This window comes from Talpa occidentalis, unplaced genomic scaffold (assembly GCF_014898055.3).
Source record: "Talpa occidentalis isolate TD23 unplaced genomic scaffold, MPIMG_talOcc4v2.1 talOcc4.5, whole genome shotgun sequence".
Classification (NCBI taxonomy): Eukaryota; Metazoa; Chordata; class Mammalia; order Eulipotyphla; family Talpidae; genus Talpa; species Talpa occidentalis.
The window spans coordinates 40,284,296-40,356,384 of NW_023604861.1; the positions used below are offsets into that span (position 1 = coordinate 40,284,296).

Genomic DNA, 72,089 nt, shown 5'->3' on the forward strand with positions numbered 1-72,089 from the left:
TAGTCACCCTACTGTGTGCTTCTTACTTGTTTGGTGATCCTTCTGACTCCACTGACTCTTCTGTTGCTCTTACCAATTATTTCTAACTGCAGTTAGCTAACCTTTGCTACAGGGAAGTTTTCATTGCTTCTTTTCTTCTGTCACTTTCTGTGCAGTTGGGATTTATGTTTAAAGATCAAAACCTGACATGACTGCTCTTTGCCAATTTCAAATTACTGCTACTAAGTCAAGTGCACAGATGTAGTGGTCACTCTTTTCCTCAGTGCCCTTGCACTTAATCCCAGTACTAACTGAAATTAACAGAACCTTAATTAGCTGATAAATGGCGCTGTGTAGTGATCATGGTCATAACAATGACAATAATGGTAATAATAACAGTAACAAGAACAGTAACGTGCATGTATTAGGCACTGCTCTAAGGATTTTGCATGTATGGACTTGAACTCATAACAGCTTCATATGGTAGATATGGTTTAGCTTATTTTTCAACTGACTTAACTAAGGCATAGACACATAGGTCACCCAGCCAGTAAGTGGCAGAGACCTAATTTCAAGACACGTAGCCTAGAGTTACTGTTTTTAACCACTTAGTTTTAGGTTAGATTTCTGAAGTTTTCACTATATAGTAGAGCATGAACATAGGTGCATTACATAATCACTTACTTCTCTCCTCTATTTTGCATGGGGACCTGTGGACAAATGTATGGTTTCATGAGAGGCAGTTTGGTATAACAGAAAAAAACCTGAGACAGTAGAAATGTTATGATAATTGTCCAAACATTCAATCCACATTAGTTTGAATAAAGTCCCACATGAGTATCTTCAATTTTCAGTGTTTTTCTTTCACCATTCTTTGAAGGCCAATAGTGTCTTGTTTGGTGCCATACATGGTGCAATGCATGTGTGTGGTTGTGATGGTGATGACCAGTGTTTCCATACTGGTTATATCTGAAGTGTATTTGCTCAGAAACATCACACATATTTTTGCAACTGCATTGCTATCTCATTTTAAGATTCTCCTAGGAGGACTCACTTTATTCAACAATATGGATTAAATGCATACTATGCACCAGACATTCTGCTAGATAATGAAAGGTTTGGTAAGAATAATAAATTCCATATCTTCAAGGCTCTTACAGTCTACTGTGGAAGATACTCATATAAACAGATTTAGTCCCTGTAATAAGGAAAGCGATAGGCTAAACGTGATTGAGGGACAAAGGAAGATAGGCTCTTAGAAAAATTCAGGCATTTGGGAGAAATCAGGGGAGATATCACATGGGTTGAAATTGAAAGTTGCATAAGGGTCAACCAAATAAATGGAGTTGCAAAGAAAACATCACAGGTGCACCTCAGACCTGAAAAGAAATGGGGTGCACTCAGATTCAACCTGTTCTTTCAGGGTTTCTCATTTCAGTGAATGATGTCCTTCTTCGAGGAAAAAGAAACCTATGGAGTATCTTTTTAACTCCATCCTCGTCCACACCCTCCCCAACCAGTCAGTTACCATGCCCAGTGCATTTTACTTCCTAAAAGGCTCTGGGACCCATCACTTTTCACCACCATTTCTTCCACCACTGCGGCCATTTCTTACCTAGATTCTGGTATGAATGACCTATGGTTTGGTAACCAGCTCTCAGTCTCCAGGCTTGCTCTGCTCATCCCTTTCCACTCCCCTCTCCCAGATTTTTCTCCAAATTGTAGTCAAATCACATTCTAAATTGCAAACTACAACGTGCCATTTCCCCCAAAGGAAAAAAAAATTCAATGACTATTCATTGCCCTTAGAATAAAATTTGAATTTTTATCATGAGAGACACAAACTTGGTTATTCTGTCTCTTATTTTTCTAATGTCAGCTTTGCCTGTTTCTTCCTCACACTCTGCTCAAGCTATGCTGAACTTCTTTTAGTTCCTTGAATAATCCTGTTTTGCTTCTGGGCCTTTATATGTGTGTTTTCCCAATAGTTTTGGATAACTATTACTCATCCCACAAGTCTCATTTTAAATATGGCTTCCTCCAAAAAGTTATTTCTGAACTCCCAAGTCTTGGTTAAGAACTTCTCTTATGTGCTCCCAGAACACATTTTACTAATTACACTATATGGTAAGTGGCTGTTTCCTTGTATAACAGCATGTTAAAGAGAGAACAAAATACTAGGTGGTAAAAACTCCCATATATCAAAGAAAGATACTTTCAGAGAAGAAATCTGGAACCAAGTTAAGGACAGAAATGACTGAATAATCCAGGCATAGTTTGTTTAGGGAATCTATGAGGGGTTTCAGAGTACCCATTGGAGAGCTTGATATTAGTTCTGAATTTTGAGATGACAAGCAAACTGGGATTTGCCCCATGTCTAAAAAAGACTAAAAGTAAATGGTTGTGGCTGAAACTGTCTGGTGGCAGACCTAAGATAAAGCTGCCCTGGGAGCAAAATATGTTTTCATTGAAAACAGGGCCAAAACGTGTACAAGGGACAGAACGTGGGCAGAGAAGAAACAGTCTGATGATATTTAAAGGTATTCCTTCCAACAGGCTCCCAGCCAGAAGAAAGAGTGTAGAAGGTACTATTAGTTACAGAAACTGAGAGGGGAATTATAGGCTGATAGCTAGAGAAGAGGGAACTCCAGTCAGATGTTTTTGGTGGAAAAATCTTCAAGCAAACAAGAAGGTGTCCCATGAAAGAATTACTTTGGAACATCCATTCATCAATCCAAAGACCATCAACACAGATTGTACTGTACCAGTCGATTAAGACCTTTTTCATGCTTATCCACTCCTTACCCCACCGACATCACTCCCTTTCACCCATACAAATTTCCTAGACTGATAGTTCTAAACTGTGGAAGGGAAGATTTAACGTTAAGTAAAATGGAAGTTTTAATTTTTGAATGTTATTCTTTCTTTTAATTACTAGACCAAGTTTGTTAGGAATAAAAGTATCAGGAATAAAAGTGACCAGAGGATTTTTTAAATTATTTTTTTATAATAAACAATGAATAATGAACAAAGAAATTATGACTTACCCTGAGAGCTCCAGTAAAAGAAAAAATGGATTATTCAGTTATTTTAAGAATTTTGCTTTATGCATGAATTTTAGCAGTTCGATTTTGGTGTGTTGAGATGTGGATTTATTTGTATAGGCCCTTATTTGTATATTTGTAGAATTCCTTTTGCAGCTCTCTGACTTTTTAAATCCACAAATTATGTTTTTAATCATTTTTGAAAGTTTTCACTATAATCCAGTCATATGTTGCTTTCCCTCAGTCTTTCTTTTCCTCTGAAATGTCAGTTACAAATATGTTACACCCTTTGATAATATCCCTATATTTCTCATGATCTATTATTTCCTAGTTATTTTCCCCTATGTACCTCAATTTGGAAATTTTCTGTTGCAAATTTGAAACAAATGACTTTGAATTCATTGATCTTGTTTTTGTACCCAAATGAATTTTTAATTTCAGATATTGTATTTTTTAGAATACTCTTGATTATTTTTAAAGATATTTTTAGAGTATTTTTAGAATACTCTTGATTATTTTTATTTCCTTATCTTCTCCACTTCATTTATCATAGTTAGAATATATATGTATACATGTATTTTACCACAGGATTTTTTTTATTTATATTTTTATTTTTTTAAAAAGACTTTATTTTGTTATGCGTACAAGAACTGGGGTACAGGCCAGAGGTGTGGAGGGTGAGAGGATCCACCAGAGGCAAAGTGGGGAACAGAACAGTCTGCCTAGACTGACTGAAATACACTGCTGAGGGGAACAGCAGTTGAGTCAGGAGAGGTCTGCTGTACCATGTGGGTAGCTCCCTGGCTGGTCGGGGATCAAACTTGTGCTGCAGTGGCTACAGACAGCTTCATAGGTTGTATCTCAACCCCTTGCACCACCAGGGAATCCCAGGATGTTTTTTTAAAATTAACTAATTAATAAATATATATTTTACATAATTGTTCTTTTTTTTTTTTTTTACAGTGTTTGCTTTCTTTCCTCAGGTGTAGTCCCCATAGAATTTCCACCACCAATTCACGCATGCACCATCACCATAGTCCCTTATACTCTTCCCACCCTCATTTTGATCCCTCTCCCTCCCCGTCCCCTGCAGAATGTCTCTGATTTATAGTTGTCTGTTTATTTTTGTTTTGTTGTGTTGTGTTTTTTAAACTGTTATTATTTTTTCCTCTGATCCCTTATTTGGTATTCCTCCTATAAGTGGAACCATCCGATATTTTTCTTTTTCCTTCTGACTTTTTTCACTGAGTATAATCCCTTCTAGCTCCATTCATGTTGCTGCAAATGGCATTAGTTTATCTTTTTTGATTGCTGAATAGTATTCCATTGTGTACATGTACCACATCTTCTTGATCCAGTCATCTATTTTTGGGCATTTGGGTTGTTTCCAAGTCTTACCTATTATAAATAGTGCTACAATAACATAGGTGTGCAGGTATCCTTTTGAATTAATGTTTTTGTGTCCTTTGGGTAGATCCCTAGGAATGGAATTGCAGGGTCATATGGCTCAGGATGTTTTAATGACCTATTCACTACATATAGGATTCTCTGATGAAAGAGGCTGACTGCTAGCCAGGTGACTAAAATGACTCCAAAACCCAAGTGCAGCTCAGGGGTCCCTAATGTTGACAGTCTTGGCTGGCTTCATATCTTCAATTGATGCCATAGCACCTCCATGGCCTTGAGTTCCAGGGGTGTTGGCTGAAAACTAAGGTCTTTCTAGCCAGGCCAATGAGGCAGTGTCATATCTGTGATGTGAACTTGTTCCACTTTATCCCTGTTGTCCAGGGCTCAAATGAAATGAGCTCAAAATGGACTAATTTCAACAAATCATGCTACCAATTGATAGGCAAAATATGGCAAGGGGTATGGGAGGAAGGGTTTGTGAGCCACAGCAAAGCCATATTGCACTAGTTCAAACAGAAGGTACCAGTTTGGTCCAAGGCAGGCAAGTTTTCCTTCTGGCATCTGGGTCCTCAAATGCATCAACAGCTCCTTTGGCTACGACTACAATGTAGTTTCACTGTCTTTCAGGCTCAAGGAAAGCAAAGTTACACTGCCAAACCAGTGAATATTTGCAAAACATGAGGACTTCAGCCTCTCTTCCAAAGATATCTGGTGTCTTGATATAGGGGCTTCTGGAAAAGCATCTCTCACTTCTTTCTCTCTAACACCTTATTTCTCAGATACCTTAAAAAAGCTTTTAATCATCATTTAGATGTGAAACATGAATGAATTTCTCAACTTCAGCTTCCTTGGTAACTGCCTGGGGAATCCACATAAACATCTTTAAAAATCAAAGTTTTTGGTTTCCCGTTTTCCCCCAACAAGATTGATGACCGCCCACACTCTGTGCTCCATAACTGTTTGGGCAGAATCTGTGTTTCTCCCATTCCATTCCAGAAAAATAGTCTGGCCCAGCGTCACCTGTGAGATGAAGGTGCATGATATCATACGGATCACACTAATAGGGTGGAAATCACTTGTGAACTTGTAAGTCCAGCCCAGGAACCTGTAATGTATCAGCCCAGGAATCCTGCTGCCCCAAACACAGTAGCCACTACCCCACTGCCTAAGGAACACCTACTTTTCCCATGAAGCATGAGTTCATGAAGGGTTGGAAATGGGTGGGCCATGAAACCCTGAGGTGGCTATTGCAGCACTAGAAGAACATGACATTGGGAAGGCCAGGACATCCCCAGGTTAAGTGACGGCCCTATAGTAGTTATATTTACAATATTTTGGTCATCTGTCCATTGGATTTTCCCCCACTTAATTATGAAGCACACATTTTTGACTTCCTATCATATCATGTAATTTTTTAAATTATAACCAGACATTGTATATGGAAGAACTGGTGTAAATATTATTTTGCAGCTACGTGTAGGAGGACTTCAGTTCAGTAAGGAATTAAGCTGAGTTGTAGTTTTATTTAGTTTCAGTACAACTCTTGTTTCAAATATCTTGAAGGCTGATTGTATCTCCTTCTCCAGCTAACTTTTCCTCTCCCTCTCCTTCTCTTTACCTTCTCAGTCCAGTTCCCAGCTCCTTAAGCCACCTAGTACTCAGAAAAAATCCTGTGGAGTAGAAAATCAGGAGTTGGAGAAAACTGGACTTTTGGGGTGCCTGCAGATTTCAGTGTACCATGTCTTTTCCAGGAGTATCTCTACTTATTTCAGCTTGACACTACATCTGCCTGTGTTTATGTTCGGTCGATATCAAATGCCTCTTGATATTCCTCACCCAGGAAAGGTTTTTCAGAGAAAATTTAGTGCCTTTAGATTTCTTTGCATCATCAGCTTGTAGATGTACTTTTTAAAATACACATTTTTCTTTTTTAGTTTATTTATCTGGCATTGCTTAGTGGTTAATGTTATGGTGGTGGCAATGTCTGCTGAGATCTTTTACATAATAAATAAAGCAGAATTTACTGAATCGTTTTAAAGCCCCCTGGCAGGAGGAAAAATAATAAATAAACAATTTATTACTTTCCATTCATTTGAAGTAAGTGCAATATTTGTCTAAGAGTGTGAATTTTGTGGGGACAAAATATGTATCTCATTCAGCATTTTATAATATGTCTAACATCGTGCTAAGCTCATAGCTGTGGTCAGTCAATGTTTGTTGAATAAATAAGTTAGCGGCATGAGCAGAGACATAGAGGTTTGAAATAAATAGGATAGAGTATAGGGAAATTACAAGTTATTCTTTATGTTCTAAAACTAGAAATATAAGTAGAACCAGGAAGTGATTGAGGAGAGGTTACAGATGCAGATAGGGGAAAATTAAGGAGTTTGTACTTTAATGATAGACCACTGACTGATTTCATTGGTAAATTATATAGCCAGTTGTATATCATAAATAGATTGTTCTGGAAGGGTTTATGTGGGAGAAGGTGGTGGCAAGGAGAACAATATGGAAGCCCTTGAGCTGTTTTTTTTTTTTAAGATTTATTTATTTTTAAATTTATTTGTGGATACAAGAACTGAGGTGTATGCCAGAGGTGCAGAGGGGTGAGAGACAGAGTGGGGAACAGAACAGGTGGACCTGAAATACACTGTTGTGGGGAGCAGAAGGCAAGACAGGAGAGGTCTGCTGAGCCATGTGTGTCAGCTCCTTGTCTGGGGATCGGACTCATGCCACAGTGGCTGGCAATAGCTTGAAAGCACTGAGACTTAACCCCTGAGCCACAGGGAGACCCTGAAGCCCTGTAGTTTTATAGACAAAGAGATGCGATGCTGAGAGTTACCTCCATTCAATTGATTAGTGATTCTCAAAGCAGGATCCTTAGACCTTGGGGTTCCTGTTCAAGGAATCCTCAAGATGGAAACTATTTTTATAGTATTGCTACAATCATTACTTTATTTTTTTTTTGCCATTTAGACATTTTTACTGATGTATAAATTGCCTGTTCATAGTACAAATCAAGTGCATTTGACTTTAAAAACCGTATTAGGATTTACTGTGTCCTTCACTGTTATTTAATTCATAATCAAAAAAAGAAAAAGCCAGTTTCTGTTAAGAATATCCTTAATAAATAAAGCACTATTAATAAAGCAGTATTAATTATTATTTTATTAAATTTTATTCATTGAATCTACATATTTTAGTTATTGTGTAGGACAACATGGAAACCATATATTGAAGCACAACTATATAACTAAACATGGCTGAGAAAAAAAGCATTCATGTAATTGAGTTGCAAGATAAATGAGTAACAGACTCTGCTTTTCAGACTTGGGTATTTGGCAGATATTGCCTGGAAAATGAACAAAGTCAGCATATCAATTTAATGAAAACAATTCATAGTATTGGTTGCCAGTGATACAACTCAAGTTTTCAAGGCCAAATTAAAATTTTGGACAACTTCTATCTGCCACTGTGAACCTAACAGCTTCCCAATACTAAAGAGGTTTCTGATAAAATAAATGGTGATGAAATGTGTCAACTTTTGGAAGATCTATGGAACTCAGTGAAGGAATATTTTCCAAATGATCAGTGCCTGCCTGATGTTACAAAGTCATCTCTTCAGAAAAGATCCCTTGGAGGAAAAATATAGACCAGTAGATAACTATTGTAGTAGAGGAGGAAATCTTCACTCATGGTTTTAGAGTCCACCATGTAAATAATGGTTAGGGAATGACCACTTGTTGGGTTTTGATATAGTAGAAAAGGAAAATTCCACAGTTATCTGGAAAGGCAACTAAGCTATTCATTTCTTTTCTGACTGTTTGTGTGAGGCTGTATTTTCTTCATATATTATAAGAAAAAACAGTGTATCACATCATATTAAGTACAGAAACAGGTGAATAGCTATTTTCTTTCTTTTTTTTTTTAAGATTTATTTATTTGTTTGTTTATTTATTTATTTATACAAGCACTGGGTACAGTCAGAAGCACGGGAGGGTGAGAGAATTCACCAGAGCCAGAGCGGGGAGCAGAGCAAACAGAAGGACCTAAGTACACTGCTGAGGGGAGCAGCGGGCGGCAGGAGAGGTCTGCATGCCATGTGGGACCCTCCTCTGGTGGCCGGGGAGCAGCCAGGATCGAACCGGTGCTGCAGAGGCTGCGGGCAGCTTTGCAACCCAGCGCTCAACCGCTGCGCTGCGCCACCGGGGAGGCTCTGAATAGCTATTTTCTATTAAACATCTTTATGTTTGCAAACATAATGCAACTCTTTTAACTAAATATTTATTTTTTAAATTATAGTTACTTTCATAAAATACATTTTCATAAAATACATCACGGTTAGCACAAGTGGGTGTTTCTCTGTCTGAATTTCTAATACTTAATCACTGATAGCTATAATCCACATTAAAAAAGCATTGGAGGAGTGTGCTGCTGATTTTTAAGAGTTCCCTAGACTAAAAAGCATGAGAATTGCTACTTTGTAGATAATTACATAATAACATAAAATCTGAAAGACACTTAAGTCCAAGTTTTAAGTCCTATAAACTTGCTATTAAAATACTACAAAATTAACACTAAAGTACCCATACTTATTTCTCCATATTGTCCAGTTACATTATGTCCTTGAGTTTGCTGTATGATTTCCTACTAAATTAGGCTATCAATATATTTAGGAGACATTATTTGGGGCATTTTCCTCTTCAAACACTTAGTCTTCTCTCCAGATCGACCCTCTTTTATGAGAATGCAGGAAACATGTCTGTATTCTTCTCTTTCACTTGTTCATTTATTTTATAAATATTCATCAGTAGGACTACAAAGATAATGACTTTCCTCAAAGAGCAGATAGTCTAGTCACTGAGACAGAGAAGTAAATTAAATACTATAAAAAGAAGTTTCAAAATAAGGGGGTTGCAATTATATGGGGAATATAAAAATAAAAATTAAAAAAATAAATAAATAAAATGGATTAAATTAAAAAAAAGTTTCAGAGCTATAACAGATGCACATATTGTAATAAAGAATCATGGAATAATGCTGCACTGAACATGGGGTTGCATCAATATCTTTCAACTAGTGTTTTTATATTCTTTGTATAAATACCCAGAAGTTGGATAATAGGCTCACAGGAATTTCTATTTTAAGTTTTTTGAGGAATTTTCATGTTCTTTTCAATTATAACAGTACCAGTTTACATCCCCAACAACAGTGTATATATACACCAATGTTACTTCAATAAAATTTGAAATGTTTTCTTTTAACTGAGGTAACATTCAATTTTTTGAAAATCACAGGGAAATAATGTCCCATGTAGAGAGGAGTATCAAGACAAGCTTCATAAGGACAAGAGGTCTTAACTAAATGTTTGATGATAAGCTATTTAATTGGGTGAAAAACTCAGGGAAGATCAATTTTGGCAGAAGGGATCAAATGACCAAAGTTATAAAGTTAAGAAATGGGAGGAGACAATTAGTTCCATGTTGTGCAGGAATAAAGTTTGAAGCTAGAGGGGAAAAGTGAAGCAATAAAGGAAATGGGAAACAAAAGATAATATAAGTCCTGGTAAAGAACTTAAGAGTAATTTGATTGGACAGTGGTGATCAGGGACTCCATGACTTTAGTCTTAGCAATGACTGCGGACGGCTGGTCTGTGGAATTGCTTTGTATAGCCAACACAATGCTGTAGGATGGATTGAATGGATTTGCTTTTCTCCAGTTTTCCACAGTTTTCAACATTCGCCAAGATCTTGTCTCTCCTCTCCTGCCCCTTCAATCCCTGCAGGTACCCTGGCTACTAACTGCTTTCTTGACATTATGGTTATTTATCCAGTACTGTCCATTCATGCCCTATAGTTTTCTCTTATCTAATTCTTTTTTTTTTTTTTTAAGACTTATTTATTTATTTATACAAGCACTGGGTACAGTCAGAAGCGCTGGAGGGTGAGAGAATTCACCAGAGCCAGAGCAGGGAGCAGAACAGGCAGAAGGACCAAAGTTCACTGCTGAGGGTAGCAGCAGGCGGGGCAGGAGAGGTCTGGGCACCATGTGGGACCCTCACCCCGAGGCTGGGTATTGAACCAATGCTGCGGAGCTGCGGGCGACATGCTGCAGAGCTGCGGGCAGCTTTGCAACCCAGCGCTCAACTGCTGCGCCACCGGGGAGGCCCTCGGCCCTCTTATCTAATTCTACCAAGGTTTGTTCCTTACACCCTTATGAGTAATATGACTGGCTGCTGGTGAAGCCCTTCCTTTCCCCCAAAGGTACTAATTTTTTGGATTACCAAATTCTTTTCTAGAGAGGTATAATTTGCATTTATACTGGGAAGATCTGAATTAAACAAAAAATAATTAATTTTGTTTACTACAGTATTTTTAAAACTAATCTGACCTTTTATATAATGAGTCTTTTATTAAATGAGTGTTTAGTTGTATCTAGAATAGCCATTTTCAAAGTGTGGTCTGGGAATGCTGAAGAGTGTGGGATCCTGTCAGGGGTTCTGTAAATTCAAAAGTATTTCATATTAATAAAAAGACATTTTTTTATTCTCATTCTTTCAAAGTTGTAGAGTGGAGTTCCTTAGAGATTACATGATGTGCAATATTGTAGTAGATTAGATACAGAAGTGGATATGAAGAGCTATTAAGTCACATAATAAAGAGATTTGAAAAAATGTAAAACTGTGTTATTCTCTCTACTCAAAATCCGCTTATTTTTAAAATAAAATTCTACTGTTAATATGCTAATAAGTGAAAAATTTCTCACTTTGGATTTCCAGCATGCCAAATATTAATATAACTCATATCAACAAAAGCTCATAGAAGCTTTCATTAAATTTTAAGAATGTTAAGGAGTCCTGAGACCAAAGAATTTGAGAACTGCTGATATAGTAGAATGATTGGTAGTAGATAACTATTATTTTTGCCTGCTTAGCTGTCTGCTTAGCAGCATGTCAATTCCTTATCTTTTTTATATCTGCTTTATAAGTTTTTATAAAAGATTTTTATTTTTATTTTTTATGCATACAAGAACTGCGGTACAGTCCAGAGGTGTGGGGATGTGGGGGTGGTGAGAGGATTCACCAGAGACAGAGTGGGGAGCAGAACAGGCAGATCTACTGAAATCCACTGCTGAGGGGAGCAGTGGGCGAGACAGGAGAGGTCTGCTGGGCCATATGTGGGTCAGCTCCCTGGCTGGGGCTTGAACTCAGGCCAGGCTGCAGCAGTGATAGCATGATAGCACTGAGACTTAACCCCTATGCCACAAGGGAGGCCCTGCTCTTTAAGTTTTAAAATGATCTTTGTGCTCCTTGTAGCCCCTGAGATTGGGTTAACTCAACCCTTTGGCTCAAGCAAAAGGCATTTGATTCAGGTTTGTAACCAGCCATGCCTGAATCTAGACCTAATCTATACCTTTCAACTACATGAACCAGTAAAAATTCACTTGGGTTCAAAAGAATCACTTACTAATATACTGAAGTATCAGGAATAGAGTTTGAGAAATGATCTAATCATTGTATTGTTTGCATCTAAATATTAACAGAAAAATGAATCTTCAATTTTATTATGTATGTATGTATTTATTTATTTATTTATTTATATATTTTTAGATTTATTTTTATGCAAGAACTGGGGTACAGGCCATATGTGCGGGAAGGTGAGAAGATTCACCAGAAACAGAATGGGGATCAGAACAGGCAGACTGACGAAATACACTGCTGAGGGGAGCAGCGGGCGAGACAGGAGAGGTCTACCATGCCATGCCATGTGGGACCCTCCCAGCCAGCAGGGATCAAACGGGTACTGCAGAGGCTGCAGACAGCTTCACAGCATGGGGCTCAACCACCTGTGCCACCAGGGGAGGCCCCTCAATTTTATTTTTGGTCTTGGCATCTATTAATATATGTTAGCTTACTAGGGTTTGGACCTGTTAATTTGTGATTTTGGTAACTAACTGCTGAATTGATACATAAATATAATAATACATGTTAATGAGTTTGCAGTAAATAAGAAGATATGTCCCACTGGGAATATATATTAAACCCTTAATTATAATAACACAGTCATCCTCTGCCGAAGATAGCTCCCTAGTCACATCTCCCTGGGTGGCTATTATTCAGTGTCTAGCCTTCATCATAATTTACTCGAGGCCTTCTCTGACTCTCAGAATAGGGTAGGCCTCACTATGTATTATTACAGTATTCTCATTATACTTGCACTTTGCCTTCAAAGCACTCATCACAATTTTAGTTAACAATTTGTGTGATGACTTGTTCGATATGTTTCCTTCCTGCTACAGTGTAAGTCCAGGTTTTATCTTGATTACCACTCAGTCCCTAGGATCCAGCTTAGTGGGTTCCCACAAATAGATTGATACGGTAAATGAGTGAGTGAGTGAATGAATGCATGAGTGTTTTGATAGGAGCAGTTAAAGGAGCTGTGGCGGCATAAACAAAGGGAGCCAAACAATGGTCCAAACAGAGGTATAGACCTAATCTTTACGAGAACAGAGAAGGACACTGGGACAAGTGAGGAGGAGATGGGAGAGTAGTAGAGTCAGAGCTCCTATTTGAAGCTGACATAGAAAAGGGCTCCAATCAGATTGTGAAGGACTGTTTGAGGTTTTTATCTTAAGGGCAGGGAAATGGTATTTTTTTGTTTAAAAACAATCCTGATCAGGGCCTCACTGGTGGTACAAGGGATTAAGACACAACCTATGAGGCTATCTGCAGCCACTGCAGCATGAGTTCAATTCCAGGCCAGGGAGCAACCCACATGGCGCAGCAGATCTTTCCTGACTCGCCGGTTGCTCCCCTCAGCAGTGCATTTCAGTTGATCTGCGTGTTCTGTTCCCCACTCTGTCTCTGGTAAATCCTCTCACCCCCCGTACCTCTGGCCTGTACCCCAGTTCTTGTATGAATAAATAAATCTTAAAAAAAAAAACACACACACACACGCAATCCTGATCAGTGTGTATGGAACAGTTTGGGGACAAGCAAGACTGGAAGCACTGGGACCAGTAGACAACATGATTAATTCCGATGAGAAGCTGTGAGGCTTGGACTGGCACAGGGGCAGAGGCTCTGTGGATTCCTTCACTAATTTTTTATTCAATGCATATTTATTGTCAACGTACTAAGTGTAGGTAGGCATTCTAGCAATATCCCAGGAAATGGGGATATAGAGGTGAGCCAGAATAAGTCCTTGAACATATGGGGTTTATATATTATTTGAGGAGTGGATGTTGATAAATGAAAGAATGAATGAATGGTTGAATGTATGAATGAATGAGTGAATAAATAAGCCAGGAAGACTCATTACTACTTACGTAGCTACAGGTGGACTGACAGAGGAGTTTCCAGTTCCGCCTGTGGAAGTCCAAAATCAATGGGATGAATATCTATAGGGTGTTAAAGGAAAATAAGTGCCACACATAGAAATGTCATCTGACACTGTGGCAAATAATACACAGTTTTATCTCTGCACCTACTGAGTTCAGCATACCTGAACATCATTCAGAGATTTGAGAAAATTTGTAATGTGAGGTTCAAGATGTCATAGAATAAAAAAATATAGAAAATATTGAAAAAGGATTGGAAGGGGGCTGCAATAAAATCATGGTGAGTTTGGTCCTTATAATACATTTTAAAAGTCTTTGTTTCTAATAAGGATTTGAAAAAAGGATGAAATATCGAGCTGTTCCCAAAAGAAGCAAAAGGAATAGAGTAAGAAAACAATTACTTCCTGAAATTAACAAACAAAAAGTAGGAAGAGTCCAGCACTTCATGGAGTAAATTAATGTTAATTGTTCCTATATTGGAGCTTGAAGTATTTTTTATTTCCCTATCAACCTTGATATATATTCACATATAAATGCTAAACACATTTTTTGAGTTTGAACAAATCATTTCATTTGTACAGATGCTTTTAAAGCCCAACTGGCTGCTCTTCAAAATGTGCTGAGTTCTGAGTGTTCCATGAAGATTACAAACTTTAGTAATTTAGAGATGTGTCATTTGCAATCAGTCTTGCTTACAGCAATTCCCATTAGAGAACTGTGTAGAAAGAGGACACACACACACACACACACACACACACACACACACCCCTAATAAAAAGTGGAAACATTCTAAGTGTTCAGAAGTGATTACATTGGCAGGCAGTTCCTTTCTACTGAAAAAGTATCAGAATCTGTGAGCAATGTTAATATTTCACTTTCTAATTAAGGGGCATAATTCTGAATAGAACATTTTTTAAAAGATTTATTTATTTATGCATAGAAGAGCTGGGGTACAGGTCAGAGGTGCAGGGAGTGAGAGGATTCACCAGAGACAGAGTGGGGAGCAGAACTGGCAGATCTACTGAAATATACTGCTGAGGGGAGCAGCGGGCTAGTCAGCTGCTCCCTGGCCAGCCAGGGATCGAATTTGTGCCGCAGAGGCTGTGGACAGCTTCATAGGCTGCATCTTAACCCCTCACGCCACCAGGGAGGCCCCTTTTAAGAAGGCCAGGAAAGTTTTGCTTAGCAAGGAAACTAACACTTAACTACAGTGTTGTCAGCTTTGTATAAAGCTCTTCTCTTCTTTGATTGTTGGTTGCCTAAGTCTAAGCTATACCCTTCTTATTTTTAGGCTACCGAAGGAAAATTACTGCCAAGCATAGGACTACTCTGAGGAATTCTGTAGGGAAGTAACATATGGTCCTCTATATGAAGCTATTGGGTCATACCTCTTTCTGAACACTTCCCCTTTAAAGTTGGTACCCATAAGTGCTCTGCTGCCACAGTCAAAACCTGCTTCACTCAAAGCCACATTGAGGATTTAGAAACAGGAATTTGGGACGGAGATTCTGAAAATATTTGTCTGCCAACATACTTAATTAGGAACTTTCCATAGTGGCTGCTGCCTCAGGAGCTCTGAGGATGTTCCATTCTAATTCTGTTGGTGGTGGAGGAGGAGGGAGGTGTCCGTGGAAGGACCAGCACGGAGAGGAAGCTAGAAGGCCCTTTGGAGATTACCAAGCCCAACATTTTAGGACCTAAACAGGAAACTGAAACTCAGGGATGTGAACTGCCTGAGGCGTATGTGTCATGTCACCTTTATTCTTTACTGGGGCAAACACCTGCCTCTTCCCCAGCCCATCTCTTGAACCTCAAGAGAGGCAGCTGAGGATGGGCCAGTGGCAGCTGGAACCACTGCAGCCAACCCACAGCCTCCTCCCCTGGGGGCCCCAATGGGGAAGAGACCATTCAATAAGAGTAAGAAAGAGAGGGAGGGCGAAAGGAAGGAAGGGGAGCCAGCCAGAGGTGGGAGTGGAAGAGGCAGCCTCGGCCCGGGCTGATTGGTTCCCGGGGCCAGCCCTCTCCAAGAGGTTTATAAGAGTTGGGGCAGCCGGGCGCCCTGCCCGCTGGTCCGCGCGCCGCAGGAGCACCACCCGACTCCGAGCACCCCACGTCGAGGTTCCCCTGGCCCTGCGCCGGCTCCACGCTGCCTCTGCAGTTGACTTTGGACGGCCCAGAGGAGAGAGAGCGAAAGAGGGAGGCGAGCGCTGGAGCAAGCGGGCCGAGCGCCATGCGCCGCGCCAGCCGAGATTATACCAAGTACCTGCGCGGCTCCGAGGAGATGGGCAGTGGAGGCTCCGGCGCCCCGCACGAGGGCCCCCTGCACGCCCCGCCGACGCCCACCCAGCCCGCGCCGCCTCAACCAGCCGCCGGCTCCCGCTCCATGTTTGTGGCCCTCCTGGGGCTGGGGCTGGGCCAGGTCGTGTGCAGCGTCGCCCTGTTCCTCTACTTCAGAGCGCAGGTGAGTGCCCGCCTCCCCAGGGGCGCGCAGGCGAGGCGCGCCCGCCTCCTTCCTCTTGCACCCGTGGGAAACTGAGTCTGGCTGCCGGTTCCACTCCCCAGACCTTACATATTCTGGAGAGTAAAGTGACCAGAAGATAGAGTCCGGCTCGGGGCCAGCCCGGCGGGGGTCGGGCGCTCTCGCCTCTGGCCTCCGCGCGCGCACCGGTGGGCTGGGAACTGAGGCTGAGCTCGCGGGACCTTGTGCTTTTGAATTTCCCCCCGCGAGACAGCATTGGCCGCTCGCCTCTTCTGGGAATGATTGTGCACTGTTCCCCCAGCCCCTTTCCATTTCTCAGAGCTAAGAAGTAGCTTATGTTCCTTTAGGGAAAAGAGCAAAAATAAGAGCCTTCACTTGGGCACCTGATGTTTTCCTTCCCAACTACAACCAGGAGGTTTTTGGCTCCTGGGACTGGCAGTTCTGCGACGGTGCTTGAACCGCTTGCAGAGCAGAAGGTCCAGGCGCGTGCGGTGCTGCCCTCCTGGCCAAATGCGCCAAATGAAGTGGCGGGTGTCCGGACACCCAGGGTCTTGGCTGAGGCCGTGTTGTTCCCGTGGTGTTCAGTTCGCCCTGGGTGCAGAAGAGGGAAATCCCCGCGTGCCTTTCTCCTGAAGTGTGTGGAGGAAGGAAGCAAGGTGTGTGCGTGTGTGCACGCGAGCGTGTGAGATGGTGGTGAGGTTCTTCCCTTGGAACAGCCTTGCTCCATACAACTAGCAAGTATCCGACCTTTTCAAAGATGAGGAAGATGGCTTGGAACTGCAAAGATAGTAGAACCGAAGGGGTAAATTTGTAATATTATGCTTTCTGGTGGTTTGTGCTCTTGTGTTTTCTTGGAAATTGCAGTGCAGTCGGTTGGATTCATTCAAATGTTCTTGTCTGGTGCTGTGAACTCTTTCTCAGAGGAAGTGGGGGGCTGACTGTGCAATTTTTTATGGGAAAAAAGAGTTGGGTTTGGACTTGGTTAGTTTTCAGACTCAAAGGTGATTACTAAACCAAATTGGATGCATCAAAACATGATACTGCTTGGTCCTACCAGTTTTTGGCATGTGCCAGAGTCTTGAATGACTGTTACTTTTTAATCATAGGCTTTTTGTTAAATATTCATTACCCAACTAGTTCTGGCTTACAGAACTGGTTTGATAATCTAAAACAAAGGTCGAAATACCATGTCCAATGCTTTGGAAAATATGTATTTGTATATTAATGAAAATAATGTCTACCTATTGAGATTCTTTTTTTTTCCCCAAAAGACAACTTTCCAGTGGTTTGCTTGCATCATAGGTTACACAAATCTATAGAAAGTGATGAAATGTTTTCCTTTCATTGGAGTATGCTGTGGTCAAAAGTGATGGTTCATCCGTTTTCCCTACCAGCTTGTTTTCTCTCTCACTTAGTGCTTGTGTACGGAATCTTGGCCCTGCCCAGAACCCTATTAATTGCTATGGAATATCGGTTAAGGGTCATTTACTCAATGTGCAATGTGCACCTACTATGTTCATGGCGCAATGCCAGGTAATGGAGGCACCCACAACAAAGGCTACAAATTCTTCCTCCTGGGAGAGAGCAGAATTCAGAAAAGGTCAGAAGATGTAGTAGTTCTTTACCTTTTATCTTTTCTAACACCTTGGGGGGATGGCATTTACATAGCACTAATAATGAAGTGCATGTTCTGTGCTGAAAGAGCAGAGGGAATGAATGGCTCTGGGGACCAGGAGCTGCTTTGATTGGTGGAAGCTTGGGAAACCAACAGGGACTTGTAGGGAAGAGTGACTTGCTGGACTCTTATCATAGTTTTTCCTTAGGCGGTCTGGATATTAATGGTCTAATATGCTGAGGAGTCTAGCCTTCTGATGATCACATAACAGAGCATCACCTTAGCAGTCTTGATGTCACAGGAATAGCGAAATTCTCAAAACTCTCCCAAAGTAAACATGTAAGTTAGTAAGCCTACCTAGAAATTGTTCATTTGGAGAATATAATGTTAATAGATTTTGGGGTATAATTTTCCTAAATGCTATGATGATTGGTTTTTCTAAGACTATGCAAAATATATTAGCTATTACTTTACACCCAATTTTGTACTGCATTTTTAAAAGGTCATATCTTTTAGTAAAGAAGTGATATTAGGAACAGTCTGTTAACAGCAATAAGTCACTAGATCTCATAGCATTTTACTAAATATCATATCTACATTTGTTGGTTTGATTTCTGAAGGCATCCTAATCATTTAGAGATAGTCTGAAGTAGTGAACACATGGAATGCTGTTTAAAAATAACAGGAGGGGGGTGGTTTGGAAAGTGGTTATAAGATTGGCCATCTGTTGGCAACTGATGGAACTTGGGGATGGGTATGCTCTGTAATTTGGGAGGGGGTTCCTGCTACAGTTCTTTCCACTTTTATATATGTTGGGAGCCTTCTTCCAAAGTTCTAGCAGAGAATAGACTCAACTGATCTGTCACTGGTTTCATATTTTCATTTATATCAGCTTCCTTGGATTAGAATTTGTTACCAAATATGAGATAGCTTTTGATTTCTGCTAAAGTTGTCCGTCAACTACTAGGAGTGCAGAAATACATTTGAATTAGAATGAAATCATCTGGTATCAGGTGACACAGTTGCAACTTGCAGTGAAAATGAGAAAAGGAGCCAGTTTCATTGGGTTTTTTTTTTTGGGGGGGGGAGAAGGCAGCTATGCAGATCCTTAAGAAAAAGTAGTTTAATTTAGTTTTAAGTACATTAGAAGAACATCCAGAATAGTATAAAAATTTCAGTGACTTTCAAAAACTTTCCCCTTCTCAACTCACATTTGAATAGTTAAAAATGAAGCAGGCTCCTGAATGTTTGCAGATTGCCTGTGCCTGGATTATAAAAACAACTGTACTAGATCCAGTGTAGATTGGCTTTCCCCACGCCAACCTTGCCAAAGAAAAAATAGCGTGTGGCTTTTGCTATATATTTACCACATAGTGTTCATACTTTGGTTTACAAAGGGTGGAAAAAAAAACCCTTCCAAAAAGTTGTTTGTAAAATTTGTGTGTGCTTTTTCAAAAATCATCCATAGAACCATATTCAAAGTTTAGAGTTTAGCTACCAAGATAAGCTTTTCAGAAAACTCAAGCTTTGTTGTCCTTTTAACTCCTCTCCCCAGTTCCCCCAATATGCCTACTTCAACCTCCCCGACTGCTATACCCAGGAGAGCAGTCACTGCTGAAAATCTGATGTAGCGGGGTGCAGGCCGCTTGTTTGGAAAAAAAAAGAGAGAGAGAGAGAGAAGGAAAAAAACAGATAACAGAGTACAAATGTCAAACATCCTGCCTCATTTAACCATACAAATGATTAATTTCAAGGAAGTAAAACAAAAAAGACAGTTCATTTCTTATGAACTACATTATCTGATAAATGCGTTTTAAAAGTTCATTTTAAATCAGATTGTCAAGATTTATTTGATGTTTTAGACATTTCCAGGTACAATGAATTCATTTGTAACTCAGTTTACTGTGATTTTTGGGTGCAGTTCTGTGTCCTCTTGAGTGTAAGTTCCATGGAGGTGAGGACAAACTTACTTTGCTCACTCATTCCTCGTATCTAGCCCAGGACATGGCATGTTCAATTTACTGAAAAATGTTTTTGAATTATTTGCAGCACTAAAACTATATCCATTTTTAAATCTGTAATATGCAAGCTATAGTCAGTAGCTAAAACAGACTGAAAACTATCATTTTTCAGTCATGCAAATTCTCTATCCATATTGCTGCATTTAAGGGGACAGGTTGCTGGGCAGGAGCTCCATTCATCAAATCACTCAGTGTGGACTGTGGTGTGTCCAGCACCAGTCCCACTGCCTGCCTTGCAGCTCCTCCAGTAGAGAGATCACGGGAGCAAAGACCCACATTCATCTCTGTGTGTGTTTGGCCCAGAACTCCTGTGTCTGCCTCTTCTCCCTCATTTCTTCTGGTCTCCATTTTCAGAACAGAAAGGCTGCAGAGCACTGTAAGAATAAAGACTTTTGGTTGTAGGTTTAGAAGAAATTTCTAAAATATGATCAGTCTTTCAGTGAGCAAAGTGAATGAGTACATCAAAATTGATGATGCCATGTTTTCATGAGTTCTTTTGGGAAAACAGTTGGTTATTTTCATGTGTTTTATCTCTAATGTTATTTCCCAAAACAGCAGTTCTCAACTGCACATTGGAAACACTTGGGGAAAGAGTCACTGGCACTTATGCCTATGGGTATTGGTTACATCACCTGGGGGAGTGGCTGGGAGTAGGGAGTGGAGGTACAGGGAGGCTGGGGGCAGAGCTGGAGGGTGAATTCAGGGTATGAATATTTTTCAGAGAGGGGATAAAATCTTTGTGTTGTTTTTCTTTGCATCAAATCATTAACCTTAATTAACAGTTGCAGTAGTTTTATAATAGTAGGTATTACTTGTGAAGAACATTTTTAATTGGTATCTAAGGAAATCTGAGTTATTTTAATAGCTTGGAACCTATATTTGTTTGAGAAGCATTACGTCTCAAATGTACTGTGTGTCAGAATCTGCTGGGATCTGGTGAGAATGCAGGTTCTCAGTAGTGCACTAGGCGGGGCTGAGATTGTGTTTCTCACAAGCTCTGCAGGATCTCCTGATGCTGCAGGTGCTTGCATGACACCTTCAGTAGCAGAATTAGCTGCTGCTAGGTGGCACGTAGGTGGCATTTAGCTTATCAGCAGGACAGAGCTTACCCAATTTTAGGGTCCCCAGGCATTTCCCCATCAATACCACATTGTTCCTGTAGTTCAGCAGATTTCTGGGAGTGAGCCAGCTGTGGCCTTTGCCCAATTCTTCTTTCAGGAGGTCTGAACCCAATCACCCTCTGTATAAGTTGCCCAGGCTACTCTGGTTTTGTGGGATACTTATTGGCATGAGTGACGTTTTACTGGGAAAAAAAAGTGTGTGATTGAAAGTTTGTTTTTTATTAAAAACTCACATATCCTGATTCATATTACTTAAAGAATATATGAAAAACAAATAGGCATTGCCAGTAGTTTTTTTTTTTTTAAGAATTTTTTATTTATTTATACAAGCACTGGGTACAGTCAGAAGTGAGGGAGGGTGAGAGAATTCAACAAGGCCAGAGCAGGGAGCAGAAAAGGCAGACTGATGAAGTACACTGCTGAGGGGAGCAGCAGGAGATGTCTGTGCGCCATGTGGGACCCTTGCCGGGGCCTGGGGTTCGAACCGGCACTGCAGAGGCTGCGGGCAGCTTCGCAGCCCAGCGCTCAACCACTGCGCCACCGGGGAGGCCCGGCACTGCCAGTAGTTTTGCTTCATGTCTGATACCTGTCCATGATTACAAATAACCCACATATGTGCAAAACTGGAGTAGAAAAATTCGTACTAATGGGGATACATTTGTCGAAAAGCTGTCATTTTGTGTTAAGATTTTCAGAGATGGATAGCGTACTCCCCACCTACCTCTGATGAGTGGTTAATAAGCCTGCATATCTTTTTTCATTACTTTTTAAAAGATAATTAAACCAGGGAAAAAGAGACTTGGTATTAATTGACTGAAATTTAATTATATAATTTTCCCTTTTGTTTACACCTACTGATAAGCAAACACACGTCAAAAGCCTTGAATTTTTCTTTTTCTTTTTATTGAAGTATCTTTGGCTTATACCCTTTTTAATATTTTGACAGTATAGGATTCCCCCCTCAGGTGTCCTCACTGTGGCCCTCCTGCACTGAAGCTGCCATAGTCCTACACTGAAGCTGCCATAGTCCTCCACTATAGTTCATTGTGCTCCCTGCTCTCCATCTCCTTCTCTGGATGCCTCAGCTCTATGGTCAGGTTTCAAGAGCTGGTTTTAAAGTTTGTCTTTGTCTGACCCTTTGTTTGAACCTTGGATATTTGAAAGAAGAGGACAACAAATTATGCTATTATTATGAAAACAATTGATAGCTATCTCTACCCCCCACTTGGCAGTTGAAACCACTACAAAGGCATGTCAAAACCCCAGGAAGAATAGGCAGACAATTTGAAGAAAAGAGTAGTACTTTAAGAAATGCAGATGCTGGCACCCGTTTCTACCTACCAGGTGATTAGCTAATAACTCAGTGGTGATGTTTTGAGAGTCTCTTAATGCTACAAAAATTTTAGCATCTCCCCAGCAAGTAACCATATGTGTGGCTCACTTCATGCTAATGTGACTTACATTCCCAGGCAGAGATCCCACGTGACAAAGGTACCAGTCCATGGAGAGAAATGCAGAGGAGAGGTCCAACCAAATCTTTTTTTTTTTTTAATTTTTTTTTTTTTATAGAGGCATGTTTTATTTATTTATTTGTTTGTTTGCTTTGTTTTATACATGCACTGGGTACAGTCAGAAGCGCGGGAGGGTGAGAGAATTCACCAGAGCCAGAGCGGGGAGCAGAGCAGGCAGAAGGACCCAAGTACACTGCTGAGGGGAGCAGCGGGCGGCAGGAGAGGTCTGCGCGCCATGTGGGACCCTCCTCTGGTGGCCGGGGAGCAGCCGGGGATCGAACTGGCGCCGCTGAGGCCGCGGGCAGCTTCGCAACCCAGCGCTCAACCGATGCGCCACCGGGGAGGCCCGGTCCAAGGAAATCTTAGAGAAATTATGCTTATGGCTCAGCTTTTTGCTGATGGCTCAGAAATGACGCTTAGCTTTCCTATGGGACTAGGAAGTGGAATTCTCTCTCCCTTTTTCAGCTGATTAAAATGCAGATTGTTGAAGGGAAATGGCCAGATAAACAGCATGGCTACAGATGGTGTCAGTTTCTTCAGATTTGTGAAGGCTTCGTGCTTTGAGTAGACAGTTGACTTTCATAATCCCAGGTAGCATGCTACATATGACATCAAAACAGAAGCATTTTCTACCTGCCTTGACCTCACATTGATTTCCTTGGCCCCCTCCCCTTCATGAGAAGTCTCGGTACTCCAGATGATTTTGATAATTTCCCATGAATCACATGTGCACATTTGTATTGTGGATGACCAGCTACTCATGAAAATGTGTTAGAAGTAATGTTTTCACCAACTTGAGGATAATTGTTTTAACTATTAATCATTGGCAACATAAAGACTCTTGCAAGAATCATTTTTTGTGCTTAAGTCACATTTTATTTTATTTTTTTAAGATTTATTTATGCATATAAAAACCGGGGTACAGGTAAAAGAGGTGTGAGGGGTGAGAGGATTCACCAGAGGCAGAATGGGGAACAGAACAGGTAGATTGACTGAAATGCACTGCTGAGGAGAGCAGCGGGCGAGACGGGAGAGGTCTGCTGCGCCATGTGGGTCACCTCCCTGGCTGGGGATAGAACTTGTGATGCAGTGGCTGCAGTTAGCTTCATAGTACTGCATCTTAACCCCTTGCACCACAGGGAGGCCCCATTTTATATTAAGTAGCAGAATGACCAATGATAACCACTCTAACATATTTCCATTTTTTTCCTCAGATGGATCCTAATAGAATATCAGAAGATGATACTCACTGCATTAATAGAATTTTCAAACTTCATGAAAATGTAGATTTGCAAGATATGACTCTGGAGAACCAAGACACAAAATTAATACCTGATTCGTGTAAGAGAATTAAACAGGCCTTTCAAGCGGCTGTGCAAAAGGTGAGTTCATGTCACTTCATAAGTCAAGGGCCTTGCTGACTCTCCTAATACTGGAAATTAAAACTGGTTAAATACTTTTGGTGCTCTTCTTTTTAGTTTAATAATTTATAAAGAGCTAAATAGAATTTTTAAAAGGGACTAGCAGAAATCTTTGGAAGCTGGTAAAGGTTGATTATGGTAACAAGGGACACTCATGCAAATATTCCTTTCTCTCTCTCTCTTTCATTTTTTAAGAGAAGGATTTTACTTCACACTTGGAAGAAGCTCAGAGATGGTTTGCGGTAGTCCAGTTTGCTGCTTTGCATTCCCTGACCTAGAAACCATGCTCTCAGTTCACAGAACTCTCTGATAGCTGTTCCCTTTATATTTGGTTTTGTAATGCTGGAATCCCCTAGGGCTCTGTTGAGAATAATTGTAACTGGTCTATGGTTGTCATCTGTGGTGAGGAGGTAAAAAGGCAGAGCAGAAAATGGTGTGGTGGGTGAGATGGGAATTCTGTGTCTCTTTTCTCATTTTCTGAGAGAGCTCAGTGAGAAGATGAGATGGGCGCAGAGAAAACCAACAACTTCTCTTTCACCAACAGTCTCAAGAAATACTTATTATAGCTATCACACATTTTCCTGGATACATTCACTTGAGAAGCCTGCAGCCTTGGGTTTATTTTATTTACTGATTCCCCATAAAACTTGGTGGTGGAATCCTAGCAGTGACTACAGTGTGTGCATACCTGCAAGCATTGCACAATAACTTGCACATCTGCATGGGTTTTTGCATCCACTCAGGCATCCCAACTCCTATGCTGCTTCTCTTGGACAATGGCTCAGGATCTTAGAGTAAATCTAAAGTCCTTCAATTCCTAAAATCCAAATCAAAATTTTATTTAGTTTTAAAAATTCACATATAGTGATAGCTTTTTTTTTTTTTAAAGATATGTATTGGAGTAGAGGTAGGGAGACAGAACTTTTGTAAAACTCTTAAAGTTGATGTTTGATGTATTTTATCAAATCTAAAGTGTCATCAGTTTTCAAATCACTTTGTTATTTTATGCATCACAATGAAAGAAGAAGTGTAGACTATAAACTTAAATGTGATCGTCATAGGTTCTAAGTGTGTCTTAATTTCAGAGTTACTAGGATGTGAAAAACAAGATCATTATGGAATTAATGAGGTACACATTGCTCTAGGATATGCAAAAAGCATATTGCTTTTTGCAAGTATTACGGCTTCATTCTGACTAGCGTATAGATGCTTAGCTTTGTGCAATAGATGTATATTTTAAAATATGGTTTCTTAAATTTTTGGTAATTATTTCATCTTATGTTACAGTTGTTCTCTATAGCAATAGCAGTTTTTCTCATCTATTTCTTCTTGTTGCTTTATATTTCATTGTCACTAGTCTGCTAATTATCCAATCTCCCAAATGTTGAAGACTCTATCTATAAACAACTATTTACATGTACCAGAGGTAATCAGTTTAGGACTGAACCCCTAATTAACATAATTCTGGTTAGGTAAATAATTATCTCCTAATTTTCTGCTTACACCAACTCATCTACTTAAGATAAAGAGACAAACTTTTAATTTCATTGATGTCCTGGGGCTTTTCTAGAAAAGTAAATAGGCAAGATCAACCAAGATGATTTTGAAAATAAATAATATTAAGAAGAAAAGATGCTATTAAAATTTACTTGGTGATGGATGAGTGAAACACGTGCAAGTGTCGAGATGTGAAGCCACACTCCTGATATTATATGGGTCTGTAAGCCAGTGGTCAGTAAAGTTTGATTGAAAAAGTAGTGAAAGATAATTTAAATTTAAAAACATTTACTTGTGAGAATGCAAGGGTTCAACTCCATAGATCAAAGGAGAAAAACATTATTATTTCTGATAGTGAGAAATGATTGACAACATTTTGCATAAATTTCTGTGATTGGAAATCCATTAGAAAATAGAAGTAAGTGACCTCTTGATATTGTTCTAAAGAGCTCAAACTAAATGTTAGCTAGTGGTGAAAAATAGGAGCCTTTCTCTAAAGTCAGGAATATCATAAAGATGTCTACTGTCTGCACATTATTTAACATTTTTTCCAAATGTGTTAGCTAATGTAATTTCATCAAGAGAATAAAATAAGGAAAAGTAAAAGTGAGAGGCGAGGGTGGAATTTTCGCGTGATATGATTATATTTTTGGAAAATGAAAAGGAAACTGAAAGACTACAAGCAGCATAAATCAGTTTGTAAAAATTAATAAAAATCAAAGGCTTCTCTATTTTAAACAATACTACAAAACACAAATAAATGATTCCACTCTTATTTTTTAAAATCCTAAAAAATCTTAACAAAGAATTGAAAAACTAATGGGAATAAAACTAGGAAACTTTATAGAGGCACTTGAAATAGGACTGGATAATGTAAAGGCATAACCATGCAAAGTCATGAAAATCATCCTAATATAACTTGAGCAAAGGCTTGAAGACAAATTCATAGCAGAGAACAAACAGTTAACAGTGAACCTTGAGTATGTGCATGAATGTGCATTTCATATAATACAATAAAAAGGTATTCTAAATAAGTGGAGATAGTTTGAATTATTCAAAATGATTTTGAGCTAATTTGTTTGCTTTTTAAAAAAGATTTATTTATTTATTTTATTTATACAAGAGCTGGCGTACAGGCCAGAGGCGCGGGAGGGTGAGAGGATTCACCAGAGACAGAGTGGGGAGCAGAACAGGCAGAAGTACCAAAATACATTGCCGAGGGGAGCAGCAGGTGAGACAGGAGAGGTCTGCCGTGCCATGTGGGCTGCTCGCCGGCCTGCCGGAAATCAAACCCGTGCTGCAGAGGCTGCGAACAGCTTCCCAGTGTTGCTTTCAACCGGCTGCACCACTGTGGAGACCCTGTTTGCTATTTTAAAGAGTGGCATCCTCATGTCCTAAGTGAAAAGAAATTCCAGATGGAGAGGGTAATTGGTGACCAGTCACTACTCGCGTAATCCTACATCACCTCTTTTGTCCCCACCTGCCCCATCACAACTGCCTTTGAACTTTCTAAGAGACTACCCAGACAGTAAAATAAACAAATTTGAACTTAGAGAAGTTGATGAGGAAGAGGGCGGGTGATTCACTCTTTTAGGGAGTCTTTCGGAAACATCGTGCCTCATTCCAAATGAGTGGCACTAATTTTGAGAGATTCAGTCGCTGGCAAGCCAGAAAGGGGAAGATTTCTGAACAGACAAGAATAGTCAACTTCTCTTATTGAAGAACGCAATTTTAATTATACGAAGAGATTAGTATGACTTGTAGGATGAGTAGAACTTTATTTCATTATTTACACATTTGTATTGTGTTATTTTACCTATTTTAAAGAATAAGGAGCTGTCATAATATCCCAGTCTGTTTGGAGGTGGACAACACCATTTCTTTACCTAGACAAGAGGCTCTTTAGGAAGAAGAGTATTATCCAGACCTTATCATTAGAATTAACCCATGTTTGTTAAGTGCACATATTATGCTAAGCACTTGCCATAGCTTCTCCTGTCTCCAAGGATTTACTCTTCTCTCCCCTTCACCAAACAATGATTTGTCAAATGTGTTCTCCTTTGATGCGGATTATTTGTTAATGTGACTTTCTATTCATCTTGCCAAAACAATCAGATTTCTCATTTCTTGTGCTTGTACTGAAAATAGGATGGGTGGATGTATTAGCCTTTCATAACTAAGTTTGGATTTTAATTTTAATTCTAATATAGCTATTGTGTGAACCCATAAAACAAAGTTACAGGTGTGGCCACAATCATTATTGAGAGATCAACCCAACCAGTGGTAACAAATGCTAGACATAAGCACAATATCACATTATAAGTGTGCAAAAAATGGTGTTTACCCAGCCTGTCTTTGGTCAGACAAGTAATGCTGTTTTTTCTCCCTTTTTTTTTTTTTTTGGTTTGTGGCTGGATTTTCTTGGCTTCTTTTCCCCTTTAACACAGAACTCCGAAACCCTTTTAGTGATCCAGCCCTACCAACCACAATTTACAAAGTCTATCATAACAGTCTGTGACAATAAAGAAAACACTCGGGCAAATATGGTATCTAATTTATAAAGTAATTCCTGTATCCAGCTCTGGAAGCCTTTCTAGCATCTGCCAGCGTAAGGAGCAGTGAGCTTGGCCTTAGCAGGGCCTGCCCTGTGTGGCAGGAAGAACACTTGACCCTCAGCCCTCCTGGCAAGTCTTTGTGGAAAGCCATCTGTTCAGGCACGAAATGGACATTCTGAGCATTCAGAGCTATGGCTCTACTCGAATTCAGGAGGCCAGATTGTTGATTTCACATTGGGCATCTGTTAGTGAAAAACTCCTGAAAGTTAATTTCAAAGCTATATGAAAAAATGATATGCAGGAGGGAGCTCAATCTACAAATTACAGAAATCACTTTGCTCTCCAAAGTGGATTCAGAATGCATTCAAGATGACCCCCTAGGATCTGGGAAGGAAACGCATGGACTTAGATGTATATATATTTTTAACATTAGCTTTTAAAGTTGTGTTTCTTGACTATTTCATAATGTATCTAACATACAAAATATTTTTCGGTATTTAGATAAACGTTTGTTTGTGAGTATTAAATACTTTAAAGAGCCGCACAATTAGAAATGTCAAGACACTGTGAACTGTAGCTGAGGGTTCCATCAGGACAAGGAAGTGGCCATTTTACTCACATTTAAATATATCATGTTCAAGAAGGAAAGAAAAGGACAAATAAGTGATTGATGGCTTATTGAACTCTGTAAGCTGTTTTTAAATAAAGTGAACATCAGCCAACTCATAAAGTCATTCAGAAAGTTATAAGCCTGATTCTCATTTATCTGGTGTCTGACCAGTGTTACAATTGATAGTTATTAACATTGCAACCTGAGGTAATAATAATGCCTCCACACTAACAACACAGGCTAATTTTTGCACACTTCCCTGCAAACTCTAGAGGCAGGGAAGAGTATGAGCTAAAATCAGGACTCTGGCTTCTTACAGAACTATAATATTATAAAATGCTCTAATTTCTCTCCACAATGTGGTAAGCCAAATGATGATAATAACTATCAAATAGCTATCTTGTTGGCATATTCTTGACTAATCATTTGTGGATTAGTAAGCTTCTGAACCTTCAAATGAGAAATGGAGGATTAAGACCAGAACCACGGCCTCCCCAGTGGCACAGCGGTTGAGCTCTGGGTTGCGAAACTGCCTGCAGCCTGTGCGGCTCCGGTTCAGTCCCCCGGCTGCTCCCTGGCCACCGGAGGAGGTTCCGGCATGGTACACAGACCTCTCCTGCCGCCCGCTGCTCCCCTCAGCAGTGTACTTCGTTGGTCTGCCTGTTCTGCTCCCTGCTCTGCCTCTGGTGAATTCTCTCACCCTCCCGCACTTCTGACTGTACCCAGTGCTTGTATAAATAAATAAATAAATCTTAAAAAAAAAAAAAAAAAAGACCAGAACCGTTATTATTGAACAACTAATTCTTTTTTTTTTTTTTTTTTAAGAGAGGCATGTATTTTTATTTATTTATTTATGTATTCATTTGTTTGTTTTGTACATGCATTGGGTACAGTCAGAAGCGCGGGAGGGTGAGAGAATTCACCAGAGCCAGAGCGGGGAGCAGAGCAGGCAGAAGGATCGAAGTACACTGCTGAGGGGAGCAGCGGGCGGCAGGAGAGGTCTGCGCGCCATGTGGGACCCTCCTCCAGTGGCCGGGGAGCAGCCGGGGATCGAACCGGCGCCGCAAAGTCCGCAGGCAGCTTCGCAACCCAGCGCTCAACCGCTGCGCCACCGGGGAGGCCCTGAACAACTAATTCTTACCTGGAGTTTTAATTCCCATGGGAATCATTACATGTGTGGCCTTTTCCTCCTGCAGGATTCACAATATAAATGTAAAATATCCCATGTTATTAAGAATCCCCAAAGATGTGCTAATGTTTTGATCCTCAATGAAATGTTCACTCTTATTTGGCATAGTCTACGCTGCTGTAACAAAGAGACCTATATTGTTCTGTGAACGAAATAAGACATATGTTTTTTCTCTCATATGCTATAATTCAAAGGTCAATATCCGGGTCTAGCAGGGAGACTTCTCCATGCTCAATAGCTTCTTCCCACCTTTACGCCCTAGTTGGCATCTCCATTTGTTGTCATTTCCAGACAGTGGGAAGGGAGAGAGAAAAGCAAGGGCAGTACCTGGGAGTTGAGGCACCATCACTTCGAAGTGGCATCCTGTTGGCCAGAACTCACTCATAAGCCCTCCTCATGCTGCAAAGGTGGCTAGACAATGTCCCCCTTCTCTAGCTGAGGGAATATTTGCCAACCAAAGCTTCAGGAAGGGGCTTCCCAATAACTATCTGGAAAAGGAAAAGAATATTTTCTAGTGAACAATGAGCAGTCTCTCATACTCACTAAAGATAATGAAGGCAGGAAAATGGACTCACTATAGAGCAAGAGTTCTGCACACACAAAATCTATGAAAATTTGAATGGTTAAGATTTTGTTTTCTAAAGGACAAAATACTTCAGGATTATTTACACTGTAGGAGAGAGAATAGTGTACTCCTTTTTGAGGGACTTTCCAAGGGTTGTTTAGACATAAGCATCAGTGAGCTTCGAATATACCACTATATGACTAACAGCTTGATTATTACTTGCGCAGTTTTGTTAGTAGGTTTTGTGCATTGAAGAATATTAATTTAAAACCAGAAAGTTCATCAGATTAGTGGTTGTTTTCTCTATATGTAAAGCTAATGTCTTAGAATTCCAGTGTCAATTATTACAAAATGCCTATTATCATTTTTAAAACTAAAATACATAAGAGACCACTTAAATATGAATAGATGTTAACTGCTTATGAAATCATGATCATTGAGATTATGATACAACCATTATTTTTCATTTGCTTTTTTAACACACATACACAGCAAAACAAGGGGTGGGGAATTAAACCCTATTCATTGTCTCTTTGCTTTGTATACAAGAGTATGTGTACTAAGAAAGTTTCTTGTAAACCCACAAGGAAACTTGGGGTTTGGGGGCATTGATGTTCTCAAATCAAGATGTTAGTCATATAGTGGTTTTCAAAGGGATTTCATCTCTGTTTGCTATAACAGTTTTGGGAACTGCAATTCAATCAACCCTAATCATATCTAGCATTTATAAAAGCTGTCTTTATGGGAAAGTTGAAGTAAGACCCACAGAATTTTCCTACAAAACCAAGTCCAACTACTGCCATTTGGCCTACACTGGGCAGTGACTGTGACATACTCAATGCCAGGAGACCCAGGGCGAAAAGGACGAGAGTTTGCAGGAAGGAAATAACCAATGAGTAATGTCATCAGAGGCAGGCTTCTCCTCATGCTGGACATAATCCAGGATGGAAGAAAATATATTCTGGATTGATATTTTTAAAGAAATAGGGAACAGGAAGGACATACCTGGAAGAGGAGTAGGCATCTCACTGTGTGACATGGGGTCTTGAGCTAAGATTCCAAAAGTGAGTAAAACTGAGCATCTTCGATTGGAGAGGATGGTAGTAAAGCACAGACTGGTGTCCTACCAGGAGTGACTTTTCCTGGGAGAAGGACAGCCTGTGTGATTGGAGAGAAGCATGTGTCTTCTCAAGCAGTTTCCCAAAGCTGCTCCATCTTGAAAATCACCTGGAGCCCTTGTTTAAGTAAAAATAAAATACCGGAATCATCACAAAGGTTCTGATATGGTAGTTCCGGAGTAGACTCTGATTTTGGAAATCCTCCTCCTAGAAGAGCAGATCTGAAAGGCTTCAGAATGGGTCTTGATATAGATCCTGGGACCAAGTCAGTGTTTTAAGCATGCAGGGAAGAGTGAGAGTCACTGGTGTCTGGGGGAGCCTTTGGTGAATGAAATAACTATTTTGAGAAGAAGTATCAAGCCTTTGTGGTGTGGAGAGGTGGGTCTTCAAAAAGTCAGTATCAGAAGTGACTAGACAACAAATATTTGCTCGAATTTTTTGAGGTTCAGGATCTAGGAATGTGCCATTCCCACATAGCTTCCCCATCACTAGGATGCTACCCCAGCCCTCAGTCTTTGCCCTTGAAGAACACTAGGTGGTGATATGGTGATGGAGGAGGAGGAGAGAGAGAGACAGAGAAGGAAAGTGGAAAGAAAGAGACGGAGTGGAAAAAAGTGGAGACATGAAAGTAATAGTAGCTGTAGTAGTACTGGCAGTGGTAAAAATAATAGTTACAGATGGTAAGACTCATATTCACCAGATAGTTTTTGTAAATTTAGAATCTCTTCTCAGTGCCTAGACCTGCTTTGCATCTGCTCTACCTTTTTGTGGTGAATGTCAGCGTCATCATCTCCATTACATGAAAACGGAAGTCAGAAGGCGCTTTTACTCTTTTACCAACTCTCCAACTCACCCTCATCCTATGAGTCTTTCTTCCTTACAAAACCTTCGAATACTTCTCCCAACTGTGTCACTACAGTTGTCACCTAAATATTCCCATTCCCATCTTTTCTTGCCTGGACAATTGCAGCTGTCCACCCACCTTGGCATGGCCCCGTGGCCCCTCATGCATTTTCTCGATAACTATGTGACCTCTAAAATGCAAATCTGAACTTAGCACTTATTTTCCAATGTAAAATATCTTTCGGTGGAGCCCAGTAGCCATCAAGATAAAGTCTGAACTGCTGAACCTGTAGCATAGCCCTCTGCTCTGATACCCTCATTCCTACCTCTGCAGGGCCATTACCTCCTGCTCCCTCTCCTCACCCCAGCCCAGCTTGTGCTCAGGGCACCCACAGTGAAGTGCTAGCAGTTCCCCTAATCTGGTTGCCTCGCTATGGTGATCGTAAGCATAGCAAGGGCAAAGAGAATCTCTGTCATGGAATCAGCCTTAGTGCCTCACAGGATGCCTGGCCCCGCTGCACCTGTCAGTCCACTTTGTGGGAAGGACAGATGAATGAACTGTGGCCTTTGATATGCTTTCCAGACCTTACTTTGTGTGGTCAGTTTTCTAACTGTCATTCAAACTCCAACTCCTTTCTGAAGGAGGCCCCCATCACACCCACCTTTGGGGTCAGAAGCCCCTTGTGTGCAGGCAAGAGGCTGCTTATTCATCCTGTCGCGGCCTGGACCACACTGCCTGACCTTGGGCTGACTCACTTGAGTGTGAGCTTTCCACGGACATGGAGTGAGCTTTACTTTCTGTCCCCAGGTGGTGAAGGAACCACTTTGCTGGAGCTTGCCTACCATCCCTGCTCTCGGTCTCAGCAGGTGGCTGGTTGTTTAATATAGTCAGACACTGGTCTTGATATGACACTAGCCTTGTCGGACACTAGCCAGATTCATAATGGGTTGGAGTTGCTCCCATGTCGGGTATTTTTCCTGCTTCCCTCTTTGGAGCATGAGTGCATTCCCCAACCTTAAGCCTGAGTGAGGATCTGTCTGGCGGTCCTGGTCCTGCCCCTCCCCTCCCGGTCTGCAGGGGCTGGTATTTCGGTTCCCCTGAGTCTTGCTCTCATGGATCAGAGATGTTAGATCAGAGATACTGGGTCAGAGAGACTTGCGGGAGGGTCGCTGAGAGGAAGCCTTCCTCAGGAGACAGGCTTTGTGAATGTCAGCGCGCTGCCAGGAGAGGCAAGGTGGTCGTGTTATGTTTCTAGCAGCAGAGAAAGGCAGACATGGGTAAATAGCGTCGTCAGCCCCGGATGCCTCACTGCGGGTCCTCTGCCAAGCCCTCAGATTCCACTTTTTTTAACGAGTACCATGGAGCAAGACATTTTAAAATTGGGCTTTTTATGAAGACTAATACTGCTGTCAGAGGCTACTTTATGAAAGCCCGAGGGGACCTTTAGCTGTAGCGGAAGCTTCCTCATTTAAACCATGAAGGTTAAACAATAAAAACTAATTTTCTATTCCCAGCATAGCCATCCTACTGCCAAGGAAGCATCACTCAGCTTTAGGAAAACAAGGGCGCCCGATTCTTCAGCCCTGTGCTGGTAGGGCACGTTACCTGTTTGCAAAGACATGTCTTTTGCAATCAGCGGACTTCCTTCGTGGAGACTCTGCAGAGGTGGTCGTGTGAGGGTGGCGGTGGATTCGGCTAGGGGGGCAAAGAGATCGGGTGGTGGAGACTAGGGGCTCAAGTGTGCAGGCAGGTAGGATCCATGTGGACACTTTGGATTTGGATGAATGTTTTATATCAGTAGGTAATGTAAGAAATCAAGAATTTTAGGAATCAGAATATAAAGTCACCAACTGAAGTTGCAGGTGGCTCTGACATTTGGAATCAGTGGGGTCTGTGCCTTTTCTGCCAGCTCCTCTCCCTGCTCCCTGCTGGGCTTCTGGACCCCCTTTTTCTCACCCTGTCCCCGGCGAGCACATTGAGGAGCTGCCCTCCTGTGTCCATAGCTGTGTCCCCGCCAGTCCTGGGCCTGGTGTCCTGTCAGGCTGTGCTCCAGGGGCCGAGCTGAAAAGCACCGTCTCCAGGTTGCCTTTCGTAACTTGCATTTGGCTGACAGGACCCTCAATGGAATCTGCTTTTAAAGTTCTTCACTTTGAGGTGTTTTTATAGTGTCGCCATTAACTCTTCATAAAGAACTGGGGGGTCTCTAACTCTACCTTGTTGCATATACAGTGTTCCCCCATGCCCCGGAGTCGGAGTCGGTGAGGTGTGACCTCTATTCTAAATCCTATCTCTTAAGTTGCTGCACAGCTCCTGGAAGGTGCTCTTCCTGGCTTGTAATCCATGAATACCATGGAAATAAAATCTTGACAGTGAAAGATGAGCTATTGATAAGACCCTGACACACTTTTCTGAGGGGCCAGTGTACACAAAGTCCGTGTGAACAGGACGGCAGGAGACTTCAGGGAGAACCGACTCAGGGTTCCATGGCTGGACCCTCTGGGTGCCCTAGAGTCTCCTTAGGGATGGTGAAGTTTGTGGGTTCCGAGGAGAACTAGCAAGATTGCCCAGAGATGTAACCAGGTTTAATCATGCAGGCCCTTAGGCGGCCGGGTGAGGAATGTAGACTTGTTCCTGGGGTGCATGAGGGTGTTCAGAAAATGGACAGGCTCCCATGGGTGCTTCAGGGCTTTCAGAGTACCCCAGAGAGCAGCCAGGGATTGGTATGAGGAGAGCAGCAAGTAAGAGGCTATTCTTGTAATCCTGATGAGAAATGATGAAAGCTTGAAGGAAGGCAGTGGTCCTCTGGGTGGAGAGGAGGGAATGGATTTCTGAGTTATTTACAAGGTGGAAGTCTGCAGGACTTCTCTGCAGGAATAGGAAACTGGCTATTCATTTTCAGAAACAAGCCAAGTGTGGCATTCATGTGCTAACTCAGGCTGATGAATACACTATTCTTGTAACTAGGTTGGAGAAGAATTACATGAAGGATATCATTAAGATGTTAAAAAAGAATGCCTTACATATGTTAACAAGTGTATGAATTCAACAGTATATCTGGCAAACGGAGTGTTAAATCCTTGTTCAACCAGCCAGATGTCCCTGCACCTGCCACCGGTGTTGCAGAGGGAGGCATCCACCTGAGACCCCAATGGGGAGCTGGTGCCAGTGGTTTCAAAGTACCTGGATGTACAAATTGCTTCTTCTCTGCCCTGATTGACAGCTACCACCCGGGTCACACAATTCACATCACAGTACATGGTGAGATTTTCAGTCTGATAAACCCCAAATTCTAGCAACTTGACCTTTTCTGGAACACTTTACAGCTGGGAATGGCCTCAGTGGGAGCTTAAATCTTTTTATATTATTTTGTAAGACAAACAAACAAAAAAACACCACCACAGTCAAACAAACTTAAGAACAATTTAATAACATTCATTCTTGGAGTGTTGTCAAAGTCTTGTTTGGGGCAGTTACCCAGCTACGTTTACAAAGAGGGCTTAGCTTTGCTGTAAATGTTTAAATTACTTGGAGCAAAATTCCCATAGCTACTCAAAGTTGAAAGTACTTCTACGTGTTTATATTTATTCTTACTCAGTATAGTCTTTCCTAAGTAGCCCTGACTTAGCAAGATCGAGCCAGTTCTGGGCTGTCTCCCTCCACCCTTTGTTTGGCAAAAGATCTTAAAACATTTTTTAAATTAAATTTGCCAGTCATTTACATGTCTATATAATTGTGGGGTTACATTTTTACTGCTCCATATGGGCACATGCTCCATTTACCCTCCCTCAAACCTCCTGTGCCAATGTCTTATCCCTAGTTTCCCTTATCCCCTCCCCTGTTTCCTCTGGTAACCATAAATTTTCCACTCAGTCTGTGATTTATTTTTGCTGTATTTTGTAGTCTATGTTTTTGGGGTTTTTTTATTATTTATGTTCCACCGATAAATGAAACCATCTGATATCTGTCTTTTCTTTTGCATTCTGACTTATTTCACTTAGCACAGTCACCTCAAGGTCCATTCATTTTGACCCAAAGGGTGCTCTTTTGCCTTTTTAATTGCTGAGTAGTATTCCATTGAGTACATATCCCACAATTTCTTTAGCTAGTCATCTCTCATTGGACACTTAGGTTGGCTTCACGACTTGGCAATTGTGGAAAGTGCTGCTGTGAATGCAGGAGTACATGTTTTTTTGTATTAGATTTTTCATATTCTTGGGGCCTCCCTGATGGCACAAGGGATTAAGTCTCAGCACTATGAAGCTATCTGAAGTCACTGCAGCATGAGTTTGGTCCCCAACCAGGTGCTCCTCTCAGCAGAGTATTTCAGTCAATCTGTCTGTTCTGTTCCCCACTCTGTCTCTGGTGAATCCTCTCACCCACAGCTCTGGCCTATACCCTCTGGCCTATACCCCAACTCTAATATGCATAAATAAATAAAATAAATCTTTTTTAAAAAGAATGTTCATATTCTTTGGGTAAATATCTAGCAGAGGTATTGCTGGACCTGTATGAGATTTCCATTTTTATTTTCTTATGAAATCTCCATACCATAGAGGTTGCACCAACTTTCATCCTCACCAACAGTGGATCAGAATTACTTTTTCTTCACATCTCCACCAACTTCTGTTGTTTCCATTCTTTTTCACATAAGCCATTCTCCCAGGGGTGTTTTATTGCAGTTTTGATTTGCATTTTCTTTATAGTAAGTGGTTCTGCACACTTTTTCATGTGCCTGTAGACCATCAGAATAGAAAAATGTCTACTTAGGACTTTTGCTGATTTTTTGATTGGGTTCTCTTTTTTTGTTGTTGGATCTTAAGACATTTTAAAAGATGTTCAAGGGAGCCCAGCCCCAAAGGCCTCAAGACACCCTCTACTTGCCTCAAGTTTTCCCTATTGTGCTCCAGGGAATTGCACTTCTTGGATATGTTGAGTTCAGGAGAAGTTGAAGAGAAGCAATCCTAGAAACCACAGTTACACAATCGCATTGATCTTTTGTGTACTTTCTTTCCTGGAGGAGATATTATGAAATCCCAGCATTTTTCTGTGAGTGGAAGAAAGTCTAAATAAAAAAAAAATCTATCAGTTGTTTTCTTGTCTGTTCAAGCGTACTCTGACAGCAAAGATGAAAAGTTAGTGCAGTCTAAATAAGAGGATACCACAATGAGAAGATTTTCTAAATGTTGTGAAATTTCCTCATCTCTTGATTTTAGACTCTGGAGTGGGCCCAGATTCTGACTCCACATCAAATCTGGCCTGTGGTGTCCCAGATCTGTCAATGTTGGACAGCAGCCACTAGGTGGCAGTATGTCAGAGGATATCTTTTAATTGGCTGAGATTTTTTTTGTCTGCCTGTAGTTAGATTTTTCTTTTTGTTCTGTGTTTGAGGGGTCAAACGAAGCTGCATAATTTAGGCCCAAATCATACTTATATAATAATATAAAAATTTGCTGAAAGGCCTACTTATTACAGTGTAACTATGATAAGTTCATTCATTCATGTTAGTTTTCTTGGTAACTTATAACGGATCCTAGTTGTCATGGGTAGTTTTTGGAAACCAGGGGCAATTCTTTTCGTCCTTCACATGTAACAGATGCCAAAAAATGCTGTATTTATAGAAGGCAGATTTCTGATCCTCCGAGGAAAAGGACATAGGTTTCTCTTTAACAGCTCTCAGCCAAGAAACAATTGTATAGAGGGCTATATACTCAGTTTCTTTACCTTGCATTGTGCCTGGCTTCTGCTGAGATGTTTTCTGGGTAGTATGTCAAAGCTATCTACATTTTTTATGCAACACTGTGGTCAACATATGATTGCATTCGATATTTATCACAGAGAGTTGACTGTATTATTAACTCACAGTTGGATTTAAAATGAGATAAAACACATGTAACATTTTTAAAAAGATCTCTTTCATCTGATTAATATGCTCAGAGAGAAGACATGGGTATGTTATTTGTAGTGTTTCCCCAAAATTAGATGATTAGACCTCTCTGAACTTAAAGAAACCAGAAAGCACATCTAAATGATAAGATTTGGAACAAAGAGCTCTGCAAATTTTGAAACACTCTAATTAATGTGACAGAAGTAGAGGACCAATTTGGATGAAGATCACTGTAAATGCAAAGCTTAGAAAATAATGGAATTTTCAGTTGGGGTGATGTTTGGGTACTTCTTCAGAATGGTTTCTTATAATCTTCAACATGAAAAATACTTAGGGACCTTCAAGGAAGATCCATGTTTGGGAAGTACATAGTGTCTGATCTTGAGAAAAATGACAAGATGGAGTGATTCCTGCTCTATGGCCTGGACTTGATGGAGTCTCATTTGGAGACATGAAACCCCTTTATGCCCAGGCCTAGCAAGGGGTCAGGGAGGGGGGAGGGGGTAGTCATCAGCCCAACCCTGAACATGGCCTCACCAGTTTGAAGCCAACTGTTTTCTGAAGCCCCTGAGCTCCTGAGAGCAAATTTCCCTGTGTACGGAGTGTTTGGGTTTTTTTTTTTTTTGTCAGACCCCCAATCTAAGTGAAACTCCTGTCAGAGTTACTGCTTCAGGGAGGAAACCACCCTCTAAGGGTTTCTTGGCATGTGAAGGAAGGGAAATATCCTTTCCCCCTCTATCCTCATAAGTTCTCCATCTGCAAACAGTTAACCTGACCCTTTTTTTAATACTAGAAAGAGGGGAAAAGTGGGAAAATGTGATAGGACAAAAAAGGTCTGCACTAGATGGGGGCAGTACATGGGGGTGACATAGCAAGGCCTGCTCCTTTGCATTCCTCTTGTCACCCCTCCATCTTGGAGATCAGGATGCTCCTTCCCTCCGGATGTGGAGAGGGCCTCTTTCATCTGAGGATCTTATGACCTGCTTCATGGCAAGGAGGGGGTTAGAGCCCTTCTTTCACCTGCCGTTTCTCCAATTCCTTCAGCTTAAACATTCAATGTGCCAAGGCACCATATTTTGAGGTAGCATGTTCTGAACCCTATCACAGGCCTCTGGTGCTTCGCCCAGCTATCAGATTATGTTTGATGACTATAACTTGTAAAGAGGTATGAACTGATAGTTCTGGGAGTCGAAAGGCATAGATTCAAACCCAGCTTCATGAAGTGAGTCTTTTAGTCTCTATCTACACCACTTCCCAGTCTGAAAATGAGGTTGAGTTACTCAACTTTTGATTCTAACAAGAATCAAATATGATTCTACAAGGGGAAATACTTTTTTGGCTACAAATATGCACAATTATTTAATTTTCAATATGTGGAATCTATGGAACTGGTGAATATATAATAAATCTAAGACTAAGTAGAGACATCATCAAACAACCATTCATGGAAACAATTAGTAATGTTTCTCAAAACCTGCTATACATTAGAAATAGTTAGGGAAGTTTCTTTTAAAAACTGCTAAGTTACTATTAGACTAATTGGGTGGGAGTGGCTGGAGTTGAGGCCAGGGCAAAGTATAAACTCAGAAGTATCTTAGATTTATGGTTATTTCTATACACATAAATAACAATGGTCTTAGAGATCAAGGAACTGGGGGTGAGCTAGGGGATACAAGAACAGGTATATTAAAATATGTATTTTGGGGACCTCCCTGGTGGCACAAGGGGTTAAGATGCAACCTGTGAAGCTATCTGCATCCACTGTTCGATCCCCAACCTGCCAGGGAGCTACCCACATGGTGTGGCAGACCTCTCCTGTCTCACCTACTGCTCCCCTCAGCAGTGTATTTCAGTCAGTCTGCCTGTTCTGTTCCCCATTCTGTCTCTGGTGAGTCCTTTCACCCCCCCCCACCTCTGGCCTTTACCTCAGTTCTTGTATGTATAAATAAATCTTTAAAAAAATATACATATATATATATATATATATATATATATATTTTGTAGCCTGAGCTTGTAGACTTACCATGTACTCCCTCTTTCATGTGGAAACGTCCCTATAGGGTTTCTGAGAGGAATTGCAATTCTTGGCTACACACGCACAAATGTTACATGAAAGCAAGATTACCTCATGGTTCTCTAGCTAGAGTTTTAATTCATTCTGGGCCATGATGCCTTTTTTTTTTTTTTTTTTAATACTACTCATTGAAAGTACCTCTGAATGCTGTTGGTTATTGCATTTACTTGTAATGAAAAGATTTTGTGACAGCTCAGCCCTAGAAGCCACTGATTAAATGGGCAGAAGTTCAATCCCAGGTGGGAGAGAACAAACTTTCCTGCCCAGTTGATCAGTGACTGAATCTGCTGTTTTTTGGGCCTGCATCTCAAGCTGTGAGAAAAATCTCAGTTTTGCCCATCTCTGAAATTTTAAGGATGTCAGAAGCCTCTCAAACTGAGGCCCAAGGCCAGCATTACCAGCTCACCTGTTAGAAATGTCAGTTCTCGATCCTGGTGGCACAGGTGGTTGAGCGCAGCACTGTGAAGCCATCCGCAGCCTCTGCAGCGTGTGTTCAATCCCGGCCGGCTGGGGAGAAACCCACATGGCACGGCCGACCTCTCCTCTCTCGCCCGCTGCTCCCCTCAGCAGTGTATTTCGTCAGTCTGCCTGTTCTGTTCCCCGCTCTGTCTCTGGTGAATCCTCTTACCCTCCCGCACATCTGGCCTGTACCTTTGTTCTTGTATAAATAAATAATTCTTTAAAAATAAAATAAAATAAAATTACCATAAGATTGCTTAAAATTTTTTTTTTTAAAAATGCCAGTTCTCAGGCTCTTTCCTACATATACTGAATCAGGAGGGCTGGAGATGGGCCCAAAGGCTGTGTTTCCAAACACCCTCCGGCACATTGTGAGGCAAGCTCAAGTTTGAGAAGCGCTGAGCTAGTGCAAGATGTGTTTTTCTCAATAACAAGTGTGCTTGTATAGAAAAGCATGAAATGGACATTTGTAGGTACATGTAGGTGTACTTAGATTTGCTTCCTTCTTCCCTCCTCCCTGCCCCCTGTTGATGGGGGAGGTCAGAGCAGAGGGAAAATGAGCTTTAGATCTCCCAGTCTATCAGTCTGTCTGTCTGCCTGTCTGCCTATCTATCATCTATCTCATCTATCATCTATACCTCATCTATCATCTATTTGTCTATCACAAAGTTCTCCCCCAGACACTCAATGAACTTAAGCCCTGTGACCTATCTTTCAAATATCACAGGTTGGGGTGGGAGTGGTAGGGGGAGGGAACTGTCAGCATGGATGGGCATCCCAATAACAGAAATAGAATTTTTTCCAGCTATCTTGTGTCCAGATATCTGAATTTACCAGACACCCTGCCAAGCACCTATAGGCACTATCTCATTTAATCATCACAACTACCTTAGATAAAGTGGCTATTAATATCCTCAGTTTATGTAGGCAGTTGAACAGGGATTTGAACTGAGGTCAAAGCCTAAGATTTCGTGCACCTTGATTTACCGGTTAATGACAGCTAAGGTCTTGATCCCGTGGGCCTGAGGTTACTTCTCTGATCCTTCATTCTCAGGCTCAAATTGAGATATGCGGCTACTTATGCTCTTTATGTCCTGGTGCCTTTTCGTTTTCTGGCTCGTGCTTCTAAACTTCTATTTGTGGCAATGATTCAGGTTGATTGTGAGTACTCTAAAAGCTCTTAGACTTCCATGTAGTACTTTAAATACACTATGACTTTTTAAAATAAAATATGAACCACTGGGAACTAGGCATCATTCTGTTTCCTATGGGCTGAGCTCTAGTGTTACAACAGGAATTTGCTAATGAAACAGATTTAAAAAAGAGTCTCCTCCAAGATTTAAGAGGGTTATATATTCTCTTGTAATTGTTAGTTTCCTAGTTAAGTTCATCTCCATTTGTGTACCTGCTACAAATTTTTAGTTATGTCCAGTTATAGTTATTCCATGTTCCATAATTTACATTATCTTTTATTTCCTCTTATGGCCCAGAGTATTTTGTCAGGTGGTACATAGGTAGTATAATTTTTAAGCACATTAACAAAATTCTTTTGGGGGTGAAAACTTCCCTTGATAGCTACCTAGAATGTCAAGGAATTTCACTGCTTCTGCACTTCTAGCATTATTGGAAGGAAAGAAGATTAATTTATGACATGTTCAACAGTCCTGAATTCTTTCTAGTTAACTAAAAGAGTGAGTGTATACTTAAGATCCTTTTTTTCTTTTTATTTCAGGAATTGCAACATATTGTTAGATCACAATATGTCAGAGCAGAAAAAGGTAAGCATGGATCAACATGAACAATAGCAGTCCCGTGGTGTCCCTACTCTTTGGACTAATGTGCTTTTTTCTCATCTCCAGCGATGATGGACGGATCAGGGTTAGATCTAGCCGGGAGGGGCAAGCCTGATATGCAACCCTTTGCTCATCTCACTATTAATGCTACTGACATCCCATCAGGTAAGTTCCATTTACATCCAGCCTGAAAAAAATTTCAGGAGTCTTTATGAGCCCAGCTGAATCCTCAAACCTATTATTAGCCTCCTTACTAGATTTCTGACAGCCCTTACTTCTAGACCAAAACAAAGGTCATTTCCTCTTCAGTTGATGATCCACAGTGTGGAAATAGTGGTGCTCAATCATGCTAGAGGGACATCATAAGTATATTCATCATCAGATTTCCAGTGGATATTTATTTTAAATGACTGCCAGTTGGGGGTACAAAACTGGGAAGGACAATCCCTTGTTATGCTCATCTGTCTTTAACCAAACTAAAGTTGCGTATCCCCACAGCTGGCCTCTGAGGTGCGTGAATCCATCCAGGTAGTCAGATACTCAGCCACTGCTGCAGCACTCCAGGTAGTTTCTCAGTAGAGGTATACATAGGCGGCAGTAGCCCTCTAGAAATGGAGACCTATCCTCCCTTCTCTGGGAGCTTAGCATGTCCTCCAGGTGAGAATGAGCTCAGTAGGCTGGAGACATACAGGAAATGAGGAGACTTAAAGCTTGCAGCCCACATCTATCTTAAAGCACCAGCTGCTCCATCATATAAACCCACTGGTTACTCAAGGGAACCTTGTTGTTATAAGTATGAACATACACCATTATTTCAGGCATTTTGCTCTGGATTCATTATCTCTAATCCTGGATTCATTATCTCTGTCTATAATCTCTACATCCTTGCAAGGTTATGGTTATCTTCACGTTTGACAGACAGGGGAACTGAGGGTCACATACTCTAAGTTATCTGTCCCAGGTTGCAATGGTGGCAGAATTAGAAGCTGAATTCTGCTCTCATTGATTCCCATATTCGTGCTTTTCATATTTCAGTAAGTTATGTAAGTACCTATGGCCAATTGGCTTGGTTGGCAATAAATTCAGAGATCTGTTCCTCTTTTCCTATGAGAAGGACATTGGTGTAATTTTAATAGCAGGGTTTTAAAATCTGACTGTGTAGGATTGTCTGCTTACTGCCCTGATGACTTTGTGCAAGTCACTGTTTTTATTGAAATCACTCATGCATCAGCCACCTCCTGGGAATGGTGAGAGCACCTGTGGGATGGCTCGCAAGACTACTGAGGCCATGTCTGAGCGTGCTTATGTAGGGCAGGTGGAAAGTAGACCCTCAGTGAATGCAATTTGTTATTACTATTTGAGTTTAATGAAATAATTATTCATATTTCACTGTGTACTAAAAATGATTTAAGGCAAGTTTTTCTCACCGTTGAAAAGTTCCAAGTCATACTATGTGATTTTGAAGCCACTATCATTCTGTGGGCCAACAAGGTATTTTTCCTGACTGAAAGCATAGGAAGTGAGAAGCCAACCTTTGGATTTTAGATTTTTCTATCCTCTTCCAGATGCCTGCTTCATAAACAGATTTCTTCCCCTTGTGTATGTGTACCTTATGGTTGGGCCACCCTAATTTTCTGAGTGGAAATCTATTTTGCACGTTAGCAAAGGCAATCAAATTAATATGATGTATCAGTTGTGTGTGCTATGAATGAACTCCATATTTATCTTTTCAGTTCATTTTAAATGCCATATGATAAATATTGCATTAGACTGCGTGCCAAAGTCTATTTGGCAATAACAAGCATGTTTTAGTTATAAAGCTCTCTCCTCAGGCACCTAGCATCAAATCATTGCCAAAAAACAAGGCACAACTCCTGGTTATTCTCCTTTGGTTATTGAGTTAGATTCTGTGTGAAATGAGTTTGCGTGTGCTTCTGTTTAAGAAAATAGAATTTGCTCCTCTGGCTGGGCCAACAACTCATTTTGTCCACATATGTCCCAGTCTTGGCCAATACTGGTTACTGCAGAGGAAGAGGGCTGTCATTTTGCATGTACATTTGGGGCCTCTGTTTTATACTTATTTACACCTAAGAAGTCAGAATATGCCTTATGCTGACTGTTAACTTCTGCATTTCCAAAACTTCTTGAATAAAATGCATTGAGGAATATTTGGTGAGGTCAGAATATGTGGTTTTTCTTTAAGCTAACTATTTGGAAAGGCCTCTCCCCCCATATCCAGTTGCAGTGAGCACAGGGTCTGAGAGGTAAGGGTAAGGGGCTGCCCATGCCTCATTAGCCCTGGAAGCCCAGGTTTGTCACGTGAGCTCCTTCAACCTGATTGCTGAGTATTTTTCTCATCTCTTCTTCTGCTATTGTCTACTTGAAATCCTCTGTCCTCTGGTTGACACTGCTGACTTCCCCGCCTTTCTCCTCTGCAAGCTCTGCAAGTTCACACACTGCTTGAACTGTTTCCCTCCTAACTCACCTTCTCCTAACTCACCCACGTTGGATCCAAGTTCTCATCTATTGACTCCTGTGTGCCCTCACTACGCTGAGCTCCCCCAATCTCCATGAATTTCTGCTGTGTTTACTTGGCTGCCGCTTTATCTGAATTTCAATCCCATGCTACATGACAAGCAGAAATAAAATGTTATTTTTCTTTTTATTTTATAAACCTGTTTTTATGACGCTAAGACCGGTGTGGGTACACTGCTGTGATATGATTCCTAGTTGAGGGCAGAGTGAATATACATGGAAAGCACCACACAGATATTTGTCAAATGATCAGCTGAATGAATCAGAGAGTAGATGAATGAATAGACGGAAGTGGAGATATGCTTAGTAGGAAATAAGGACACTCCTTTCACTTGACTTCACCTAACAGTGGGTTAAGTTTCCTATCTTCTCCCTTGCCTGTTCCTTCCTTGCCTTTCCATGCTTTATCACGGAGCCCTTGGTCTAGCACTAGCTGATCCGTCCCATTGAGAAGGTAGACTTCACCTTAGTCATTCTGTACCTTATGTTAGCAGTCTCATTAAAGGTAAGCTATATGACAAATAATTGGCTGACTAAAGAATTGAATGAAGGAATTGGGTAAGAAGGAGAGAAAAAAGAAACATCTTGAATTGTGGTAGCTTTGTTAATCAGTGAGGTAACTTGTTTACCAGTCTGGAAGAATTACTTTGCTAGTATTCATGAGGGTGTGATGAATAGCAGGTACTCCCATCTGGTCTCAATATCACAAGATGATATTTGCATTTGGGATGCTTTATTTAATCTGGGGTGGCCTGAGGTAGGACTTCCAACGACATGTTGTTTGTGGTGGGTCCTGGAGGCGGCAGTGCAAGTGATGGCTTGCTCTAGTGCCCCTCTGTGGATCAAATGGGGTGTTCAGAAAATACACTGTCCCTGGACAGAGGAATTGGAACCATTACATTCTTGGCCTTCACAGGTTGGCCTAATGGTAGGTTGCTTCACTATAGCCTGGCCCCTTCTAAATTTTTTTTTCCACTTACTCCGCCACCTAGATGGCTCTTTGAACAACCTATTAGGTTCTTGGACTTTATCACAGCTGACCCGTGGCCCTCCAGAGACAGAAGAGCATTTTTCTTTTTGTGCCTCTCCAGAGAGAGATGAAGTGTCCAAGCTTCCCCAGGATTCAGGCAGTTTGGGAAGGTAGCCAGTGTTGGTTTCTAATTCTACAGTGATCTTCCAAGGACTTCCTAGGCTGGATCTTTGGAACCCACTTCAATTCTAAGTCTTGTGGGCTGATTATTTTGGAGACAGGTAGCCAAGAGCTTCTCCCCACCTATAGGAATGAATTCCAATGCCAGTCTGAAACTCCTCTCTTTTGCCTTGCTGAAATCCTAATAGATGTTAGCTTTAACTTAGCATTTAAGTATTTGTAAAATCTCCTGAAGGAAAAAAATGTATTTGTGGACTTTCTACAATATAATAATTTTCCCTCCAATAGTTTACACCTTTTACTAGTTGGACAATAGGTGGCCACATAAATGTGAATGCTCATTAGTTGGGTTTATCAGTGAGAGGTTTCCAACTTTTAAAGGTATGAGAGAACAGACTAAAGACCTGAAATATTGAAAGCGTTGGACACATTATTGATATGGAAGATTTTAAAGAAACTTTTATTACTCCACAAATAATAGCATGAGGATCAGTTGTCATATTTTAGCTCTGAGAAGAGGTTAAAGGAGAATTTTGGTCAGTCAGTGGAGAATTTATGATGCTTTGGTCACAAAGGATTATGTGAAGTTGTGAAATTGAGGCGTGCAAAGCCAAGAAAGTTTTCTTTGTGATCTTCCCTGGGGGCAGCTTTTCAGTTGTATACATCTCAAAAGCATTTGAGGTATTTAGAGCAGGGATAAATAATGATGAAAATAGAGTTTGAGCTTGACCCTTTGGTCAAAGTTGTTTTAATCCGTCTTTTTCTACCCCTGTCCATGAGTTAGAGAAGATAGAGCCATGTGGAGTCTGGAGGTTGTCTTCTTGTTTCTTGCTTTTGCTCCACAGTTGTCTTTGGCTGTTTCTCTTCCTTCAAACCTGAATGACCTCTGTGCTTCTGTTGGTGAGTGCTATTCCTCCCTTAAGTTCTCAGACTTAGTGGCAACTCAACAAAGGCATTGCTGATTCTACTGGGGTGAAACAATCTCCTTCTTTTGGATTCCCACAGCAATTACCTGCACCTTTCCCTAGTGGAATAGTGTACTCCAGGTTCCTTCTGGGCAGGAAAAATGAGATTTCATTCCTGTATTCTCTCAGATATCTCAAAGGGGCACTAAGTACATGTTAATGTATTTCTCCTGTTGGGACAGACTCTTGTGCTATATTTTTCTTCAACCTCATAGAATTATGGGGTGTCCATCTCATAAAAGGGTTGATTTTTAAAACCATGTGCTTCTCCTCTCTTTAGGTACCCATAAAGTGAGTCTGTCTTCTTGGTACCATGATCGAGGTTGGGCCAAGATCTCCAACATGACTTTCAGCAATGGAAAACTAATTGTCAACCAAGATGGCTTTTATTACCTGTATGCCAACATTTGCTTTCGACATCATGAAACTTCAGGAGACCTAGCTACAGAGTATCTTCAACTCATGGTGTATGTCACGAAGACCAGCATCAAAATCCCCAGTTCTCATACCTTGATGAAAGGAGGAAGCACCAAATACTGGTCAGGGAATTCTGAGTTCCATTTTTACTCCATAAATGTTGGAGGATTTTTTAAGCTACGGTCTGGTGAGGAAATAAGCATCGAGGTATCCAACCCTTCACTACTGGATCCAGATCAAGATGCAACCTATTTTGGGGCTTTTAAAGTTCGAGATATAGATTGAGTTCCATTTTCTGGAGTGTTATCACATATTTCCTAACATGTACAGGAAACTTAAAAAAAAAAAAAAACAACAACCCAGAAGGATGTATGTATATAGGTGTGTGAGACTACTAAGAGCTATGACCCACATGGTACAATTCATGGAGACTCTATCCATGCTTTTGACTCTGTAGAGAGCAAGTGTATCCATAGCCAAAGGAGGTGTTGAACTCAAGCTGTGTGACAAGTCTAAAGGCTTTCTTACACAATGGTTTTTAAATTTTGTAATGAATTCCTAGAATTAAACCAGGTTGGAGCAATTATGATTGCCTTCACAGAAAACTACATTTGGGCTGTGGGAAGGGTTTAGTTCTCTAGATCTGGCCCATGGTTATGTGTCGCTGAAATGGAGAAGGCATCATCTAATTGCAAATGGATGATCGTGTGATGGTTAAGTTCTTTTGAATTGTTACATCATGCTGGAACCTGCAAATAGATACTTTTTCTAATGAGAGAAAATATATGTATTTTTATATAATATCTAAAGTTATATTTCAGGTGTAATGTTTTCTGTGCAAAGTATTGTAAATTATATTTGTGCTATAGTATTTGTTTCAAAATATTTAAAAATGTCTTGCTGTAGACATATTTAATGTTTTAAATGTACAGACATATTTAACTGGTGCACTTTGTAAATCCCCTGGGGAAAACTTGCAGCTAAGGAAAAAAAATGTTGTTTGCTAATACCAACTGTATTATATTTCTTCATTCCTTTTAACTTAATAGATTTTTCAGACTTGTCAAGTTCTTTGCAAAAAAATTAAAATAGATGCCTTGAATAGTAAGTAGGATGTTGACCACCAGGTGCCTTTCAAATTTAGAATCTAATTGACTTTAGAAAGCTGACATTGACAAAAAAGATACATAATGGTCTACTGAAATCTGTCAAGAGTATTTCTATAATTATTGAACAGGTGTTTTTTTCTACAAGAGCTGCAAATTATAAATTTTTTAAATGGAGAAATGATCAGCAGCTTATCAGCAAAAAATGAAACCCCATTTTTAATTTAGTGGAAGTTATTTTATACTGTACAATAAAAACATTGCCTTTGAATGTTATTTTTTTGGTACAGAAATAAATTTATAAGAAAACCTGCCTTGTGATTTTGTGCCTCTCTTTTATGTCTGCTCTGTCTTGCTCTGTGATCCTGTCCTCCCCAATATGGTAATGTGGCTCCATCTTTCCAAAGGTTACTGAAAAATGCAGATTTAATTAAAAATTAAGTATAGATTCAATTAAATTAATGAACCTTGCAATTTAAAAAATCATTTGCATCAGGTTTGTATGCAAGAATGTAGAGAGATAGGAAAATAGAGGCTTCCTCGCTCAAAAAAGAAGTTTGTTATGCTTATATCAGGAGAAACTACAATGTTTTGCACAAATTCGCAATGTCCTACAGAATAACCATTTGACGGAGAGGAACCCCTGGGCATTTTCTACCTTCCCACAATGAAGAAGGATTAGCAGTGGACTGAACACTTGACCTCATGGAAACTTGTATGGGAGTGCTTCCTCACCCAGGTTGGTTATTCACTTGAGGGAGAAAACGAGCAGCCCGGTCAGGTGCAGGAAGCTATAATTTAAGAACTTGCCACTTGTAGGTACATGTTTCTTCATGGTTGTGATAGGACAGGAGAGAAATAGCAGATGTTACAAAGAAGAAATCATAAATTTTAAACAGCAGAGAGATGATGGGGGAACTCAATCATTAACCAAAATACACCTTTTGTTTTAAAACTACCAGTAAATTTAAGATAGGTTGGTACAAAAGATGACTACAGTGCATATCCCAAATGCTGAGCCTTGGTTTTGGGGGAAAATTTATTTTGGTAAGTAGCTGGAGAATTCCTACATTGACACAAAATCTTGTAGTAGCGAGTAACAACAAATTATTGTTGCCCTGGCTCCTAAAATATGATGCTCTCATTTCTAAAAGTAAATAACATAGATTTGTGTGTTTGCTTGTCCCACATTATTCACTGAGCACCAATGATGTGCTAGGCACTGTACTGGGTACTCTGGTGACTATGGCACGCTTCCTGTCCTTGAGGATTTTCCAACCTAGTGAGGAACCAGCTAATGAGAGTGTGGTAAGCTTGTAGGTCATGCTGTATATGACCATGAAGAGCCTTGTGGGAGCGGAAAGGCTCAGGAACCTGATCTGGGGATCACACGAAGCCTGAGAATGAAATCAGTCTGGATGGGAAGTGGATTGAAAGGTTTCTAAAGTGGACATAGAATATCCATTATTATTTTTAACTTAGAGGCAACTAGTGTGCAAACTCTCAAAAATGAGCTAAATTGCTAGGTCTTGGGATGGGAAAAACTCAAGACCTAGTGAGACAGTAAATGGTGTCCCCAGCCAGACCAGGAGGTTAACATGACAGGATCCAATGTAACTTGTGGCTGAAGCCAAAGACTGTTATAGGTGGCACCCCCTGGAATGGGGTGCTGGTGAGGATGGATACCCCAGGGAAATGCGAACAAAGTATCCTTGGATGTGGAGACTCTGATAAGAAATTGCAAGGGATTGCAGAAACATCCCTAGCATGTAGGACTCAGCTTTCAGTATTTCAGCATTTTTGGCTCTTCAGGGATTCCAGAGTCAGCCATTCCTGCCCCCACCACACTGATCTTCCAGAAGGCTGTTGTGAGCCTCCAAAGGATTTGGAGAGGCCTCCAGCAGCCAACCTCAGAGAGGAAAAGTTCGGAGTCTTTGAAAGTAGTTGAGCTTCTGAAACTGTTCTGGGTTTTGCAGCTGATACAACCTGGCAGGGAAGGTGAAGCCCGGGATACAGATATCTCGCTGAGCTGTGTGAGTGCGACGGTTTGTTGGGTCATTCTGCTGCTGCAGCTGCTGCTTTGAGTATTGCTTTTCTGGTACTGTGCTGGGGCATCTTGGCAGCTCCAGTGAGCATCTCCTGTTGTGTCTTCTGCTGTCTTCGTGAGTTGGAACGTAGCCTGTAGTCTGCTGTCGCATGCTCCTTGTCATCAGCAGTGGGAAGATGCCATTTTGGGAATGTTTGTGTTTAGGAATTTAAAGTACCGGACACTGCTCTGGGTGAGTTAAATGGCCGTGTGGTGAAGGACTCAGAGGGTGACTGGCAAACTATTTGAGCAGTGTCCTTGGCCAGTTTTACTGCCCCTTGCTGCCTTGTATCACCAGCATCTCTTTTTTCTCATAGGTTACTTTTTAATTCCTGCTTTTTCTTTTCATTCATTCATTCCCTTTTCCACTTCTTTGTTAGTATTTTAATCCCTTCCTTTTCCTTTTCCTCTTCTCCCCCATCCTTGGCTCATACCTGAGAGGATCATTTAATTCCTCTGGTGATACACGGGAGTAAGGAGGCTGCTGTATCTTATTGAGATGGAACGAATCCTGTCAGCCCTCAGCAAACAGCTAAGTGGAAGTGTTGAGGAATAACAAAATTGCGTCAGGAGACCAGCACATACCGGATGCTATAGCAAAGTGAGTAAAGTGAGTTGTTTTTTTCATTTTAAGTATCTCATTTCAAACTTCTGCCAACACATGCCAAATCTGAAGGAAGGAAAGCATCCAGCATTTAAGTCATTTGTCTTCTCAAGTCAGCTTTCACAACTATACTGGATTCATGCACCCTTGCCTCTTTCTAAAACTCTACAATTGAGCGATTCCTAGTAAAATTGCTTTCTCCCCTTTTCTCCAGCTTTTTTCATCTCAACAGGACATTCTAGAAAAAAACTGAGATGATGACCTATTTCCCCAATGACCTAGATGGTAACCCAACACCTCAAGTCGTATTCTTTCTTTTCCTGTCTAATTATTGATTTAGTTTGGGGTGGTGGCACCGGGTTATATTGTACTATTTGCGGATCCGCCTTTGAACTTGCAGTTCCCCCTTGAGCCTAAGGAGTCATTCTGACCATGTCAAGAGTGTGCTCTTCTCACTTTTAGCTTTGTTAATCAATTCCTTAGCTTCCTTCTATGAAATTGAAATATGTTTCCCTATAGCTGCATTTATAAATGCTAATTAGTTATTGATTCACATTATTATGATTTAGGCTTGTGTCACTTTTTACAATAAAAAATTTGTACACAGTATTAGATTTTACCTATAAAACAGAAATGTATCCTTTTGATTAATAACACTTTTATGATAGGTCTACTCTTCTAGTCTTATAATTTAGAAGTTCTATTCTTTTTTTTTTTAAAGATTTATTTATTATTTATTTATACAAGCACTGGGTACAGTCAGAAGCGCGGGAGAGTGAGAGAATTCACCAGAGCCAGAGCAGGGAGCAGAACAGGCAGACAGATGAAGTACACTGCTGAGGGGAGCAGCGGGCGGCAGGAGGGGTCTGTGCGCCATGTGGGACCCTTACCTGGCAGCGAACCGGCTCTGTGGAGGCTGCAGGCAGCTTCGCAACCCAGCACTCAACTGCTGCGCCACCAGGGAGGCCCTAGAAATTCTATTCTTAATCATCTTCCTCCCTCTCCCCCTTCTCCTCTGTTTCACTGATTTTCTTTACAGGCCTTGTTGTTACATCTTGGCAAGCATTCTGCTTATTGGTAGTGCTAACTCTTTGATATTAACACATGTAGTTTAGTTATAACAATTTATTCATATTGCTACTGACTTACAATATCTGTAGAGAAACCTTGTAGAATCTTCTGTTTTGAAAATTCCAAGTGTTCCTTTCTATTGGCAAAAGAATGAGTTAAAAGTTACTTATTCTACCAGTAGCATCCAAAGCTAAGAACTTGGGGATCAGAGCTGGTTTCACAGACACTAATTTCTCCTACAAATAATGATAGCTCTTTCAATCTTCCTTGGAGGGTCCTAAAGTCATGGATGTCACACTGTTTGGCACGAACCATTTTCTTCCTTCTCCTATAGATTCTGCAAAAGCAATTTCCTCAAAAGCCCGATCTTAACAACCTCAGGTTAATGCAACAAAAGCTCCTCATGAGATTGTTAACATCTATGGATGGGAGACTGCAAATTTGGGCATCAGCCAGACCAGTGTTGGAATCTGAACTCTGCTGCCTGGCAACCTTGGGTAGGTGGCACCAGGTGAAGCAGGCCTCCTGCTGTCTGTTTTGAAGAGTTGTGAGGATTGGCAAGTAGAAGGGCTGCAACAAATAGAAGCCACCATTATTGTCCTCCCCTCCCATTTGCTATATCATTAACCTCCAGGTCTATTTAGTCCAAAATTTGTCCTCATTTTCTCACATTGTTCTGCACAGATTGAAGTGAACAAAGTACAGTCAGTCCTCACTTATTATCATGGGTAGGTCTTAAGAATCTGTGATAAGTACAATAACTGTAACAAAAGAAGGTCCTTGAATAACTTGTGTTGTAAAATGTTGGCCGGGATATTTTCTCTCTCCTCAACATTATAATGAAATGATGTTGAGCAAAATGACGTTATTGGATAAACTGTCGTACTGTGCTTCGCACGTGGGAGATACCAGCTAGATAGTGTACTAATTTCCGAAGATTGCTTAGGTATCAACTAGTGTAAACAGGATAGCTTAAAACAACTGAATTTTAACAGTTGTGGAGGCCAGAAGTCCAAAATCAAGATGTTAGTGGGGCACACGCTCTCTGCAGGCTATGAGGGAAGGTGTCCTTGCCTCTTCTCTGTGATCTTGGTGTTCTCTACTTGTAGCTGCATCATTTGAATCTGTGCCTCTGTTGTCACATGACCCTTTTCCCTGTATCTCACCACATGGGCCTTCTTCTCTGTGTGTTTCTGTGCCTCCAAATCTTCCCTTCCTTACACAGGCACCCATCATTGCATTTAGTACCTACCCTTATCCAGTGCAACCTGATCTTATCTTGATTACATTTGCAAGAATCCTCTTTCCAAATAAGGTCACTCTTGCAGGTTCTGGGTAGACATGAATTTTTGGGCAACGCAACTCAGTACAGATATTAAGGGACTTAGAGTCCAAGAAGGAAATAAAATATCTAAAATCCAAAACATAAATGAATTGGAATAACAATAATGCATGAGAGAATTAGAAGCAATGTGCTGTTGAAACTTACAACTCAAAAACCCGGTGAATGCTTATTTTCACTGAAATAGGAGTGAACTCCTATTTCAATGTGAATAACTATGATGTGTTTGTGTTGACAGCATATTTCCAGGAGATTATTTTGAGATTAAAACAAGAGTCTTTGGCACCTGCCCTCTCTGTGAGGTCTAGCCCCATCCACCTCCAACCCTGCCCCCCACCCCTCACCCAGGCCCCTGCTTTGCTGACAGCTGCGACCATGGTTTGTACTTGTTTCTTCCTTCTCATAATGAATGTGGTATTGTTCAGAATTAGGAGTCAAGAGGAACTGATTTAAAAGAGTTCATCTCTCTAATAAACATGGAAAAGATGGGGAAAACGTTACTCTCCCCAAATCCCAGATTATGGAGGAAGGTGGCCTAGCTTGATGGAGTTTTTCCCAGAGAGACATGCAGGGCTGGCATTTAACAAGGTCTCCTACCTGATGCACGGGGTGTGCAGGGTGGTCACGTGAGTGATGGCAAAGAAGGCAAGGCGGCGGAGAGGAGAGACCCATACCTATGACTCTGAAATCTCCGGTAAGTTACCAGCATCCTCGCGAGTTGATTAATAATACATTTCTGCAGGGAGCAGTAGAAGGGCAGTGTTTGCCCAAACACTGTGAGATGCAGCAGAAACAGAAACAGAGGGAAGCCTGGCCGTGAGGTCGGGTGGTCCTGCCCCTCCTTTGTGGGGCTGTCCTTGACTCCTCTCTGGAGTTCCTGTGCTGTGGAATTGGTTAAGTTTAATGTAGCTTATTCAAAGTTAGAAGGAAAATATCCTGGGTCCTAATAGATAAAAGGAGCAAAGTCTATATGCATATCTCTAGGGAAACACAAATAACAAGGAAACACAAATAGCAAATAAAACATCAAAAATATCTAAGTGAGGAAGCAAGTCATGAAACAGGGGAGAGGAAATGGAGTTTATTTAGTCTCAGGTTGGAGCGACATTATTTACAACAGCAGGGGAAAGACACAAAAGAGCAGCAGATGAACACCAGGCCAGGAGCACCTTCATCTCCTCCTGTTCTGCAGCATCACCCATGCAGGTGGTTCATAATACAAAAGGCCGGTGCCATTCAAGTTCAGGCCCAGGTCAAAAGTGCAGAAGCAGTGGGCAGGAGAGCAGGGATGAAACAGGAGTGAGACTCCATATCAGTTCAGGGATGTGATTTTAGTGTGTGTCCAGGGTCTCAAGCTGGAATTCAAGGTCTGGAAAAAGACTAGCATGATCTCCAGAAGGGGACCATACCCAGCTGTCTGGGGGCATTGGGAGTAGCTCCTCTCCCAACATACAAGGGAGCCCCAAGGTGGGGAGAAACACCAAGTGACCTTGAGGTCCTGGCAGAAGGGACGTGACAGACAGACAGACTCCCTGCAGGGAGTCAGGAAGCTGCTATGCAGGTCTGAGCCTAAGCCCCCCGAAAGCCGGCCTACCCTCTGCATTGGCATTCCGGAGCTGTTGTAACAAATACCACCAGTGTGGTGTTGTGAAAAGCAGAAACTTCCTCTCTGACAGAGCTGAAGTCAGAGCCTGACATCAAGGCCTCAGTGGGGCCACACTCACTCTGACGGAGGCCCTTGCCTCTTCCAGCTCCTGGAAGTTCCTGAAGATCTCAGGACAACTTGGCCCTGATCTCTACTTCTACCTCTGCCTCTGCCTCTGCCTCCCTCTTTTCTCTGTGTCTTCTCCACTCTGCTTAAAAACATTTGCCATTGGATTTAGGGCCATGTGGATAATTCAGAAGGATGGCATCCCCAAATCCTTGATTATGTCTGCAATGACCTGTTTCCTAAAAAAGCTCACATCCTTAGGGTCTAGGCTGTGGGCATTCAATCCTACAAGTGATATTTCAAAATTCTAGTGAATAATGGATCTAGTCACCCCGATATCCTACATTTGGAAGCAAAGGCTTCCAGACAGGAACAGAGAAGCCACAGAGAAGGGACTGAGATGGGGAAAACAATTAATAAGTAAAATACAGAATGACACAAAATCACCAGTTGTGTGACTTTGTAAAAATGGGAATGCATGGAGACTGATCCCAGGGGCAGGAGGCAAATATAGGAATATGGCTCATTTGGGAGATGGGATTATGGATGCTTTCTTCTTTTCAAAATTTCCCTGAGTGTGGTAACCCTGCCATTGAATTTAATAATGAAAAGCATTAAAGCTGATCTTTCACTAGAGAAATGACACTGCAGCTTTTGGCGCTAAAGAAATCTAGGCCTGTGTGCTTATGCAACAGAATACCCTGGGGCTTGAGGAAAGTGCATCAGCAGAAGTGAGGAGCCAGATTTTAGAAAGGGGCACTGGGCCTCTCTCCCATGTGATGCCTTTTACTGTTTACAGTCTTTGACTTGCTCAAAAGCCAGCGGAAATCAGGCTGAGCCTCCAATGTTCTCTCTATCCCACCTGACACTTGTTTCTAACCATGATTTTACTAAACAAGATGAAGAAGACAGTTTCAAAGGAGAGTATTTTCCTGAATGCCTAAAACATACCGAAGAGGCACCGAGTTAATTATTTGAAGATGACTTGTTTTTGCCCTCAACATCGAAGCAAGCCTGACAGACAAGGCCAATTTCATAGAAATGTCTGGTTTCCTGGAGCCGCGCATGAAAGTGGTAATGTTGTCTAGAAAGGAGAGTTTTAGATTTTGTGTTTTTGTTTTTTACTGGATTGTTCAAGTCAGCTGGACATTGTTATTTGTGGTGTAAGTGTTGGTTGTTGTATAGGCTTTCCTTTAAATCAGGAACTTTGCTGTTTCCAGACCTAGGAGTTGTTCTGTAAGCCTTAGTTCAGATTTTGACCGAGGAGACCAACATGTAAGTTGCAAAGTTTGCAAGGTATCTGTAATACAAGACAGAGGGATATAAGCTTCTGGCCTACACTACAGTAAAAATTCTGATTTTCTAGGAGCAAAAGCTGAAAAAAGTAAGGGAAATAAGCAAATATAGATAGAAAAAATATTTGCCATTTATGTTTTATAATAAAATCCTTTGTCATTCATTATGCATGGTTAAAATTGATATCTTTAGCCTTTATTTTTTTAAAGATTTATTTATTTATTTATTTATTTATTTATTTATTTATTTATTTATTTATACAAGCACTGGGTACAGTCAGAAGTGTGGGAGGGTGAGAGAATTCACCAGAGCCAGAGCGGGGAGCAGAACAGGCAGACAGACGAAGTACACTGCTGAGGGGAGCAGCGGGCGGCAGGAGAGGTCTGCGTGCCATGTGGGACCCTTGTCGGCGGTCGGGGATCGAACTGTCACTGCAGAGGCTGCAGGCAGCTTCACGGCCCAGTGCTCAACTGCTGCGCCACCAGGGGAGGCCCTAGCCTTTATTTTTTAAAGCTGTATATGACATAATCTTATTTTTATGCAGGGCTTATGGAGATTTCCGCAGTCACTGGTGTCTCTGGAAGGAATGCCTTATTTAATATCCTGGTCTATCAATGTAGTCCACATTAAACTATATTTTAAAATATCTGTTCAAAATTTGTTCAGGAGAAAAAGAAAATTATGATACATATGAAGGACAGAGAAGGAGACTGTAAGAGGCAGCACTGAGTCGCATTTTGGATGTTCTGAGAAGTTCACCTCTGACCCAAACCAGGCATATCCCCCACCTTAGTTTTCTTTCCAGTACATCAGGGGTTTTTAACCCAAATGCATATAAGATTAAACTGGGGGGGGGGAGAATTAAACTGGGGTGGGATGTCTAGGTTACAGTTTCATGCTCTTCAAAGTAATATTGGCAGAAACACCTGGAATCAGGACAAACAGAAACCATGGAGATGGAGGGGTGACTCTAGTGGTGTGGTTGCTAGTCCCAGGGAGAAGGAAGGAGGTGTCAGTGCCCTCCACGCTTGTATCAGTCAAGGATACTTTGTGTGCAAGGATACTGAATGTGCTTTAATGAAGACATTCAGGGACAGAAGTCCTTGGAGTTCATTATGGGGACTGGTCAGCCTCTGTGAAGAAGACTGCCCAAGCACAACTGCATATTAGCATCACCCCAGAAACTTTTTTTTTTTTTTTTTTTTTTTAAAGATTTATTTTTATTTTATTTTATTTATTTATACAAGCACTGGACAGTCAGAAGTGCGGGAGGGTGAGAGAATTCACCAGAGCCAGAGCGGGGAGCAGAGCAGGCAGAAGGACCGAAGTACACTGCTGAGGGAGCAGCGGGCGGCAGGAGAGGTCTGCGCACCGTGTGGGACCCTCCTCCGGTGGCCAGGGAGCAGCCGGGGATCGAACCGGCGTCGCAGAGGCTGCGGGCAGCTTCGCAACCCAGCGCTCAACCCCTGCGCCACCGGGGAGGCCCTCACCCAGAAACTTTTAAAAAGATGACAATGCATGCGTCCCACAACCCTCCAGGGTAACTGAGGTTAAATGGTGTAGGGTAAATGAAGATTGGTCAGGTTTTTATGCCGCTGGTCTGGTCTCTGTTGCTACCACCTGCAGCCTTAATTATGCTAATGCAGGAGGAGCTTGGGAGTGTGGGTGCAAGGTACCCATGCCTGATGACACCTGGAGTATGGTGTGGGCATGCGTAAGTGGGCACACCTGAGCCTGGAGGCTGAGGCTATAAGGCGGCGTCACACAGAGGATGGTGATGCCAGAGAGACCCCGAAGAGAAAAGGGTCCCGATTTGCTGGGGGCTGGGAAGTCTGCTAGCCTCCTGGCAGGGCAGGGCGCCCTGCTCTTTCTGTGCCTGGTTGCTAGCCCTATAAATGGCTCAAGAACACAAAAGAAAAAAATGTTTCTAAACTTTTCTCTGAAACTTGGCTTTTTCAGATACAGCAGAGTCTGGAGCTTTAGCAACTAAGCTTTAGCTGAGCTCTAAGGCAGATGGAATTTGGAAAACAAATGGAGGGGGGCTATTTAGGAAAGGGACTTGGGGGGAACAACACCTGGCTACTTCAGACTGAATAGGGGCACAGGTCAGGATTTGAGGAGTGGGTCTGTCATCTAATTGTAAATTCTTAGGGGTTCTGGGTTGAAAAGCTACTTGTCAAGTGATTATTATGTGAGTAGGACTGGGGTCAGCTACAAAAACAGGTTAGGATATGTAACAGCAATTGAAAATTGATTGATTCCTTGCATGAGTCAATCCAGGTAAACAATTTGACCTGATCGACAACTAACAGGTTTCTCAAAGCTGCCTCTCACTCCAGCTCCTCTCTCTTTTGGGGCCATCTTCAAACCAGCAGTCATTTCTGAGGAAGATCTTAGGGGTCAGTGGGGTCAATTTATGCTCTGGTCTCTAGGTTGACCCAAATCTTCAAATTAATTCTACTTTGATTTGAAATTTCAAGTGATTTTTCTCCTGTTGATCTCTGGTTTCTAGAGACTGAGCTTATCTCTTTCAAGAGAAGGGGAGAGGTGGAATGGAATGAACTTTAATCACAGGAGCAATCTCTTTCTTGTAGACAAAGTGAAAATGCCTTCGAGGTAGTAATGAATTAGTCTCAGGGCCAAATTCTTCTTCCTCTTCACCTTCTTAGCACTTCTCCGCTTTCCTTTCTTAGCTGAGCTGGTAGAACTGACTAGAACTCTGGTGAGCCTCCCGGTGAAAATGAAGGAAGACCAAGAGGATGGTGGTCTAGATAATTCTCTTATTAAAAAATAAAGCAAGTCTTTAAAGGCCACCTTCATCTATCGGGCCTTAACCTAACATCTTCAGTCTAGTCTAGCACTTTGCAAGGACTTAAGAAAATAATGAAAAAAATTTAAGCCAATTTTAGAAAGACAAAAAGATTTAAGGGGCTGTCCTAGGGATATGTGCATTATAGCAGAAAGACCATTCCCTAAAGAAAAGAAAGGCTCGCTAAGGAAAAGCATTTCAGGTGCATGGGCTACTGAAGATATTTTCTGGGGTATTGCTTGTATGTCCATGTGCATGTGGGGATGCATCTTAGTGATTTTTTTTTAAAACCAACAATTCCTGAACTCACATAGCTTAAACAATGAGGAAATTAGGAAATTTGTCTTCATGAATAAGAACTTCCACAGTCAGATTATGGATGCTATTCAGGGCTCCAGATTTGCTTCTTATTGTCTGATCTTTTCACCTTCATGTGTTGGCTTCACTCTCTAGATGTCGACAAAATAGTCACAAAGGTTCTGGATGTCTGTAGGGTAAATGAAGTTGGTCAGGATTTTATACCATTGGCCTGTGTGGCTATCACATGTGGCCTTGATCTTGTTAATGTAGAGGGTGCATGGGTGTGGGGCATGCGTGCCTGACTGGACACCTGAGAACGGTGTGCACATATGCAAGTGTTCACACCTGTGTTTAGCGGTCAAGCCTATCAGAGCGGCTTTACTCAGAGATGCTATGGCAAAATGGCTATGAAAGGAAGAAACCATGAGAGAATACCTGAGAAAGCCCAGAAAAAAGAGCATATAGAGAGTCACAGGGGGCCCAAGTTGCTCTCTCCCTGCTGGCTTCTTTCCCCTGCCTACCATTAAAACCTGTAAAAATGATGCTAAAAGCTTCAAGAGTCTCCTTCAAATCACTAGAACTGTTAGGGGGAAATGATGTCCTGAGTTAATCCCATACAGGCTTTGTAGACCCCAGCCCCACTCCAGACTAAAGCCATCAAGACATTGGGAAAGACAAATCCCATCACCACCAAAGGGAGGGTGGCTGGGACCTGAGGGTGGAGTTGGGCAGCCAGGTTGGAGATAAAAACCAAACACGTGGGCCTTGGGGTCTCTCACAATCGCTCGCCTCCTGGCTTCAGGGCTCCTGGCTTGCAGCCAGCTCTCAGAGCGCCATTTTGGGGATTCCTGATCGGCGGATCGGGTAGGACTCATCTAAAACTTTGTCTCCCACTTCTCCCTGAGCTGTACATTTCCTCATTTCCCCTTCCCTGGTAAATAAACCTTTTATTAACCTTTCGCGTGTGCCTGCAGTAGAGCATTGATAAGTCCTCTTAAGCGCGCGGGTGAGGACCCACAGTCAGGCACCCTATTTTGTATCGGGGTTGCTCTACAACAGAACCAGCAGTGAAACTACCCGGCCTGGGATGGTTGCAAAACAACCATTTGGATACAACAATATTCAAAGGAAGACAAGGACTATCCCTTCAGAACACTGGCTAAGGATCAGGGAAAGCTTTCCCAAAGCCACCCACACAATTATCTTCCTACTTCTGCACCCTCTATCTTCCAGTCATTGACTCAAAAGTTCAACTGCTTCTACTTTTGGAAGGGGTAGTAGCAATTAGTCCTCATTTATACTCAGTTCTCTCCAATATCTGGCCAGATTACGCCTCTCTACTTCCTTGTAACTGGATGGGGTCCTGTAACTAGTTTAGATCTTGGGTTGTAGGCTAAGCAAAGTATGTCATATGCAGTCAGGGATGTCTAATTCCTGGTGCAAAACCCTCGGGCTGTCTTTTTTTTTTTTTTTTGCTACCCAAACCTGCAGTACTCTACGTGGCATAGCCTCTGATACCGCAGTCATGGAGTGTGGAGAGCGGGCTGTGAAGACACTTCCCCCCACACACAGAGCAGACACTGAGCATCTCAAGAGACCATTCCTGTGTTTTGAATTTGGAGCTGTTTGTTGATGCTCCATTACAGATCCCTTGACAGAGACAGGGATATCTGTTCACTTGGACTTGAAAAGTTGCCACCCTTCAGAAATGATGGGCAATAATGAGCATAACCTGCCCAGGTTCAGCCAATACCCTTCAGAGATTTCCAGTGGTGGTGAAAAGAGTAAGTTTGCAACTCCCAAAACTATTGTCAGTCAAATGAGAACAGGGCACTACTTGCTTAATTTATGGAAAACCATACTCACCACACTGATAAGACTTTTATGCCACTTTTGTATACAGAACACAATCAAACGGGGAGACTACCCTGCTCAAAACTCCTTGTAGTTCTGTTCCACTCACAGCTGTGTGACCTTCATCTGACCCTTCCCATTGCGTTGACTTGGCTTATACTAATGCTTTGCAGTGGGATTTCCAGCATGCATACATTTCCTTAAATTCCTCTTAAATTTCCTGCTCTAAACAAGACACTGAAGATCCAGAGATAAAATCTTTCGACTCTTCAATGGAAGTCCTTCCTAATTTGATGGGTCCTATTGAAGACAATTTCTTTGAAACTTGTTTGGCTGCTTAAAACCTGGTATCAATAACTATTTTGGGTTCTTAGCTGAATTGACAACTGCTTCAGATGAACTGCAAAACTGGCCCCAATGACTGTAGAAATTGGCCATTAAGATGAATGAAAAATAAGTTTCAGCTGATCAGCGGCCAATTTTGTGTCAGCAAGTTGATGTGGCTGAGTCCCAGTCTGCTCTCCCTCCCCAGTTCCAGCCTCTGCATTGCTCCCAATCCTCCTTCATAACACTTAGCAGGACAATTCTCTAAAACACCATTACTGTCATGTCATTCACTTGTCCCAAAGCCTTACATCATCTTTCAATGCCAACAGATAAAGCGCAAAAACATCTACTGGCATTAACCTCATTTTTGCAAGCTTTCCTCCTGAAATCTCTGTCCCTTGGCCTCTGCCACGGTGCCCCAGTCTGTCACTTCACTGACCAGGTGGGCACTTCCACAGCTGTCATCATGCAGCTTGCTCTGCATGGCCTTTCCCCTTCTCTGCGTCAGATCTGCTCCTCATCCTTGAATTCAACTCAAACATCATCTTGTATATGAAGCTTTTTATTCTCATGATCATTATCGTGAATCAGTCCCTTCTGTGGGAACCTGTGGCACTTTGGTCCACAGGTAACTGGTAATTGGTTCACAGGAAATTATTTCTTTACCTGTTTGATATTTACTAGGGCAGGGACTGTGTCTCATTCATCTGTGTATGTCTGCTCCCTAGTACAGCGACCAAGGGCTCCTGGCTGTCCAAGGACTATTTAATGAGAAGGGGGGAGGGGAAGAACAGAAGTCAAAGGAAGCTTGCCAAAAAAATGGTGTCCTAAATCCTTTCAGTCTTCATCTCTGTCCAGTCTCATCTCTGCCAAGAGTACAAATCGAGACTGGTAATAAGAGCATCAAAAGGGTAGCATCTAGAGGGAGTCTGGCTCCCTAGGCAGCTCTTGGACAGCCAGTCTAAAGAGCACAAACAACAGCTCTGAGGAACAGTTGCTCCTCACTCAGCAAGTTTTACTGACACTCTCCACTGTACCCAGTACGTGCCATCATTGATAGATCTTTATTATTTTTTAAATATTTATTTATGCATATAAGAGCTGGGGTGAAGGCCAGAGATGCAGGGGGTGAGAGGATTCACCAGAGACGGAGTGGGGAGCAAAGCAGGCGGATCTACTGAAATACACTGCTGAGGGGAGCAGTGTCCTGACAGGAGAGGTCTGCTGCGCCACATGGCTTGCTCCCGGGCCAGGGATCAAACTCGTGCTGCAGAAGCTGCTGATAGCTTCAGAGTGCTTGTGCCACCACGGAGGTTCCCATTGATAGGTTTAAAAAAAAATGAATTAGGCCTCCTTTGTTGGTCTGCTATTCAGTCATCTGATTTCTTTTTGGACACTTCAGATTCCATACCCGTTCTCCCTTGATAAAACTTCCCTTTCTCAGTAGATCTGTCTTCCGAATGTCACTACTCAGAGTGCCTCCATTCTTTCTCCCGAATGTCACTACTCGTGGTTCCCCCTCTCCACCCTACTTTTGTCTCCCACATCCAACAGAATGCCCCTATTTTCACACTTAACCTAAAGGCAGAAGTGAGAAAATCAGCCTCCTTTTTTTTTTTTTTGATTTTTGTTCCCAAATCTGCTTTTCACAGGATTCTGTCTCTCTTCCCTTTCTAGATTCCAACTACCTGTACTAGCCCGTCTTACTATTCCTGTGTGCATCCCATGCTCTCCAGTGCACTTTCCATACTTTATAGTCCCTGTGTTTCAAATTCCAACCCCCAGCCCTGGGCCCTCTGGGTGCCACCTCTCCATCTCCTCCCCACTCTGCCCTGAGTCCCGAGCTGGAACTGAGACTCTACAGCCAGGCAAGACCAGCTCAGGGGAGCTGGTGGGTTGGGGTTAGCCCCCCTATCTTCTAAAGACAATATGAAAGCATGTGTTGCAAATGCAAAACCCTGGTGTCCAAAGGAGCCTATTAGCTTGCCCACCTCAGATCTATCTGCTCAGTCTCCTCCTCCCTTTAAGGAGATCCAGATGGTCTTGGCTTGGTTTTTGCTGACAGCCATCTATTGGAAGAAGGGTTGAGACACTGATGTTCTAGGGTTATGCAAAGTGAAAGTAAAAACTAATTCTGCTTTATGCACTGGGGTCACATGCTGGGTTTAGGGAGCCATCTTTTTTTTATGGCTTATTGTGGTGAAATAACATTATTCACATGCCATGTTAGACATACATTTTATTAACATAGGCCCTCTGAAAAACATCACTCTTCTGCCAGCTTTAATTCCTCTGCTGTCACGCAGTTGCTATTAACTTCACCTTCAGGAGGAATCTTATTTAGAAAGGTTTGCTTTTTTTTTTTTTTTTTTAAACAGCTGATTCATTGTTTAAAATGGCTCAATAAAACAAAAGAAAATGGTGCCTCAAAGTAAATTTCTATAGGATTTTTTTTTTATAGAAGTGGGTAGCATTTTCTCAGGTATAATAATCAACTTATATCTGACTACAGGTACAGCCAGTGATCTAATATAAAAGCACAGATATATTGCATCTTGCATTGACCATCTGAATAGAAGGGATTCTCAAATAGTTTAAATTTTGTAGCCATTGCCTAAGGCTACATTTCATATAGATTATATATACTATGTGAAATTATGATTCTATGGTACAGTTAATTAAACTTAATAGAATTGGAGGAGATGTTTCATTTTATTTGTTTCATCTTTATTGAGATAAGATACAATTTATGTGAGCTTACAGTGTGATGATTTGATATATGTATATATAGTAAAATTATTACTAAAATTATTTAATCAATAGAATCATTCAGATGATTCAAACATGTTTTTAAAAATTGCTTGTTTCTTAAAAAGTTCATATCATTTTTTTAAAGATTTATTTATTTATGCATACAAGAGCTGGGGTATAGGCCAGCGATGCGGAGGGTGAGATGATTCACCAGAGACAGTGGGGAACAGAACAGGCAGATTGACCGAAGTTCACTGCTGAGGAGAGCAGCGGCCGAGTCAGGAGAGGTCTGCTGCGCCATGTGGGTTGCTCCCTGGCCGGCCAGGGATCGAACTCCTGCTGCAGAGGCTGTGGATTGCTTCACAGTGTGGTGCTTAACCCCTTGTGCCACCAGGGAGGCCAAAAAATGTCCATATCATTGATGGAGAAATTGTATTTAAGAGAAATCAGAATGAGAGATAAACATCTCTTAAAAAGGTTGTTTACCAAAGAAATATTATTAGCATTTGTAAAACACAAAAATGCCTTGAAGAATGCTTAAATAAGTGATTGTATTAGAAAAACAGTCTAGTCTCCAGATTAAGAGTGGACTTTAGAGTTAGCCAGGTGTGAGTGTGAAACCCAAACTCTTTGACTCACCTATTCTGTGACCTGGAGCTAATTCGTTTTCTCATTTAATGAATTAATTATCTATTCACAAATTTAAAAATCTGTCTGCAAATTCAGTGCAGCCATCCGAGCCCTGCATGTGTAGGCTGGCTGGGTCAGCCTCTTGGAGGCTGTCTTCACCTGATTGCTCTGCCTGGTGTTCTGCCCTACGTGTTCCTCATCCTCCCCTCTTCTCCTGGTGGACACTTTTTTACTGGTGACAGAAAAGCCACAAGAGAGAAGCATGAACACATAGAAGATGGTGTCACATGGTACTTTCCACCTCTTTCTGTTGGCTAAAATAAGTCAAGCTGATGAAACCACTCAAGTCAAGGCAAGAGCTGATCACGCAGGAAAGGGCATGGCTGCATTGCAGGGATTCTCAACCTTGGCACTATTGCCCTTTGAGCCAGATAATTCTTTCTTGTGGGGGACTGTCTTATGATTCATCAGATATTTAACAACATCCCTGACCTCTACAAGTAAGATGTCAGTAGAATGCCACCATTGTGACTGCAAAATATCTGTAGACATTGCCTCATGTCCCTGATGAGGCAAAATTGACCCCTGGTTGAACACCACCACCCCTTAGGCAAAGAATTAGGCACAACAATGACGTCTGCCTCTGTGGGAGCTATAATCCTGCAGCCCTTATGTTGCTGTTCAAAGGATTAAATGCAATTGCTGCTATTTTAATGCATGTTCAGTAAGTGCTGGTCTATTATGTTATAGTTACATAATGTATTCTTTACAAATAAGATTTTTAAAGGGTTCTAATATATGAAAATACGCTGATTTGTTTTTAAACAAAATGTATATGAAATGGTAGATACATCAAGAAGCATGTTTGTAAATAATGTAAATACTTAGGAGGAAAATAGTTGTACAATAAACTATAAAAAGGTGATTTTTCTATTGTGGTATAATTGGAGTGATACTCATTTTCTTACATTTTTCTGTTTTCGTATTTCCACAATGGGACTGTATTTATTTTTTAAATTGGTAAACAAGTCTCACGTGCAAACACATAGAACTTAAATGTTGTTTACAGTACCCCAACCTGATTTGTTTCCTCTGAAAATATTTCCTTTCAAAAGGAAGTACCCTTAAAATCATTCTATTTACTTTGGTCCTTCAGGGAATGTATTGTTATGGATGGTCAATAAATATCTGTGGTATGGATGGTCAATAAATATCTGTGGTGGGGATACTATTTCTTGCAGTTAAAAGCACTACTAAGGGCAGGAATATATGCAATTGGAGAAGATTTTTAAAATATAAAAATATTAAGTATTGGAGGTTATGAGGGAGGCAGCTTTACAATGCTGCAGCTGTGATTATAAACTGCTCTATTCTTTCTAGGAGGTAATTAGTCCTTTAGTCAGGTCTTTAAAATGGATACAGAATATTTTCATTTCCAAGCATATATCTTGTTTAAGTAAATCATGCAACTATATATATAATTTGCTAAAGAAGTATTCAATAAAGAATTACACACTATGGTCAAAATCTGGACACAGAGTCCAGATAAGGGAATATAAGGAAATATAAGGGTATATAATATAATATAATAAGGGAATATAATAAAATATTCTACAACCAGTAAATATTTTGTTTGCAAAATCATTTAAGGATATTGGGATATACTCCTCATTCATAGATATGGAAGAGCTATTTGCACCCTAGTATCTATCCATTTTGATACTTTGTATTTAGTTATTGCTCTCCACTCCCAGTAAATTTTAGTAAAATACATGGCATCCCACTAATCTCACGACTGCCAGGTGAGCAGAAATGTGGTTAGCACCTTGAAAATCACATCTGTAAGAAGAAAAGAACTGTTTGTGTCCATTTCTGCACTTTTCCCACCCTGGGCTGTGATTCAGGTGCTCTGCAAGTAGCCAGCTCAGAACAAGCACTGACAGCAGGACCCACATAGGTTAAGGAGTATAAGACAGAGGAGATCTGAATCCTTTGATGACCTCATAAATAGAGACACCTGCATATCCCTTCCACCTTATTTTGAAAGCGAACTTGATCTCTTTTACAATACTACATCTTGGGGTCTTTTGTAATAATAGTTTAATTTGGATCATAACAAAATGTAGGTTGATTACAAATAGTATACTGCAGGGGTAACAAAAAAATAAACTATATCACTCTCCTTTAACCATTGTGTGATAGGCATCCAAGAAACAGATTTTGCAGACTGAAGAGCTTGTGACTTTTTTCAAATCATAGCAAAATATTTGGTTAAACTAGTCCCTGTGATAATTTTGAAGGCAGGCTATATATGTACTGTGCCTGAGCTCTGGGGGAAACAGACAAGTCAGAATGTTGGTTTCTGTTGGCTGCTCGTTGCTGCTTTTAGCAGGGAGTGAGTAACCATGAACCATGAAGTTGGGTGAGAATGTATTAGCTTGCCAGCAGAGTCAGAAGTAAATGCAGCTCGGATAGGAATGCCCCATATACTTGGGACTGCAATCTGAATTGACTAACAGTCTAGTAATTTAGGCCTCATGGAGCTGGAAAATTGAACCGCTTCAGTACCATAAACAGAAAGAGATAATACAGTGTCTACGGTCCTTTCTCCAGAGTCTGCTGTTAATGGAACCATAGGAGCCAATCCAATGGTAAATATAAAATTAAATTCATTGTTGTCTCACCCAAGCCTGTTATTTCAAATGGCCTCAAAGTTGCCATTGAGTTAGAGAGAAAATAAAGATGAGTCAACAAATAAGTATTCATAAAGTTAAGATTTATGCAGACAACATCTTAGGCTATCCTTCCATGTTCATGGAAATGAAGGCTAGCCAATAGTCCAGAAAGTTGCTGTGAATTTTGAAAGAATGATGTGATCAAAGAAACCACAAACATGGACTGCAAAGGCTGTAATTTTCTGATTCCTAAAGCAACCCCCAGGAAAGCTGTGCATCCCCAAGGAAGCCATGCTCTCCCACACTCACTTAAGTTGTGGCCACAGAAGTTAATGGACAAGCAAAGTCTCTGAGAGGTCAGTAGACAAAAGACTTTCTCCAGAAAAGAGCACTACTGTCTGTAGACTAAGGAGTTCTCTTCACTGGCTGTGCTAGAGACCAGACACAAATCCTTCCAGTAAGATTTTGTTGATTTCATCATTCTGAACAATCATAATGATTTGTCCCCCATTTACCTTTGTTTTTCAAATGGGAGTTTGTTTGTTTTTGAAGCTGTGCTGTTTGACTCCACTATTGAAAAATAATATGGGGAAGATGCTGGAAATTAGTTTAAAAGCCTCCAGATCCAGCATCTCCAGCCCTGATGGAGAAGACTTGATGTCTTGGGCTTTGAGTTGGGTTCTTTAGGATGTCTCCTTAGGGAAGACACAGTATTTTTTTTAAGATGTATGTATTTATGCATCCAAGAACTGGGGTACAGACCAGAGGTGCAGGGGGTGAGAAGATTCATCAGAGACAGAATGGGGAACAGAACAACAGGCAGATCTACTGAAATACACTGCTGGGGGGAACAGCTGGTGAGACAGGAGAGGTCTGCTCTGCCATATGGGTCACCTCCTAGGCTGGGGATCAAACTTGTGCTACAGTGGCTGCGATAGCTTCATAGTGCTGAGACTTAACCCCTTGCACCACCAGGGAGGCCCAGGCATAATATGTTTATATGTGTAGTTAGGAAAGCACAATGAACAATTGGGAGACTTGAGACAGAGGGTGCCGATTGTACCCATTATACATTTTCTCCTTGCAATTAGTAATAAATCCTCCCATGCTGGGGTTTGCAAGATACATGACTACAATGGATGACCAACTTTTCTGAGCCTCCCTTAGAACTGAATGTGGACATGTGATTGAATTTTGTCAAATGGCAAGCGGACAGAAAAGAAGCAAGTCATTGTGGATCACGTCCTTAAAAGAGAAGGTGCTTGTCTTTAATCTCTTCTTGTCTCCTTCCCTTTGGCTGGAACATGATGTGGTGCGATGGGGCCTGGTTCAACCAGGTTGACTAGAGTGATACACTGGGGACAGTGGATAAGATAACACAGACCCAGGTCCCTAGGCAACCACAGGAGCAGAGGACTAGAAACCCTGCCCAACTCTGCATCTATCCATGAGAGAGAAAAAGGATTATACCTTGATGAAATCATTGTATTTGGGTTTCTTTGTATAGTGGTTTCAAACTTTAAAAACTTAATTTTTCAGATTAAAAAAAAACCCAAGATATGCAATATGATCTCAAAAATATTTTAAATGGATATATGCATAGAACAAAACCTTAAAAGCTAAGTGTCAAAACATTATTTCTGGACAGTGATGTTATAAATAATTATGTTTTCTCATTTGTGTTCTATATTTTCTACTTTTAAAATTCACATGTTATTTTTATAATTAGGCACAGATATACGCTACTTGTAATTCAATCTTTAAAAAAAATGTAACACAATCTTTTAAAAAGATAACCGTGGGTCCCTTGTTTCTTTCCTTCTACATTCATCCATGAGGTAGGAGAAAAGTTAAATTTTGATGGAAACATATTTTGGGGGCTCTTCCTAACAGTAACTAGCACTGCAATAAATAGAACTACTCTTATAAAAATGACTTCATTCCCTTCTGTGTCATTATTGCCTTGATTTTAGCCTAGCATTGATCTACCACACTTAACTCTTGATATTTTCTCTACTGGCCATATTTTTCAAAGTTAGAAGCATTAGAGCAAAAAGGGCTTCAAGGAAGTGCTAAGTGTTTTTTTCTTATCTTTTAATGTAATAGAACCTATTCTACACTTGGTTGACACCTACCAGAATACTTTAAATTCCATGGGAAAATAGAATAACAGCGGATGGCCACAGCTTCTGAAACAGCTCTCATACAGCTGTTAAACTGCCCCGAGACACTCAGAGTGGACAGTAAGAGGGAAGACACATGACATATGGGAGAACTTGCCTATGTTTTCTTTCTCTTCAGCAAACACATCAATACTTCTTGTGCTTTAGATGCAATTGTTATGCCTGACTTCAAAACACATTTTTATAAGCTGCTGAAAATTCTTTCTCTCCATGTAATCTTCCAATAGATAAATCTATCCAGATTTAAATAATCTACTCCATCCCCTCTGTGTCTTTATTGCCATGCTTTTAGCCAGGTGTCGATCAATTGTATCTCTCATTGACAATGGCAAAAGTAACTGGCCTTCCCGACTATCATCTCTTCTTTTTCAAATACAGTCAAAGGTGTCCCTTTGAAAGGCATATCTGATTTCATCATTGCTCTGCTTAATGGTTTCTGTTGCTTTTAAGATCAAGGCTAGTGACTCACAGACCCTGCATGAGTCAAGTAATGTCTATATCTTCAGACTCCTCCCCAGATATGACTTACTACTTTCTCACTCTCCATCCCAGCAAATGCACACTATCCGATACTCAATGATTCTGCTACAAGAGTGTCTTTTTAACTAGCAGACCTTAATTTTTTAAAAAAAAAATTCAGTTTTATAGAAAAATTGAACAGAATATTGAGAGTTCCCAAATAACCCCTAGCCATTCCTTGCTCCCCACAAACACACGTTTTCCCTTAGTATTGTGCATTATTATGGTACAATTTTATAGTTGATGAACTAATATTACACTATTAATTAAATACACTATTGTTTGTCATAGTGCATGGTTTGCATTGGAGGTGACTCTTTGTGTTGTTTATTCTGTGGGGTTTAGCAAACGTCAACAATTACCTTATTGTACAGAAGGATTCATTGACCTAAAGATCCAATGTTCTTCACTATTCATCTCACCCTCCCTTTAGCCCCTGGAAACCACTGATATTTTGCTGTCTCCATAGTTTTGCCTTTTCTGGAATGTCATATAGTTAGATCACACAGTATGTGACTTTTCCAGATTGGCTTCTATTGCTTACTATTAAGCATGGAATGTTTCTTCATGTCTTTTCATGGTTTTGTAGTTCACTTCTCTTTATTGCTGATTAATATATCAACATATGGATGCACCACAGTGTGTTTACTCTGTCCCTAGTAAAGGGCATTTTAGTTTCTTTCAGTTTTTGGCTGTTATGAATAAAGTTGCTATAAATATTCAGATATATAGTTTTTTGTAGACACATTTTCAACTACTGAATGTTTTTTAGTTCTTCAAATATCCTTTAGTTGGGTCTCTTCTTTGGTCCTCAAGCATATTTTTCCAATATCCTAGATATCTTCCAATATTTGCTCCCTGGGATACTCCTGTTTACTCATCAAGTTGCAACCTTATCTATTTTAACAGCTCCACTCTCCCACCTCATAGGAGCTTCCACTAGATATCCCGTGTGTTTCACAACATACTTTTCTGTGCCTAGCGTAGCCTGTATTGTCCCAAACAGAAAAAGTCCCTTTATTTCTCTCTGTTCTCCGTTAGACTTGGGGTTCAGTTATGTCAGTGACCAGATATAGTAGGCACTCAATAAATATTTGTTGAAGAACTAGCCACTGGCTCTTGCACTGTTTAATCTCACAGAAGTAATATATATGTAAGTTGTATATAGGAATAACATTAATAATAGTAATATTTATATAGCAATATATATTTTTTTCTTATATAAGTAAATAT

At 41.0% G+C, this 72,089-nt stretch overlaps 1 protein-coding gene and 1 pseudogene across 1 annotated transcript; one reads left to right on the forward strand and one right to left on the reverse strand.

Annotated features, from left to right (window-relative positions):
* Nucleotides 1-4,667: 4,667 nt before the first annotated feature.
* LOC119258510 (NADH dehydrogenase [ubiquinone] 1 alpha subcomplex subunit 9, mitochondrial-like) lies at nucleotides 4,668-5,659 on the reverse strand (annotated as a pseudogene).
* A 10,228-nt stretch (nucleotides 5,660-15,887) lies between these two features.
* Nucleotides 15,888-48,926, forward strand: TNFSF11 (TNF superfamily member 11). The gene is made up of 5 exons (XM_037528626.2): nucleotides 15,888-16,230; nucleotides 23,731-23,898; nucleotides 42,465-42,510; nucleotides 42,592-42,690; nucleotides 47,456-48,926. Exons 1-5 carry the CDS (start codon nucleotides 16,000-16,002, stop codon nucleotides 47,875-47,877), a joined length of 966 nt encoding a protein of 321 aa, XP_037384523.1. The 5' UTR covers nucleotides 15,888-15,999; the 3' UTR covers nucleotides 47,878-48,926.
* The last annotated feature ends 23,163 nt before the right edge of the window (nucleotides 48,927-72,089 follow it).

Bases quoted from the DNA above. Each gene is read 5' to 3' on its own strand.
- TNFSF11 (XM_037528626.2), top strand. From the start codon at position 16,000: ATGCGCCGCGCCAGCCGAGATTATACCAAGTACCTGCGCGGCTCCGAG. The intron at 16,231-23,730 runs GTGAGTGCCCGC...TTTTTTCCTCAG, and splicing joins TCCTCTACTTCAGAGCGCAG to ATGGATCCTAATAGAATATC. The intron at 23,899-42,464 runs GTGAGTTCATGT...TTTTTATTTCAG, and splicing joins TTCAAGCGGCTGTGCAAAAG to GAATTGCAACATATTGTTAG.